The 63549-nt window shown below is 36.5% G+C and overlaps 2 long non-coding RNA genes across 4 annotated transcripts; both read right to left on the bottom strand.

Moving 5' to 3' along the window:
• Positions 1-27653: 27653 nt before the first annotated feature.
• LOC112986086 (uncharacterized) lies at positions 27654-47821 on the bottom strand. 3 transcript variants are annotated; one of them, XR_003259926.2, is made up of 7 exons: positions 47502-47821; positions 46639-46729; positions 44637-44733; positions 43769-43928; positions 41794-41920; positions 40193-40300; positions 36935-37109 (listed from the first exon to the last, which is right to left on the bottom strand). It is a non-coding gene; the product is annotated as an uncharacterized LOC112986086 (long non-coding RNA). The 3 variants fall into 3 exon arrangements; XR_010389035.1 differs by lacking the exons at positions 36935-37109; positions 46639-46729 and adding an exon at positions 27654-27896; XR_003259925.2 differs by lacking the exon at positions 46639-46729 and having other exon boundaries at positions 36936-37109.
• Positions 47822-48353: 532 nt separating this feature from the next.
• LOC112986087 (uncharacterized) lies at positions 48354-63313 on the bottom strand. Its single transcript, XR_003259927.2, has 3 exons — positions 62297-63313; positions 50875-51049; positions 48354-48419 (listed from the first exon to the last, which is right to left on the bottom strand). It is a non-coding gene; the product is annotated as an uncharacterized LOC112986087 (long non-coding RNA).
• Between the last annotated feature and the right edge of the window lie 236 nt (positions 63314-63549).

Below are 63549 nucleotides of genomic sequence, written 5' to 3'. Positions count from 1 at the left end.
TCACTTTAGAGAAAATGCTATTTACTTCAAAGGCTCACTTATTGTGTTTATTCTACTGTATCATACAGCTGGAAATGAACAACTTTATGGTAAACTAAAACTGATACATTATTCAGACTTTAAAAAGTAGATGTTATTTCTTTCAATGAGGAAAAAAAAAACTTTCTAAAGTTTGTTTTCCTATCTTTAACTGTTCTTAGGATCATAGTACTGAATAGCTATCAGCCTGATAGATATTGAACTAAATAATTACCATACATGAGATAGAAATTATTAAATTAGCGTGAAAGAAAAAAACCTGTCTACTTTATCCAAAATGGAGAGGTAACTTAATTTCCCTCTCCATCTTAACAAATGACTTTGATAGTAATTTCTTACTGAAAAGGCTTTTACTTCCTTCTAAAGTTCAAGCATTTGATAATTAAAATTGATCTAAAATAACCTTGTTACTAAATAGTATTAACATTTTCCTTTTAGGTCCCTATATCTTGATGCAAAATTTCATTTGAGTGCAACAAACAATCTTAAAACATTATTAAAGCTGTATTGTTTAGTAGGTGGTCTTCAGTTTTAGGTTATCCTAAGTGGTTGAATGAAAGTGCGGTCTTAAATGCCCACCAGGATCTATCCTCTGTTAGTAAGGACAGGGTAAAATAGTCAGAAATTTTATGCCGTATTTTTCCCTGGTATGTTGCAAACAATAGATAAAACTATGTAAGAAATTGAAAAGACTTTTATGGAAAAAGAAATATACTCTCCCAAACAAATCACAGTGGGCACTTTAAGCAAATTTAACAAGTAGGTGGAATAAATATGGTGCCATATTATATATATTTTATGAGACCACAGGCCCTTACATCTTTTCTCATAAATTTTTAAATGTATGCAATTTTCCACTCCAGTAATTTAAAATGAAAAACTGTTTTACCTTTAGAGAAAATTAGTTGGAGCACTGGAAATTATTGTATGAATAAAGAAAGTTTGATTAAGACAAAAAAGGTAGCTTTTTTTAAATGTAAAACTGATTTGCATCATTTTGCTAAATGCTTGAAGTAGAAAAGTGCATAAGCAATGTAGGAGTGCGAGTTGTCCTGGCTCCACTAGGATTTCTCCTGGTAAATTATAGTGATGCATTAGAAAATGTCCCTTATTCATTACAAGGTATATTTAGGCAAAAGTCCTGAAAATACTGTTGCGGGTAAGACAACGCGCATCAGGATTTGCACTAATGTTGTTGACCAAGTGTAATAGAATGGAGGTTTTCAGTGCAAAGCAGGCTGAATTGGCTTTGGCTGGTGTCCTCCAATAATGTGAAAGGATCTCACTTATTTTCAACTCAAAGTACGCACTCGAGGAACCCTTTTTAATGGGACTATGTATGGAGAAGAGTATTCTATTTGCTTGGAATAAATTCTATGCTGTATTAGCAAAAAGTGGAATTTTTCACCAGTGACAATCGCCATTTAGTAATGTAAGAAATTTTTATTGTAAATCTATTCTTGATACCCTATAGGTACTGCATTTTGAATTTGATTATGGAGATGAAAATTTCAGAGGGAATTCAGAAATGAAGAGTAAAATTTCTTCTAACTTTAACAGGAAGAATATTAAACTCCTGGAAATTACCAGTATAAAAAGGGTTTTTCAGTGTTTTCAATCCTGGTAGGAAAACAAAGCTGAAAGTTTGTCTTCCGTTTCTCTTGCAAGACAAACTTTATAGATGTTGGCAACCATGCTATGTCCCTACTGGAATAGCATGACAAATATTTCTAGCTGTTTTGAAGCATATGCCAAAAGAGAAGTGAGATCTTAACTATGAGAGAAACTGTTGTTGAATATTTTTTTACCTTGATATGGATAGCTCATTCTGAGGAAAATAAAATCATCTTGACAAGACATTCACTCTTAAAACATATTTGGCAGTAGTGACTTACAAACTCTGCCACTGAAGATATCTGAGATTTTTTTTGTGGTCCTATATTCAGCAGAGTTTTAATAGGTTGTGGACCTTTAAGGCCTCATATAGTGTTGCAGACTGCACCCAGCCACAAAAGCTAATTTGCCAAAAATGCCCCATGCAGAGTGTGACAGGTCCCTTATCAAATCCCACTGCTGCATTGTGGCTTATAAAAAGAAAACCTTGGAAACTACTGCTTGATCACCAGTAACAAAAGGCTAAAATTCACTACTGTTGCTGAGATAAAAAGAAACTCTGTCCAAAAGATTAGCAGCTATGAACATTCATATTTGATGGATTGATAGGGTAGCACATGACCCGGTATAGTGGTGAATTCATAGTAGATGGTCAGTATGAAGTTAAGTTTGCCTATATTTCAAAAAACAACATTAAGAGCAAAATACAATAAGTGTATAATATAATAGTAGAGTTAGTATAGCCTTGCTATCTTGCTTTTACTCTTAAAATGAAAGAGCAACAAATTTTAGCATTTTCGAGTCTAACCACGATAACCGTGTTTGTCAAACATAGGGCTGAATGGAGGTGGTCCAGACTGGTATTACTGGGGTATTCAAACTGAAGGTGCTCTCAGCTTTTTGCAATTGCTGACATATTTGCTGAAGCAACAAGAGCAATTCTTCAGTTTGGTCCTTCAGTAAAAATTACTGAGTTAAGTACTGCCAGTTTATATTGTGCTCATTAGCTGCAGGACAGATTTATAAGAGTGTAGCAGTGCCTAAAGGTGACAGATGAATGAAAGATGGTATGTTTCAGAAGTGTGTGGGGGGCTTGTTTTTTTGTTTTGTTTTTTTTAGTGGAAAACACACTTCCTTACCTTCTGTCTCTCTTTCTTGCCTGTAAGATCTCCTCCCTTGGGCTGAAAATCTTAACTAGACTAGAATACTTCTCCAGTTAACCTTGGCCAGATACTTTAGTTCTTACTGTGTAAATAGATTTGTATTGTGCAAAAATATTTGAGAGAGAGAAAGGATTGTTCAAAGGTACAAAGTGTCTTAAATCTCGAGATGATTATTGTTTATTATTTATGTTACCGTAGTGCTCAGGAGCTCCTGCCACTGCCTAGGGCCTCAGCTTTGGAGTTTGCAAAGCAAGCGTGTGTTAAGTGATGCTATGCGAAAGTCTAGGGACGGTAGAGGGCGGGGAGCAAGCGGTGGTGGTTAGCTGTAGGAACAACTGTGTCAGTACAACATTAGACGAAACACACTGGGCTTCTGTAGATGTCTCAAAACCTGAATGTTTAGGTAGAATTAAAGGGAGGAGAGTTGCTTAGTTACAGCTGTGTTAGAGAAAGCACAAAAGAGCTTGCTTGATAGTGCTCAAAACACCTTGCCGGGTTTGGGATATGACTGCTCAGAAGAGCAGTTTCAGCACACAGAAAGGGGTTGAATCTGGGTAAGAGCAAGTCTGGGAATGAAAGAAGGGGAAATCTAAATAGTGAAAGCAGGGCATTGAGTAAAATGTGAAGATGGCAGGAGGAGCAAGGTCGGGAGTGTTTTGCTGCATGGTTTTGAGACGTGAGAAATGAAAGTGTGCTCGCGTTCTGAGGGAAAAAAAGAGCCAAAAGAAAGTGGAAGCTACGGAAAAGAGTAAGAGAGGATAAAAGCGAAGCTAGGGGTCAGCGGTGAGAGGCTTACTGGAGGATGTGGAGGAGGAGGAATGGAAGCTTTGCCTATGATAGGGAGAGGAGCAGAGTCTGGGGGGAGCCGGGAAGGAAAACAGGCTGCTGGAGGGAAGGGAAAGTCATGGCACGTTTTGTCGACTTTCCTCTGGAGCTCCTCAGTGGAGACAGAGGTGACCTTAGGAGCAGGACAAGCTTTGAGAAACGAATCCAAAAGGACAAAGCACCCATAATACACAAACATGCCAGGTCAAAATGCCTCTGCCTTTGTGTTTAGTTTGCATACACAGAGTTCTCCGAACTAAACCTGAATGTTTACACCTGAGGATTTGGGAGGTTCTACTCTGTTGCAAAATTTCTGTGCAGAGAGAAGAAAGGCTGCCTAAACGGTCCTGTCCGTCCTTTGAAACTATTTCCTACAGCCCTGCAGCCTTTCCCTGCCTGCCTGATCTCCAGGACTTGTCTGCCCTGGCACAAGTCCTGCAAAGGGCCCCTGTTACAGCCTCTCCAAAAGTGTCCTCCTCCTCTCCCTCTCGCCCACTGTACTGTTTCAACCCCATACACTGCTCCTCGCGCTATTACTACTCTCCATACTTCATGTTGTAGGTTAGCATGCATGACTTTAGGAATAGGTGCAAAAGAGCAGTGGTTTATTACATCATCCATTATTAAAGAAAAGGTCAACTTTGTGTTTTGAATGAGTGATTAAAGGTCTTGTGTTATTTGTGCTAATTGCTGGTTGTTTTTACTGACAGAAACATTTAGCTTAAGTAATCATTATTGTAATTTAAAATAACGGCCTACAGGTATTAATATAAATAAGCAAAGTGCTTTTTCTTTTTGTTATGCCGTTCTGAGAAACAGTCATACAAGCCCTATTTTTACCAGGCATTGCGTACACAAGTATTTTCCCATAACGATTTCCAAGATTTTTATGTCACACTTTGCAAAGCACTTCTTACAAGTGCAGCTGATGGTTTGTGTGGCAGGTCACAGTGACACTGCTGTAAGTAGAATTAAATTACTTATATTAGCGCTTCAGAGAAATGGAGAGAACCCTCTTCAAACTCTGATTGCTTTTCAGTGATATAAAGAAATGCAGTATGAACTTGTACTTCCAGACTGTTTGTTATTGATTACCCCCAAAGATTTACTCTCAGTAAATACTACCATTTGACATGAGAACATAGCCACCAGGCTTGCATGTATAGCAATCCTTATTATTCCGCTCTTTTTGACAAAAATGTTTTTATAAAAAAAGACCAGTGATTTAGGCTTATAGAAGATAACAGCACTAAACATGAAATATCACTCAATTTGTTGCTGCTGTTCTGTACAACAAAAGCAACAAAAAGTATTTGTTTTAAAACTTTTTTTTTAATTTTACCATGCCTGATCCTTAGACTAGTAGAGTTATTGGCTCTCTGAATTAAGTGTATGCATATTTTGCTGAATAGGAGGGTCATAGAGCAAGGTTTGGTCCTGAGGCTGCATGGTTCAGGCTGGCTCGCAACCACGCTGCTCAGGGCAAACCCTTTCTGGAGCAGACGGGCCATATCCTTGCGAAATAAGACGTGATTTTGTGTTTCCTCTGGATCTCATGTTGTACCTATGTGTCCCTAAGAGATTATTGTCAGTTGTTGTATTGTGTGCGTCCAGCTGTGTGACACTGCCTGTAAAGTGAAGGTATGAAGTTTGCTGGGACTGTGGTGGAGGGCTGCATAGAGCAGGAGCCAAACTTGGTGTCCTTCCCTCAATTCTGCCTCTTGGGAGCGCGCCCCGTAATGCCCGGTCTGCTGAGCCATCCCTGGGCCCTCCGAACCAGAGGGAAGGAGCAAGCTCCAGTGTCAGCTTGTTCCTTGGATCTCTTATTTATCAGTGTTAACTAATACGTCAATATATAGAGAGCTGTCCTTCGTGTGCTCTTAGGTTGGGCTGTCTCGCAGATTTGTGCCTGATGCTTCTTTTCTGCATCATCTTGAGTATAGGATTATCTGTTCATATGGAGGTGGAGCGAAGGTGATGACACAGAAAGAAAGTTACTGTGATGCAACACACGTGCAATCACAGGAGTACGTGAAAACTATCTATGGCTGAGCTCACAGGGTATTATTACCTGAATTTCCAAGAGTAATTCATCTCTTTTGATTTTTTTATTATGATATCAGCCTAAAAAGTGAAGTTAAAAGGTGTGATTTGGCATCTGCAGTACATTATAGTCCTTTTGGACATTAATTTCTTTATATATTTGAAAATCAGAGGCAGAATATACTCTCGGAAATAGAACTAATTATTTCCAATATCAACTGTAAGTATTAGGTATCACCTAAAACTTGGTTTCGAGGATATCCATGGCACCTGAATCCCATTTTTGATGCTTAATTATTTATGGTTATTTTACAGTGTTTGCTGTTCTTAAAAGAAATTCCCATTTGGCTAGTGGTAGAACTGCCTCTAATGTGTAAAATTTGACAGTGAGGTGGCATTTTGGGTGGATACCATGAAAATCCTAGAATGGTGTTCTCTGTCCGTTTCTAATTTTAGAAATTTGAAAGTGGAACTTATACAAGACACCCTTCTTTAATTAGAAGTGGTTTTGAGGTTATTCACAAACTCTTAATGATTCTTGAGTAGATGAATCCTCTTGTAACAATTTTATAGTCTTTTTCGAGATCCCACACAAATTATATTATAGAGTCACCCAAATGAACTGAGGTTTGGGGTTTTTGTACATTTTTGAAAGGGTAATTCAGAATCATCAGATCACAAGACCACAAAATTCCTCGCTTCTGCTAAACTGACAATTTGCTTAAACAAATGATCCCTTTACAGCATTTGACAGTTCTATGCAGTAGTTATTGTTCTCTCAAATGACCTTGTTGACATCTCCCAAGTGTCCAGCAATGATAGCTCTTTTTCTGTATAAAACAGATTGGTTTAGCTCTTACACAGCATCGATTACTTCATCAGAAACAGCAACCACACAAGAAGACACAGGCGCACGTTTCAAAGGTGCATAGACCTCACTGTTCTTTGAAATCATAAAAAATTGAGTACTTATCTTTTTATGAAATTTGACTCTACCAGTAGTGTCATTGGAATTGAGAGGATAGATATTATTTCCAAGGAAAACAGTAATCAGCTACTAACATTTTTTTATATTTTTATTTTAGATATGTTTATACCTATTTATATATAATTTATATTTATAATTTATATCTATTTTTAATTAAAGAATTAATACAGAGACTGGAAAAGTATGATAGTAGGAGGCTATGCTATGCTTCTGCATCCTTTGCTGACCAACGTAGATCTCTTCTCTCCTGCATAAAATGAAGGAAAAAACATTAAAATTGTGTGTTGAACAGTTCTGCTTCCTTTACATCCTTCTTCAGGAATCCTGATGCTGCTCCATTTCAAACTTGCTAGAAAATCTGAAGTTTTTCATTGGCCTTAATTTACAAATGCTAAATTTAACAAAACTGTGTGTGTGAAGATTTTTAGGGCAGGCCCTTAAATCAAACTCCAAACTGAAAATTTGCTGCACTATTTAATGTGTGATAGAAAGGAATTTGGGTGCTGTTAAACCTCGCTTATTTTTTAGGCTTTGAAAAGTACTCAAACATTTTAGACCCAGTTCTAGATCATCATAAATGACTCTCAATAGCCAGAAAAATATGGACCTTTAGTAAGAGAGTGCTATTTTTCGATGACCCTAGTGTGCAGTTGTGATGGTAAAAGAACTTGAGAGAGTACATTACAGCATTTCAGATATAAATACACATTTTTATGAAAAACATTAGCTTTGTTGTGCCAGCAGGCTTTAAAATATGTCACTGAATATTAGTATGTGAAACATTCATGATCTCTCTGCCTTATCTAAAATATTAAATGAATTATTTACCTTCCTTTTCTCCATAATAGTGTTGAACTTGGAGTGCTTAATAAAACAGTAATAACTGTTTTAATAACAATAATAACTGTTGATTACTGAGCATCGTAAGTGTTAATAACTTAACAGTGAGTTAAGTAGGTTGTTAGTAATATATAAATAGCACTTTGTATAGTCAAGAGAAGCGTTCCTGAGATTCAAGCTTTTTTAACATACTATAGACAAAAAAAGCTTTTATGGCAATTTGTTTGTGCAAGCTAGAGTGAACATCACCTTGAAGGCCTAGTTACGGAAGAAGCTGATAGGAAGCCACATACCTTTGCAATTATTGTACTGGAGTTAAATGGTAATTGGAGTCTGGGCTATTCTAGAAGTAATTTTGGTAAGCTTTAATTGCTGTTTCTCACAATTGTTCATTTTAGCACTATTTCTCTAAGGCTTCTTTACATAAGAATCAAAATTTTTTTGTCTTGCTGTAACTAGAAAATTGTCTAGTGTATTGTTTTTTACATTTACATACTGCACCGTCTTGTAGAGCAGCTCAAAACTGTTTGCTTAATGCAGTCAAAACAATGCATTCTGGACCATTAATTATAAAGATCAGCAATGTAGCTAATTACCTTATAAAAAGTGTGACTTGGCAGTCTTTCTCCTAGTAGAAATGCTATTGACAAAAACAGAAATTTAGCAGCTTATTAGATAACAGTGTACTTTAATGAAATGTGAAACTTAAATCTGGAAATATGTGAATCCATGTACTGGAGTTCTTGATATTCTGTCCTCTTGTTTGTTCACTCATGCATTTAATCTTTTTCTCATGTTTGTGGTTTTCTTTTTCTTTTTTTTTGTTTTTGTTTTATGGTCTTTTTACTTTGAAGTGTTTTGTCTGAACTGTGTATTCACAGATGAAATTACTTTTCTGTTTAAAATGTTTCTGTTATTGTTGTCTGTATTTAATAAACAGTATACACATTAGCATCCATTGCACTGTGTATAGTCTGTGTCGCTAAGGGCCTCCCTTAACTTGTGCCATCGCACTGTACTGAACTGCATGGTGTAAAACCTTCATTTATACCCGTCCCTTAATTAAGCTAAATAGAATGTGGAAACTGGGTGTTAGGTAAATCTTTTGAAATTCTCTATCTTAATCTATATCTCATCCAAGTAGTTTCAAGGTCTCTGGATTACTAGATATTCTAACGTCAGCTATTCTTAAACTAACATTTAACTAATTCTGTGCCACTGACTGAGTAGCACGTAATAACTCATATATAACATTTTAACTGCTTGCCTTAATGGCACTTATTGCTTGGATTTGTTGGAATCATTATTTGCATTTTCTACGGTAAAATCAGTATATTTTTAAGAATTTAAGATAGATGTGAAAGATCTGTTCTACTCTATGAGCTGAAGCAATGGGACTAATGAGAAACAAACATGAACTTCTCTTACTAAGTCCTATTGTGCTAAACTAATCTCATGAGCGTTAGTTACAAGAGCTTTCATGTTCAGTCCATTGTAAACTATTTTTCCTAAAAATCCTCTGTGTATTTGACAGCTCGTGATTTAAAGGTATGGCATCTGAAGTTCGTCTCCTCCAAGTGTTTGCCCAGTGTGAGATGTGACCAGCTGATGATGCTGGGTAATAGCCCACTTTGTAAAATTTGCCTGCATATGATTACAGTAAGCGGAAGCTGAAGATTTCCTCATTCCATTTCTTTCCTTTGTCAGGAAGAGATGGAATTTGGAGTTTGCTTTCATATTTACTCTAAGCCAAGGATTGTTTTGCACTTATGTGGTGTTTCACAGGTTTAGAGAAAGTACAAACATTGACTAACTGAACAAAATGTCCAATATCTGCTGCGAACTGGAGGGAGGCTGGTGAGGTGCTCATTGCTGTGAAGTGGAAACGTGACAAACTTTGCAGCAGTCTAGATGCAAACTTGCAAAAAATATCCTGATGTCGACCAGTGAGACTAGGAGAGCTAGTGACTGAGTTCTGAGATCCTATACGCGAAGGTCTTCTGTTTCAGGATAAGAGAATCTGAGTTCTGCGTTGGGACTGTGAACATCCAAAAGCTATAGACCATAAACACTGGAGACTGTAATATCTCTGAATAATCAGATTTGGTTTAGAGTTTTTCCCTGTGGGTACGCAACAAACAACATGATACTGAATAAAAAAAATAAAAAACATTTTTGATTCTGCAGACTGATGTTGTACAGAGGCACTTTTTAGTTCAATGTCACACTGTTTGCTATGTTTCTGTTTGAGTCTAGACAATTGAGTAGGAATACAATATAAAATACTCTGATTCCGTACAAAAATATTTTCTCTTCATTTTTGGTTATATTTGCCATTAGTGAATATATGCAGATAGCTTACAGAAGGTTAACAAATAATGAAGTATTATTAGCCTATTGATGCTGAATATAAATCATAACAGTGCATCTGTTTAACTAATAAGTACATTAAAAAGGGTTTTGGGGGAGCAGAGAAAACAAAGCTAAATATATCCATTTGTATTACTAATACAATAAAATATATATACACATGTATACCTAGGTATGTGCACACCCATATATATAACACTGCAAAGAATTTCTGGAACCCCCATTCCTGGAACTAAACTACTGTTTTTCAGGTCTTAATGGAAAATTCTTAATTTTCTCAGGAGAGGGTAGAAAAGAGTTTTATGTCCAGCAAAATCCAATGTAATTCCATCATATGAGGGAATGGATCAAGAAAAGAGACAGCTACATTCCCCAAGTGAAATGAAAAATAGTATTCAGCTGGCCTTCAGTTAAATATGACCATTGCAGAGTCACTTTTGGTTTTGGCATAAATATGTAGTAACATTTTGATATTTATTTGAGTTAAAAGCTTGTTTTTCTTTATCTGTATTTTCACATCGCTTTTTGTACAACTAGTACCAAGCATTCCAGAAGTTAGATAAAAACAGAATTATGTTTCATGCTGTACTAATATTAAGATATCAAAATGTTCTAGTTGTTATTATATTTCTATATTACTATATAAAAGGAATTTAGCATTTTTAAGGAAAAAAATGTAAAAGAAATATATATACTCCAGTCCAATCTATTCACTTTTTCTCCATTCAGCCCATTCTATCCACTTATTCCTCTTAACTAACAGCTTGAACCTGCATATGTGTTTGCATCTTTTTGTAAGGGAGTTAACATATTTTGTGTAGGGAGTTTATGTATCAATGGTGTAAATGTTTAAAAAAATTAAAAATTTTCATACAAAAGCAGTGATATTTTACCTTAGACTTTTAAAGGAGAGATAGTAGGAAGTTTCAAGTCTGCTAATCATTTCCTTCAGTATATTTTAAGTGATCTGATCTCGATTATGTGGTACCAGTTTGTTTTTGTGATTAGTGCACAAATGCACGATAGTCCTCGAAAATTAAATAAAATTTATAGTTTAAGATGCTTCCAAGCATTATTACACTACTACAACATAGAAAATAAATACTTTGCAAGTATTTTGTCTATGGTCATTTTAAATGCTATCATGTTTTGTGATACCTGTATTTCTTAACTTATTTAAGGGACCTCTTGTGTTTTATATGATGCCAAAGTTAGTGTTATTAGATCTCTCTAATTTCTGTTTTCCCAAAGAAATACTTTAAAAGTTGTAGAGATCAATGTAACATCTGGCAACTGCTGTGCATTTGAAAACATGAACAGAATGTATTTGGTGACCTGCCTGTGAAAGCAGCAAAACACCATCTGCAGTGCGCAGGCAAAAACACTGGCTCTGTCACCTGCGGAAGCAAGTTGCGTCAGACACTCGGATTTTTAACAGTTGATCAAAGCACTGTGAAGTGATGAAAGGCAAAGTATTTGAGGAGTTTCAGGGGGGGAATTTGCTGCATCGAGATATGAAGTAATCTTTCTTTGTAACTTTCAGTAAATATCATTGTGATTTGCCTTTTTTTTTTTGATTGTGTAGTAAGCCAGATGTGAACATGGCAATCTTTCACTTTTGCCTTTTTTTTATTATACTGGAAAAAATATAATTACTACTGACAAGCAGATGCAATGAGCAGTCACTCTTGGACAGTGAGATTCTGTTTGTACATAGTAACACAAACGTAAAAGGAAAGATACGTTATTGTCCAACTAACTTGCTGAAGGAGTGCCAAAGGTTACACATTTTCTGCTGAAGTAGAAGTCCTGCAGTCAGCCATGGGGAATAATTAACCTATGCAAAATCCATCATGCCAGTTGCCTTGCTTCCTTTTCAAAAGTGATTCTACTAGGAAAAGAAGCTGCAGATGTAACCAAACATACATGCACGGGGTGCGACGGAGAAGTCTTCTAGGATGAATCCCTGCACGTGGGATCTCTAGCTGCTGCAGGGCAGGTAGAAGGAGATTCACTTGGCCCCTGTATGGGGTCTCGTCCCTACTACAGCCTGCCCCCGTGGCAGCGTTTTGGCACCGTGCCGTTTCTTGAGGGGTCATATTCAACTGTATCCATCCATATAGTTAAGTTTGTAAGATATCTGTGAAAATCTGAGCCCTGCCCACAGTTCAAAAAGTCCAAGTGAAAAGTTGTGCACAAAGATACCATCAGAAATTTCTCGATACCATTCAGCTAGTTTATGTGGATCCCATTCGGTCACAGCAAAGCCCAAATAAGCCAGAGAAAATCTGTGCACGTATTTTGGAAAGAAGGTGTTTTCTGTAGTATTGCATCTTTTGTGTATGCTGAAGGTATTAATGGGCTACGGGTTTAAAGAGTACTTCTAACTTCCTTGCTCATTCTCCTTCTTTCCCAAAACTTTGGGTCATGGCTGAGTTTTAAGAATTGCCATAGTAAAGGTTCTATGTACCCATGTTGTGCTTGTTTTTTTAGTGACTGCTGAAAGGACAATCTATATTTGAGAGTTGAACAGAATATTTCTAATGTTACTTTTAACAGTGATAAACGTCACTTGAATCTGTGCGCTTTCTCCTGTTCACAAAGTGAGAGCAAAGGATTCATAACTGTACAATATTTTCCCTTTTAGAAATATTCTTTTTTTCCTATATATTCCATGATAGAAACAATTTGAATGATAAATACCGCATTTGTGTGTACAATGCTACTGAATCTTAGCTTTCCTTAATACACCATCACAATTAAATGATAAATTTGCAATTTCTTCTATATTAATTTCAACTGTAATTCTTTGTTCTACTTAAAAAAAAAAGAAAAAAAGAAAAAAAAAGTATGCCATCATTCATTAGATGTGTGTTTCCAAATAAGAGTCAATGAGCTAAAAGAATATCAAGTGAAGAGAGGTTTTGCTTGTTTTGGATGTTCTGGAAGGAGATTATGAAAGGAGTTTTTTATCTGGGTGAAATACAGCATCGTCGCAGCCAGTCATCAAAACTTAGAGTGCTACCATGCGATACTCTGTCCTACAGGCTCTTTCAGGAACATCTTAGGCAAGATATTTTGGCAATATCCTGCTGAATAGCAGGAAACAAATTAGCAGATTTAGTTGATTAGTTTTTCTTTTTACTTTGAAACGTAACTATGGTTGGTAATTTGAAGGTCATCAGGCAGAAAGGGGTAATAGAAATACTTTCCATCTTTGACTTCTGTGAATTTGAAGGTGAAAGATTTTGTAGCTGGTTTTTTTTTTTTTAATATTAGTAGACTAACTTTGGTTAACAGTAATCTTTTGTCTTGTGCTGACAGAGGTGAGGACCTTGATTGGTCTGTCCTCTTATCCTATTTTTAAAAATAGCAGTATATGTTACATTTACAAAATTCATGGAGTGACAGTTTTAATGTTCCTTTTAAAAATTGCAAAGTGTTCTTCTATTCATGTTTGTCTACAGCTTGTGAGAATAGGGTACAGTTCTCAATCGGGAATAACTTAAAGATGGATATACCCATAAGTCTAACACATGGTCCAACTCTAACATTGACCATGAAGTAGAAAGAAAAAGGTGCTTACCTAGAAGACTAGATGATGAAAACTGCATTTCTGGAAATTTTCTAGTATTATCTCCAATTAAGTTATACACGTACCCATAGCACTGACATTATTACTTATGAAATTACCTGAGTAGAAAGTCGTGGAGAATTTTTTCCCTAAGAGTTCAAAGAAGTGGATAAACTAGATATGAGATATAGGGAAAGTGAATATAATACCCAAAGCACAGAATGATAGTTTGTGAATATAACGTTAGGATGGGGTTTATGTAGATAGAGAAAGACAAAGGAAAATAAAAGGCACTCTGAAGCAGAATACAAGGGAAAAAAGAGAAATAAAGAGCTTGAAAGGCAAATGAAAGATATTGCATATTTCATCATGCTTGATATAGGGCGGTACATTAGATCATATTTGTTGCTATGAAGTGAAGTGAAGACTGAAGCATTTTTCCCACTTTCATTATGTTTCTATAGCAGAGACAGCAAATTCATATTCTGATACCTAAGTCTCATCCTATTAACACTGTAACTTCCTGCACAGTATCAGATCTAACAGGAAATTCACTTTCGCTCCCTCTCAGCATCTCCAAAGGTCCCTTGTTTGCAATGACTGTTTAGTAATATTTCTTTGAAAAGTGTGCATAGCTGAAGCAAATATGTCTTTAGTTAGAATCTCAGAGGGAATTTTTGCACAAAGTGTGACTGCTAGCTAGGTGCTTGTAAAAGCCATGAAACTATCTCCTGCCTGGTCTGTTGCCTGACATCATTTTTAGTCTTATCTCTAAACAGGCTGTATCAGATACAGACTCTTTGATCAGTGTTATCTGATGTCAGACATTTCCTTGCTTCCAGTTTTAGAGTATTACATGAACCTAAGCATCAAATGCATCCTTTACTGAGCAGGAAAAAGGATTTCTGTTTGACACTTCAAACCCCTTTCTCCTCTCTTCTTCAGTGTAGACTTCAGATAATGTTCCCATCTTAAAGAACCTTTATTTGTGCTTACCAGAAGCATAGAAGGCTTGCCTGAAATATTCCAGGAGTTTGAACTGTAAATCATATTCTTTTTCATTTGCTGACCTTAATTACTGTGCAGCATTTAGAAATGAGCGGAGTACATAGAGCTATACAATAATGTTATTGCAGTTTCATAAATGTGAATGGTTTTAGAGGTACCAATTCTTTTGTCTGTTTGCAAATGTGTTAACATAAATTATTAGAAAACACTTTGAAGATTTTTAGATTAGATTATTTGTTGTCTTATGCATTTCAGTCTTTATTGGTTGTAATTCATTCTTTGGTTTATACAACTATTAGTCTAAATTGTGTGGTATGGTGTCTGTCCTCTCACTAGGAAGTTGATGAAGATTTAAGGGACACCAAAAATGTCCATGCTCTCGCTATGTTCTTCAAAAATGTATGAATTTTAAACAAGGAAGAAAGGAGGGAAGATTTCAGGTTTAGGTGAAGTAACTGTGGTTCATATGCAAAGACATACTGGAATTTTGTTTTGATAATATCATTTAGCTCCCATTGGATTGTTATAATATGTTCTATTCCAATACAAATTGTATGTTTGAAACCTGCTGTTGTGGAGTATTGACATTTTATGTAAAAGTGAAAGTATGTATAAAATATTGAGACAATTGTTGCTATAAGACACTTTCCAGTGTGTTGAATCTGACCTGGTCAGAGTTGTCTTAGCCATTGGGGTTATGATTCAGAGATCCACACTTTTTTCCACTCTGATTTATTCTCTCCAGAGAACTTCATCATCTCTTCTAGTGATGCTTGGTGCTTTTAGCCTCCTTTGGCAGAGATGAGATGAATTATTGTGTGTATGTGCATATATATGTATAGGAATAAAAATATTCCTCCATTTTTGAAATTTGTTACAGTTCATGCTCTTTACTGATAATACCCTCATTCGGTTTCATAACCATCTTTTTCTCAAAATGTGTAGGTTGAATGAATCTTTCCTATAGAACTGAAAAAAACCCATTTAAGACCAATAACTAAAAATACACATAATTCATTTTGCTTAAAATTATCCATATCAACTCAAACATAAAGTCTAAGGTAGTTATCTAGGCTCTGCAGTCAATGGAAAAATCTAGACACTTCCAGGACTGATTCATTTTGCCAGTCTTAGGTCTACTGGGATGGGAAGAATCATCCTTTGAAGATACCTGTCTCTTCTCATTGTTCTTGCAAATGGCTAGAAATATGCCTTAGATTAGAAGGATAAATTTCTGTTAAATTTATGTGAATTTCACCAATGATGCATATGCAGTATTTAAAACATGTAAAACAACTCATATTTTTAGACTATATATTTAAAAAATTATTTTACAAGTGTTTCACGTGGATGTGCATATACTGTATTTTGCATTTTTGAAAATATGTCCCAGGATATTTTTCTGGTGAAATTAACTATTGTAATGAGATAAGAATTTATTTGCAAATATACAAACATCAGTTATATATACAAGTACATTAGCTATTGCTCCTCTTTGCATATTAGTTGCATGGAATTAATATGAACATTTTCCTTCTAACCACAGAATCACTGGATTTTTATTCAAGCACTGAGGTTGGCATCTGTAGTCAGTGGTGTCTCTAAAGCAGTATTGCTCTTCAGTAAGCATTTCTCATCACACGCAATGAAAGAGGCTATTTTGATCATTATTTTGAAGCAGGGGGACTTAAATATTATGGAAATGTTCATATCCCAACATTAAAAATACAAAGTGCCCTCATTTTGTTGTGCAAGTGTCTATGACAGCTTTCCTTTGTGAACTTGCATACTTTTAGATATTATCTAAAAGTTTTCATGAACAGTCTGTATTGCTTTGAGACTGCTAGACAAAAGAGTATTACAGATACATTTTTAAAAACAGACTTTGGATTTCTATTTCACATTTTCCTAGGAGTGATTAAATTTTTCATTGCTGAATTAAATGATTGTTTAAATGATGCCTGTTTCCTCTGATACATACTTATTTTGTCCACTAGAAGTACAGTGGGTGTACTGTTTCCTGACAGGTATTAATATTGCTCAAGGAGCAGAGCAAAACGGGAATGAAAATGTTTGGTTTCATGGTGGACCTAAGGTCCAACATCTGAGGGTACTAACTGGTGAAGGCTTTCACAGAGTTGGGTCCTACTGAAGCACTACAGGTTAACAGTGATATTTCCTAAAATGTTTTGTGAAATGATACGCTATTCCACTAGGATGTCTTCATTCGCTCTTTCTCACGTATTTCAGTGAAGTGCCTTTGATGTTAGCTGCATGTGCTACACACTGATGTGCTAGGCAGTGACAGGACGAGCGCCAACAGGCACTGACTGCAACACGGGAAATAAGAAAACACTTCTTCACTGTGAGGGTGGTTGAACACTGAAATGGGTTGCCCAGAGTGGCTGTGGAGTCTCCATCCTCGGAGATAGTCCAGAGCCGTCTGGACAGGGTCCTGGGCAACAAGCTCTAGGTGACCCTGCTTGAGCAGGGGAGTTGCAGCAGGTGATCTCCTGAGGTCCCTTCCAGCCCTGACCGCTCTGTGGTTCTGTAGTGCTTTTTAAGGCCTTCTGAATCTCTCTCCAAGCAGAGAAGAAACTCAGACTTGGCTTGCATTGCCCTGGAGGCAACATCTCGCATGGCATAATTCTCTTTCCTCTTTTCTGATGTTCTGCCTCTTGGTGTTCTAGCTTGGGGTATTTTCTCTTCCAGGTGGCAGTTTTATATTAGAAATTCTCAGAGGCTCATGTTGTTAAGAAATGTGTTTTGTAGAGATTTCATGTGATGTTTTTACTAGGGTAGGTGGGACTGGTAAGCTTTCCTGGTGTATCTATCTCTCCTCTACTTCTCTGAAGCTTTTAGATCACATTCAGATCTTTACTGAAAGAGCTGCTGACTTTGACTTTAATTAAGGGTTTATCTCCATTATTAAAAACAACAACAACAACCTGGAATAAATAAAAAAGTAATTGCTCCTGGCTGTGTGCTTTAACCAAATACCTTTTGCTGGCTCTGGTGTTTGTCAGAACTCTCCTTTAGTAGATTCAGTTTACTAATTTGACATAAAACTGTCAGCCTTGTTTTGTTTATTTGTTTGCTAGCTAGGTTAGTTTGATTGCTAGGTTAGTTTTCCACTTACTGGCACGTGATTCCAACAAGCGTCACCGTTGGTGCAAAGGAATAAGAAATAGTGAAGTGCCCTTCATGCTTACCCTCTTTTGGTGACAAGGAACTTGCGCTAGCACTTGTCTACTGAATCTAGGAAAGGGGAAAACTTAAAGAGCAAAATAAATCAAAGATCTTGCTTTTTTAATGTTCTCAACTTGATTTGCTTTCTTCGTTTCTGTGTCTCTGCTACAGTCTCAGAAAGGGTAACAACGTTACCATGTGTATGCATTTATCAGGATTGTATCTCAAGTCCTTTCATTTATCTTTGTCGTTGTTCGTGTATGTGTAATTCAAGCCTTAAAATATTTCAGTAACAGTGGTGTTACTAAAATAATTGTCAGTGTTTTTAACTGTAAGAGGAGTAACTATGGGTGGGTGTAACTATGGATTTTTTTGAAAAGCAAACTGTGAAAAATTTGTACTTTGTTATGAATCTTCAATTATATTCAGTGCTACTTTTAAGGGTTTGTTTTATCACCTGCGGGAATGTATTTCTTGGTAGTTCTGACAGGAAGCTGCCTGTGGAAAATTCTCAATTGCTAGTTATTGCATACATTTCTCTTCCTTATCTCTGCTTTAATGTAATTTTTCAAGGTCAGTCTGCGTGGCCTGGAATTGCTTCTTTGACTCAAATTCTCACAGCTAGCTTAGGCTACAGGCTAGACAAAAAATAACTGTGATTCCTGGGCCTCAATGCAGAAACAAAAATGCAGGATTTACAAAGGGCTGGCAAATTCAGAAAAAAATTGCTGATCTAGATCTTGCATAGGAGACACCTAAAATGAAGCCACTAGCTACCAGGACTGCCTAATAAGCAAAGAGAACAGATCTTAATGTTTCCCTTAGGAGACTTTCTTTACATCTCCAAGAAGATGCTGCATCTATAGATCCTCCACCTGCAACCTGTTTCTGGGCATAGATACTCTCTTTCTTGTATAGAAACAAGCAGAGCTCACTTTGCGCAGATCTTTGGCCACATTTGAAAAGAAATCTCTGTGCAACAGTCTGCTACAAATTATTTTACAGGAAGAGCCTTTTTTGCCAGGCAGGGTGAGTCATAGCTGCATCTCTTGCTCGTTCCTGGAAAAGGCTTTTGTGCAGACCGAGGAGGATGGGTTTTGGCCGGGCTGCTGCAACGGCCCAGCTCTGAGACAGCATCGTCTCATCAGAAGGGATACGGACGCACGTTCCTCTTCTAAAAATGCTCGCATTGCTAGATCTTGCCGTTGGACCGTTGGACCTATTGCACATGTGCCGGGTTGTAGCCATATACATGGGATTTGCAGATGTTGACAATTCATCACATCACAGCTCTTGAGGAATTACCATTTGCATAGTCTTTAAATGACAACTCTGAAAGAGAGGAGATAACTATTATGGAAAAGCAGCTATAGGAAAGTTTGAATGGTTTATTGGTTGAGTGAACATTACCCCATATAAGTCCTAAACAGTTGCACAATGTGGGTTTTTTGCAGACAGCTCCTTCCTCCTGGTTTACTTCTGCTATAAAAGTATTGGTATGTTATGTAGATAGGATAAATGCAATATCCATACCAAAGGGTGAATATGAGAACCCAGATGCTTTGTAGATAGCTTATAAGAACAGTTCAGTGCACTAAACCTAGTGTAGGTAAGTGGGTGACTCACTTATTTTGCTTGCTTAAAGAATTACGGTGGGGGAAGACCACAGACTAGTATATATAATTTTAAGAAAGCTACATACTTGTAGGAGTTTCTCACCTGATTAGATTCCTGTCTGCTGGCCTCTACTGTTTTCTCTGTTTTTCACTCTCTGTGATGTTTTATGTGTTTTGCCTCCTGAAAACTGCATTAACAAATGATAATTCATAAATGATATAATTTCAGTAGTCTTTGACGGCACTGCATTCACTTCTCACAGACACAATATAGGAGTGCAAAACAGCTGGCTGTGGCTGGGGTGGATTAACTGAATAGGCAGAAAACATTCAAATAAGGGTATTAGTAATATTTGTATTAGAAATTACATATTGTAGTTTCCCTGGATTGCCTATAACCGTTTCAGCCCACTGAAACTGAGGATCCCTTGAGCCGTGGGCTCTGTGAAATGCAGGTGGAAGTAGGGTTTTTTTGTTTTGGTTTTTTTTTTGTTTTTGTTTTTTACTGGAATCTGTGGCTTAAGCAAACCTAGATATTTCTTGTAATACCACCCTAATTCAGGTGGTATCAACTATGCTAAAGTCAGCTCTGTGTTGTTTACTTGAGGGAGAGTGCTTTCTTTGAATAAATCAGCTCCTTGGCTTTTGATTTCGTGTGGTTATTTTTTTGAGTCCCTTTCTCCAACAATGCATGCAAGGGCCGTGCAAGTAACAACTGACTGGAGAGGCTATTCGCATGGATATTCATGAGAAATAAAATGGAAATGAAAATAAAAACATGTTCTTATTTGCTAAATGTCAGCATGTGAAAACAAATGCTATTCTTCCTTAACTGAAAATGAGAATTAACTTCTGTGATGGATCCAGGTTAGGTTACTGTAACCTCGTGGATGGCAGCCAAAAGGCTCTGTCAACAAGTTTAGTCAGTTTTTCCTTCATTTTGGATTACTTTGTCCAGTTAGAATCACTCCAGTGGTATCTTCTAGTTTTTACTGAAATGTTTCATCTTCTAAACGGTCTTTACTTTCTAAAGGTCTAATCTTACTATCAGTGATAACAACATGGGGGAAAAATGGCTGGTCTATCATATGTTTTAGAAAGGATGTCAACTAAATCTTAGCTGACTTAGGCATATGTTTATTGCTTTTACTCTGGGGTCCACAGTTAATCGTTAAAGTTTTATAAGCACATTCATTTACTTCTAAGTATATCTTGTTGCTGTGTTTGCTAGAAAACCAAGTGAAGCTTATTGTGCACAAAGTAATCATACAGCTGGAGAGCATGTCTACTTACTAAATTTACTAAAATATGTATAGGCCTTATGTCCTAAGGAAGAGGTTAGCACTACTTGCTTGCCCTAGTCTCTTAGTTTAAAACCGAAACCAAGGAGCAACATGTTCTGCTCTTTTCTTCTATTAAAATTGGGTTACTCCAAGTGATCTGTGAAGCAGCTCTCGTCTGTCACTGATTGCATCCAGAGGATGAGACTCTTTACACTGTGTTCACATACAGGTCAGCAAAACTCCCAGCGATTCCTCTTTCTGCTGGCACAGGAATGTTTATACAAGCATGTTAAATGAAAACCTTACTGAAAAATACATTCTGAGAACAGCATGTTATATGGACAAAAATCCTTCACTACTTAAGCTCTCACTATATCTAGGGTTGCTGTTTTAATGCTTCTCAGTCTTGTTATAGCTGGGAAAGTAACTCAAAAGCACAAGCAACGAGAAACAATGATTCACAAAAGGCGAAGGTAGTCTATACTTTTCATATTCTAACTATGGTGTAAGTGGCATATTCTACCATATCTCTAAGTTGACACTCCCATTGGTGACCAGTAAGTGTGGTATTAAACACAATATCATCCTTAGCGTGTATTTTTTCTGTTAGGATTGTATGTATTAACTTTTTTTAGGTCTCAAAATAACAGTAGATAGAAATGTGCAAGGGATAAAAAAAAAAAATTACTACACAAACACAAGCTATTTGACCCACTGGATTCTTTCAGTCTAATATCATTATCACATTTGATTTTAGATAAGACCCTAAAGGAAACTTTGGCTCTAGCAATCACTTCGATTTGTTTTTGTGACCACAGTATTAGCTATTCAAGATAACCTTTGGACTTGCTTGGCTCTTTTGCTCTGTTGATTTTACATAATTTAGATAAGCTAAAACTTGTTAGCTGCTTACCTCGTTCTGGATTCCTTCCTTGCTGTGTATGTTTTGTAATGGAGAGGCTTCGATGCAACTTTTTTGCCACTGAGCACATACATTAAACAACATTTTAAGGGTTCAGAGGGCTGTGCCTTTGCTGCTCACACCATGGAGCCCAGGACAATAAAATAAATTTTGTTTTAAGTTAAGCCTTTCTGTTCATTGACTTTTTTAAGAGACAAATTAATCATTGAGAGTAACTATCAACAGAGTCAATACTGCGTACACATAACTAGTATTTTTGAATACCTCTTCTGTATCTCCAACCTTGCTTGTCTTTAGTAACCTAGATCATGTTTGTCCTCCTTTAATTGCTTCATAGCTTATATCTCTCTTCCTTTTGTTCTGTTTAGAATGTCTTATTTTTCATTTCCTCTGTGTAAAAAGGCTTTTTTTCTAACTTCTGACATTTGAGAAAGATTTTTCTCCTTTTATCTACTTTTTCATCTTGATGAGAAAGCAAGGTTCTTTCTTGCTTTATCAGAATGAGACTTAATTTCTCTTGCTTTCTGCTAAGAATTTGGTGATAAATTTAAGTATACAGACTATCTTGTAGGAAATACTTTGGGTAGGAAATATTTCAGGCAGGAAATATTTCAGGTAAATGAAGCTGTTTTCTGCCAGAGGCAATATGGTTGTCTGGGATATCTCTACAAACCAGTTTTTCCTCATCAGCATAGGCTGTTTTTACTCCACTTACATCAAAATCTCATGTACAATTTCCACTTCTGACACCAGAGGAATTTTCTGTGAATAGCATTTTCTCCTCTGGGTCTCAAACAATCTGTGTGATGCTGAGCTGTTTAACTTCAAATATAGTAGGAACTAATCTGCAGTGAAAGGGTCATAAAGATGTACAAGATGAGTGGGGGTAGAACAGCTGTGTGAGAAATGGTTGCCTGGAAGGAGAAAAGAAAGCACAGTTACTAAGGGGAAATGGTAAGACATATCTTAATTTTATATTTAATGCCCTATTTAATATGGAAGAACTTGATCAATAGCTTTAAAGAGCTTATGTTATAATGCATTCACCTAGCAGTGCAGGTAATAAATGAATATTTTACATGTAGGAAGGTGCATGTTTTCAGTCTCTCTTCTTAAGGCAGAAAGACTACTGGGAATAGAAAACTGAGTGGAACCTCTCTCTTCCTCCGTTTTACACACAAATGCAGAAACAAACCAAGGAGAAAATAGCAGAGAGCAACTTTGCTGAAGCACTAGATTTCAAGTCTGAATACATGCTGTACCATATCTGCATCATTTGTTGTGGTATAGGGAAGCAATAATTTGAGATGGCATTGGGATTAGATGTTGATCAGCATATTTTCATTTTGGGGGAACAGTGCATGGAGCCTTGCTGCTGTGAAGAGGATTTACGGATTTTTAAAAAATGATAAAAAGCGTGAGGTACAAATACACACTCTTGAGCTGCTTTCTCATTCTTCCCACATCTCACCATGGCCACCTAGGATCTAGCCTGGGCAAGGAGTAGTCCCTGTACCCTGGCAGTGTGCTAGAGAAGTCAACAACAGTCCTTCAGCTGACTGAAACCCACAAAAAAATTATAAGCAAATTAAACCACATTGGCCCACTCAAATATAGCATCCCGTCCTGTGTTTAGCTAAGAAGGTTTTATAAGGTCTGTAACTGTGGGTTTTAAAGACAGGGAGAGTGTATGCAATAATTAAGTCAAGAGAGGTTTGGAGGAATTTTGTATAGTAACATGCACCATTTGACATTTAATACCCTCAAAGTCTAGATGTAATACAAAACATGTGCGTAGATATTTTGTATAGTCTCCTTGGAGGCAGCATCTTTCCATTAAGTGATACAAAGAAGAGCAAACAACTCTTTCACAAGACTGTAAAACTGATTGCTGTGTGATTCTTTCTTCATATTAGGTAACTCCCATCAAGCATAGGAACAATGCTGTTGATTTTGCAGAGCTGGGAAAAATATAAGGTCCTGCTGCTAGAAAGAAGGGTTCTCTTAAGGAAAACCTGCAGAGACAGGTGATCAACACAGTAATTTTAAAATGGACTTTGTGTGAATGTAATGATTTTTTGACTCTTTTAAAAGTATTAATATTTAGGAATGGTTGCAAGGAGTGGGGTTTTTGCATATCACATTTCAAAGGTTTTAAATGTGACAGAACTGAAAATCAAGATCATTATGAGTTTGATGTTAATGAAGAATATGAAACTTAACAGCACTTCAAATTTAATCCAAAATGTTGATTTTTTTGAAAACCTCTTTTGCACCATTAGACACTTGCGATTAAAGCACTATTTCCACACCACTACAAACAGAAAGAGAAACTATTACCAAAAATGTATCAACTTTTGCTGGTCTACATTATTTTCATTATATAACTTTTATTTAAATAATATTTCATTTTTTACTATGTAATGGAGTCATACTTTTTTAGTTTAAAGAAGAAGGTTGAATGTTGCACACAGGCTGATGATGCCTTTGTCAGTTCTGCTCTCTGAATTATAGTGGACTTCCAAATCAACTGTCGTAAAGGTAATGTTCTGTTTTAAACATTGTCTGTATGTTACCTAAAATTTTATTCAGATTACCTTGACTTTTGCTTGAAAAGCAAGCTGGCAGGGTGGCTGCTGTGGCTTTTCATTGCTACTTTGGGGAAGTTTAATCTGGAAAAAAAGTGATTTCAGAAGGTAGTCAACTATTTTCTAAAAGAAAGCTCATAACCCCCAAAATATGGGTATAGAGTATGGAACTGAGGAGAGAAAGATGGTGGAGAGAGAAGGACAGACAAAAAATGTTGATGAACACTGTTGTGTAGGAGGGCTACCTTGGGACAGGAAGACTGGAAGGCGTTCAGGAGAGCGAGGGGGAGGACCGCTGGAGAGGTGCATGAATTGGGTCTGAGCAGGAGGCACAGAAGACGGGGGCTCTGAGTTTTCAATATTCTTCCTTCTATTTGTGTTTGGTGAAGGAAAGGGGAGGGAAGGCTACTGCTATAGAAAATCCGAATATCTGCTCTACGGATTAAGAAGGTGCTGTTTGTATTTAACTGGCCTTCAGAACAGCGGCCTTTAAGAATATGCAAATTACGGTGTTCAGCTAAAACATCCAGAAAAGTTTTAACACTATCATCATTTTGAAATGCCTTTATATAGCAATACATCGTGCAAGGATTTAGCCTGTAGCTTTATAATGTGCATTCTGCAAACTCTGAATTCGCCGAGAGAGACAGTGAATATGTAGCATGAAACAGCAATAAGTCAACGTGTAGTTGCGGCTCAGCCATTCATGATGCAAGAGGAAATTCGGAAGTCAACCCACTAAGCGTTACCAATCTAAAGGAAGTCTGTATCCAATCCAGAACAGGATGCCTCTGGGTTTGCCTAGTCATAACAAAAGTGCTTTTGCTTTTCTCATAGGCTCTGCCATACCAATGCCTTTTCTGATTTTCATTTGAGGTGACAAGCATCGATGTTACTTCAGGTCACTGTAGATTAGATTTTGTGGATCTTTGAAAATCTGAGTCTCAACTCAGGCAACAGTGTTTGACGTATGTTCATCCCTAATGAAATCAAAACTGAGTTGACCTGATATGGACTGACTCTAAATGAATCAGAAACACAAAAGTTTGGAGCAAGATGTAATTATTGTCAAAAACTGGATAGGAAATTCTACTTGTAGTCCTGGTTGTATGCATTTTTATGGAACAGAAACATAATGATTTTAAGCACAGCAGAAAGCATGTTGATGCAGACTTTTGTGCTAAACAATGGGTTAATCATTGTTCTTTTGTTATCTAGATAGTTCATCAAATTACCAAGATCAGCATTTCACACTAATTGTAAATTTGCTTAAAATACCCCTTGGATTTCAAAGACATCCATCCAAAACATCAATTCCAACAAATCTGTTTATGAACACTAACAAGCATCTCTATTGTAAAAGTCACCAAATAGCTGTAATACTGATCTGTTCTCATTCTCCAGTAACTAATTTACATACTTAATCCCTGTACACACACAGCAAAAATAAGAAGGGAAGCCTCATGGGGAAAGGAGGGAATAAATTCGTGTTTTTTGAATGGAAAAAGAGAAATCTTTTAGTTGGCAGATATTCAAAACCTATTGTATTTTAATACTTAATTTTATGATGTGTCTCTTGGTATTGAATTCACTCTCTCCTTTTACAGACAGGGAAATTAATAAAATTGACATATACAAAGAAAACATACAGAAAGTTCAATTACAATAAACTACGATTTCTAAAAGATACAACAAAAGCATCCCAGGTGTCATATTTTGCATGTCTTTTAATGTAAAGAAAGATTTCAGTGGAAAATTTTCAACAATTGAATTACCATGCTTCATACTGTGCAAATAAGTAAAATTGGCCTAATTTCTTTTCACAAATAGTACCCCTGAAAAGTTAGTCTAATTTTCTTACCTAGTGAATCTAAACATAGATGAGTAGAAAAGTTTGGAAAACCAGCTCTGAAGATACTGACTTTTCTGTGTGGAGTATGAACAGATTTTGACAGATATAAGCTTTGTCTATAGGAACCTGACATAATGACATAAGTTCTTACGCATTGAATTTCTTCAAATTGCAGATGAATTCACAGTGTTAGCACTAACCGTATACTGAGCTATCATGTGCTAACATAATAAAGGTATGCTAAGCCAGCCAATTAACTTCACTTGAAGTGGAAGGAAAATTTTCTTCATGGCTATTATATTTGGCCACCTTTCAAGTTGTTAATACTTTCAGGTGGTCACGATTTGGGATTTTTGACTAAGTTTACCTGGAGTGTTTCCTTCTCACCTATTCCTTACTCTGTGAGTTAAATTTTATTTTCATATTGTGTGCTTGAAGCCTATAGGTTATTGGAGACCTGGTGACTCCATATACTTTTAACTGTTGTATGTCATATGGCCTATATGGCCTGTGTTAGGAAGAGCGTCACCCTCCAGTCAAGGGAAGTGATTATTCCCCTCTGAAGTAGAGACTCAGCACTGGGGGGACCACATCTGGAGCATGGGGTCCAGTGCTGGGCTCCCCAGCACAAGAGAGACATGGCCATACTGGAGTGAGTCTAGTGAAAGGTCACAAAGATGATTAAGGGACTGGAGCATCTCTCACATGAGGAGAGGCTGAGAGAGCTGGGACTGTTCAGCCTGGAGAAGAGAAGGCTTGGGGGTGATTTGACCAAGGTGTATAAATACCTGATGAGGGGGAGCAAAGAAGATTGAGGCAGACTCTTCTCAGTGGTGCACAGTGAAAGGGCAACAGGCAATGGACACAAGCTGAAATACAGGAAATTCTGTTTAAAGATCAGAAAAAAATGTTTTTCCTGTGAGGGCTGTCAAACACTGGAATGGGTTGCCCAGAGAGTTGTAGAGTCTCCATCCTTGGAGATATCCAAGACCCAGCTGGATACAGTCCTGCGCAACCTGCTTTAGCTGTCCTTGCTTTGAGCAGGGGTTTGGGCTAGATGATCCCCTGAGGTCCCTTCAAACCTCAACTATTCTGTGATTCTGTGATACCAAATATGTATATTTGCCATAAGGAATCAAAAAATTTGAAGTCTTCAATTTTTTTCACTTTGAATATCTTCTGCTCTAGAATTGTACCTTTTATTTTCTTTGCTCTTTGTATTTTTGAAATATTTGTCCAGAAAAAAAGGTAAGGAGTTACGACGGTGTTCTTGGTGCTTTTCAAGGGTTCTGATAGAATAAAGTGGATCAGTTTGACAACAGTAAGAATAGTAAGAACCAGTTTCTTCTACTGACAAGCCTGGTATTTTGAGTGGATTTGAGAGAGTTGTAGTTTGTTTGTTTATTTGGGAGTTGTTTGTTTCTAAATGGGTAGAGACAAATGACACTAACTTAAGGAAAAGTATTTGCTATCATGCGTCTTGTAGAGCACTGAAGCTGAAGAGATTCTAGTGCAGGTTTTCACTTTTTCTAAACGTGGCCAGCTGTGTGATAACTTTGCTGACTTTCCTTTGTAATGATATTTGACTGTGTTACATTGTTTCCCAGTAGATTATTCCTGAAATTAAAAGATGCCGTTTCTGTAGGCAGAACTACTTTTTATAGTTGAACTGAGTATTGCTGTAGAAGGCTTAAGACAGGATAAGATGACTGCAATTTTGAAATGATGTGTCAGTCCATTAATGTTCATTTTGCATATATATATTGTACAGATGTTTGTTTTTCAGAGTATTATTTCCACGTTCTTTTGACCGTCAGTGACATTTACTGTGTTCAAGAAAATCAGCTGCTCTCTGTTTCACGAGAGTGAGTCACTCACCCGCTTCCCAGAGATTCTATTTGCAGCTTGCAGCTCCCAGAGAGTCACTTCTTGCTGTTTTTCAAAGGTCCAAGCTTCAGCTTTCAGCTCTCTCAACAAAATCTCTGCAGCATATTTCAAAAGACCATTAAACAGAGCTCATGCATTCCTAAAATGCTATATTACTCCTGGAATATCACTATCTTAATAATTTTGTGTTGTCAGATGGAAGACTTATAAAAAGTGCTAATTGATGAAATATTTATTTTACCACAGCATAGTTACATTTTGGTAACATGTCGTGGTCAAAATGTCATGGTGCTTTTTATCTGTGATACGGCATAACATCAACATTTGTTGGTTTGCAGAGAAATATGTTTTTCCTGGTGCTTCAGCTGTGCACAATTAAAAATGTATCGTAAGTCTGACTAGGATAGATCAGATATTATGAGAGGTATTACAAAAATGTTGTTGGAAGAGAATCATTTTAATCAAAAGCTCTGTAATGAGCAACAGGTTGCAGTAATGGAACTGCTTCTTATGTAGTGAAAGTATCCCAAGGTGTAATTTTCTCAGTTCCTGGAACTGTTGTTAAAAATGCATATCAAAAGATTTTTGGGCTAGAATGCAAAGGTCATATAAAATTCTTGAAAACCAAAGAAATAGCGAATATCCTGCTGTGGTGCCTGTTGTTTCTGTATCATATTTCTTCCTAACTTGCCAATGCTAGATAGGCAATACTTGAGTCAGGGAAAACAGCACAATACTGTGTTGCATCACAGGCAGCAATTGGACCAGCTAAATAGTCTGCTGCTCTGCTTATGACCTGGAATCAACGGACGCTCTGCTACTCTGTGCACCCTTATTGCTTCACTCAGGCATTTACGTGCTATGCAGTTGGAAGAAAGAGATTTTGTTGTCAAGTCTTTTAGTATCCCAGCCAGCCCCTTGTTCAGAAGCAAGTCGGGAGAACAGTTACTCCAGTTGCCTGGATGTAGAGAAGGACAAAGAGGAGTGTGCTATTCCACATCTCTTTATGGTTTAGGTAAGCTCTAGCACTCGAGCTAATGTCCCAGAGTGGCTGGAAACAAATCACTTTCAATGGAGGTATCAGTGGATAAGAAAAATAGTAATCACAGCTTTAACATGTAGATCTAGAAAGTATATTAACAGACCTATGATGATTGCTTTCAGTCCCAGCTTTGACAATAAATATAGCCTTGAGCAAGTCACCTCATTTTCTGTTTGTGTTTTCTGATGTCTTAACAGCCTTGTGATACAGAGTCTTTCTGTCTGATGGAATGAAAACTGTACTGATAACCAGCCACTGCAGTACATTTCTGAGTTTAGTGTGTACAATACCCATCTTTCAAAACTTTGTTATATTAACTACATGGAAAATATTTGAAGACGTAATACTGGAATGGCCCATTTATTGCGCTAGCTGTCTTTAGTAGTGTTCATGTCATGCCGATAGCCTAATATATCCTAATTATCCTTTACCACTAAACTATATAAAATGTTGTCAAGCAAAGGTCCTGTTTGCCTAAGCACTGAGGAGGTTGCTTGCCCTTACGGATACTTTCTAGTTTTGGGGGGCAGGGGGGGTTGCCCCCCCCCTTTTTTTTTTTTTTGGTAGGTAACAATTCTACATGTGGTGTAATTTACCTAATTGCAGTAGCTGCTGAGGAGTGTACAAAATAAACTGGATTCAGCAATCTCCTTTGCTATGACCTTTTGACATTGTGCTAAAGGCATCACCTAGTTCATTGCTTTCATATGGTTCAGCCACTGGTATTTGCTAGTTAAGCTAATTTTGGCTAGATATGCCGAATGATCTTGAGGTTTATAAGATAAACTAGTTCTTTAATGGTAAAAGGTGCACAAAGAGAAAAGTCTTTTTCACAGACCCCTAAGATAAACACCCATCATGAGCAGCTTCAGTTGGAAGTTGGCAGCAGATTTTATTTCTTTAGAGTCCCTTAAAATGCAGTGCTAGGAACAACAAAACAAACATGTAAAAAAATAAAAGGAATAGTCAATTTATCTTGCAGTTTTGCATTAAATAAAATATTCTCTTCAAAAAACATCAAATGAAATAGTCACACTATCTATGAATGGTAGTTATGTAAGACTTCTTACAGGACTAGTTGGCCTCGCTGGTCCAAGGAGATACAGTAGGGCAGCCCTTTCATCAGTGCTAATGCATGTTTAGTTTGTGCAGCTACTTACCTGTTTCATTGTGCTGCATGGAAAAAAAAAATCCCCTTTTTTCCCTGCTTTCATTAATACAGAACTCTGCAGGCATTGAATTTAGAATTTTGTAACTCAACACATGACTTTTAAATTTTATAAGTATGCATTAAATTTGGGCAGAGATGTTTGTCAATTATTTTGAAATCAGTTTTGAGCTTTTGGCAGTTTAATGAAAAGTGAATTTTCCATTAGTGTTCAATAAAGAGTTCAGATATCTACAAAGTAGATATTAAAACATATAATGCATTCTCATCATCATAACAAGATCAGCTATTCTATTTGTTTATTTTGTTTGAAAAGGGAGAAACTTTGAGTTCTATTTTGAATTCTAGGTATAATTTGAAAGTACTCTGTTCTTGACTTTCAAAATTTTCTAGGTATGAAACTCGTCAAAAATACTAATTTGAAACTCATTAAAATACAGTATGAAGCACAATAAGCATTGAACCGAGCTATTCAAATGGACAATTTCCATGAAAGTTGCTATTGCAGCAAGCAGTATGCTATTGTTTTGAATGTTGCCTTGAGTGATATATTCTGTATCCACATAAACCTCTACTGTCCTTGCCACTAAACCTTTACTATTTACTGTTATAGAAAATAAAACTAGATGACACAATAGGTATATTCACTTTCATTTGTGGAAAATAGTTATAAGTCCAGTAGCTTTTCATCCTTAAACTCCATTGTTTTCTCATCTCCTCCTTTTTTTATAGAGCAGTTTCAAAGCCGAGTGGTAAAGTTTCTGCATCCTGGAAGCTACTGCTACCAAGAAATGCACCACTTCTCCTCACATGCTCCTATCATTCCCACTTCAGGTATGGTCTGTAGTCTTCTATTTATCATTTTGTTGCAGTTAAAGGAGCCTGAACTATTACTGTGGCATCAATAGTTTGCATCTTTGAAGGGGACTGCAAAATTCTACCAAATTATATTTGACATATGGCATCATTTGACATACACCAAAAAAAAAAACCCCAAAATTCAAACCAGAAACATCCCCCCTGCATAAATACAAAATAATCTAGATATCTGGCCAGTTGGGAGCAAACCTTCTGTCTTAGTGAGCTAAATATCACTCTTCCATAATATATCTTCAGTGTTTAGTTTTGGGAAATGAACACATATTAGCTGAGTACTCATACTCCATCCTGCTGTGAAATATAATAGAAACATGTTGTAAAACTGTCAAAGGTTTAGGTTGTAAATACTCCATAAAACTGTATAATACCTTCAAAGTTCAAAGTTAATTTATACTGTAGTTGTATCTATCAATATAGTCTTATCATTTTGACAAAGCCATAATGAGCAGCTGAACTACATTTAAACGTAATGGTAGTGTATAATAGTTTCACTTTAAGACTGAGGCATAATTGAGCTATTACCAGCAAATCTATTTGTTTGAAGCCATTTTATAGAAGTATCAGTTTCTAAGCCCAAAGTCAGGTAACTTACACTGTTTCAATAATGCCAGGAATTTTCTTCCTTTCCTGTGGAAGAGCCCTTCAGAGGGAAGAGGTGACCTTATTTACATTTGCTGATTGAATTATTCTAAAAGTCCCTACAGGACTGAAGAAAATAAATGTTTCATCAGTGTACATTCTAGCTTCCATAGTAAAAAAATATATTTAAGCAAACCAAACATTTTAATAAAATAAAGGAGAACGGTATTTCTACAATGCTTATGAAGGTAAGAGATCAGACGTGAAAAGAATGCATTCATGTTTTATGCAACATCTTTAAGAAGAAAAGAGTTTTCCTATAAAGGTAATGCCAGCAAACCAACTTTGAATTCTTTTTGCCTTCCTTAAAATTGTATGCAATTTATAGTCAGAAAAGCTCTTCTTTAGAATTATATGATGTTCAACACTATCAAAATGAAGGGGTTTCAGAACAGAAGGGCAGGAAGATCTTCTGCAATTCAAATGCAGTAAAAGTCACAACTGTGCAATTTTAAATAATAATGAATCACTCTTCTTGAGACAAATTACATCTTTATCTGATTTTATATGTTTTGAAAAATGCTCTAACAGTAGCCCCCTGAGTTCACCAGCCTCTGTAGATTACTGATATTAAATAAGATCCCATTATTCGTAATGGTAATTGTATGTTGCTGTAGTACCTACAATATAAAACTAAAGTATATTCCAGTCCAGGAAAAAGATATGCTTCTTGTCCAGAAAGAAATGGAGAAATGTGCATGCAAGAAAAGTGGTGGCAATTGATCTTTGAGGCCTTTCCAGGGTTTTATCTCACCTACTGGCAGGGGGAGGAAGGGGCGTCAAATGGCCCTCTTCTCTTTTGACTATTAGCTGAGCTCATGAAGGCTGAATTGTACTATAGGAAAAACTGCAACAAGAATTCTGTTCTTGTGGCTGTTATGTATTTTCAAGATTACTGTTTCAGTAAGCATGGGAAGGAGAACTGCAGATTTCATTTTCTGTGAAGAAGAAATTATACTAGTAATGCACATTGTGATAAAGGGCTGAATGTGTTGTCATGGTATTTACAGAGACCCAGTACCTGATGGATGCAGAAACCCAAGAAAGCACTTGTAGATCATCTTCTTGGCTGCTAAATACTTATAAAGTAGGAGTGGGACAGTAAGTGGCATTTTAATTCTCTTTTTTGTGTATTACAATGCAGAGAAAATTTGATATCTATTGTATTGCACATGGTACCTATTAAGCTAAGTATGTGAGAGTCATGATAAAGTGGTAGACGATTCATTCATAGACGCAGCATTACAACTTACTAGCTGTTACTGAGGGAAATGAGCTAGATATAGTTTCTGTTAGACTGAGCTGTCAGATTAGTTCTCTCTGCAGTCTTATTAACAGAGAAGAACTGTAAAATTCTCTGGTTTTCAAGGAGAACTTCTCTCTCGTCACCCCGAAGAGAGAAATCTGCTACTCTGAAATTGAAACAATTGATAATGATGTCATTATAATCCAATTAATTTTAAGCAAATTTAACAACTTCAGTGTTGCTTTGTTTCACATTGATCATTTTTCGGGAGTGCATTCAGTTTTTCAAATACTAGCTGCAGTATTTCTCTTCTGCCACTTCTTGGCTATAAAGGCAGTCATGAGCAATTCCCAAAAGATTGTATAGATGTATCTTGGTTTTCCTAGATGTTGAGTTTTCCTTAGGTTAACTTTATCTGTAATGTTGAAATTTATACTTCCCTTTTTTCCAGTTTTTACTGCATGCATAATAATCCAGAAAACCAAAAACAGAAGAAAAGCCTCCAGATGACAGTACTGACATCCTTTCCAAGGACAGGTGAGAAAGACAGCAAATGGAAGAGGTTAAAAAAAAAATCAAGTTTTGGATTATTGTCCATGCAAACCATTTCTTTGTTGGGACTGCTTAATTAAAAAAAATCCACAAGTAGTATTGGGAATCAACTAACTGCAAATGCAGAACTACCCAGCCTCCTCCCACTGAGGGCTGGACTTCGAGGCTACTTCCAGACTCTTCTGGAGAGCTATCTTTCAGGGTTTGTGAACCTTAAATTTATTTTGCACAGTGGTCTCCAGATATGGCAAGTAGGTTAACTTCCAGTCTAGTCTATTGATACTTTAGCAGGACTGTCTGAGGATCTTTGATTATCTGGTTCCATATCCATGGTTGGTCTTGTGTCTGTGCTTCATGTTGCTCTTGGGAAGGTGAAAGGCAAGGCAGCAATAAAGAATAAAGTTACTAAGTTTGAATAACTGCTTTATAGTTCAGTGTTTGGATCACTAATTGCTTAATTAAGCTATGTTTTTATATCTGTTAGATGCCCACCTGCTGTCAGAAAAATTTATAAGAAGTGATGGTATGCTGCCAAGTATTAATAAAAGCCTAACTGGAAAACTTAGTTAGCAAAAATATGCTGGCTTCTTCTCCACTAGCTCACTCCATTAATCACTATTTAGCAGCTTCATCTTGTACCACAGTGCACCAAGGGAATCACCTGACAAGCGAGGTGGAAGTGCAGTGTGCTGTCCCTAACTTCAGTGACTGGAGATGCCAGGCTGCCAGCAACAGTAAGTGCACTTGTTGACATTTCAGCAAAGCCTATTTTTATTTTGAGCATGTTTTAAAACACTGCAGTCTTATTTCTTTGGGGATATTAGCTGCTTTCTCCTACTATTTGCACAATCAAACCCCACCGCTAAACTCCACAGAGCTCTGAAAATTATTATTGTTGGAGGACAGTAAGAGAGTTCTTCAATAAAAATCCAAATGATCTTACATATAATCAGCTTTTACACAGAAATAATATTGGGACACCAAGTAGTCCCCAATTTGTTGTTTAGAAATGTAATCTGTTGCCTGGAAATGTAAACTATTTTCTTTTTCTTTAATAAGGCATCACAGACTATATGGTATCCATCTCCATGTCATCTGGTGAGATGCAGAAAATGCAGACTCTCGTTTCTGTTTTCCTGGTTTGAAACAGGACCTTTTTTGGCTTCAGTCGCCTGTGTTTCTTCATTGTAAGTAAGTTTGTTTGTGCAAAATAATTCAATGGCTGTTGATCCAAAGTGGAATGAATCCAAAAGGAGTATGAAGCTTAACCTAAGACTTCTTTAGGTCACGGAGCCCTAAGAAATAGTTTCTTATCTCCACTCCAGAATATCTTTTCAGTTTAAAATGGATGTGTTTTAAGCTATGTTAAACTTCATTTTCAAAGTAGCTGGAACTATAATTGCAAAGCTCCTACTATGATTCCTACTCTCTAAGCACACTGGATCAGCACATATACTTGCTTTCAGACATTGGACATGGTTGGAGCCATGTAGTTATGCAATTAAAATCGAGCATAGTACAGGTAAGTCAGTCAAGCTCAAGAGCACTGGCTACTTAAGTTCTTAGTAAGTGCAAAGGCACATAGGTTTAATAAGAAAGTTCAACTATTTTTTCTGCTTTAATTCAGTTTCTCTCCTGTGTTCACAAGATTTTAGCATGTATGGATAAGATATATGTATATCTCCTCACTGATATTGCAATATTAGTTTGTGTAATGTTTGTTTAACTGTTTGCTTGGGAGTATATGAAGGAGTAGATGGTAGAATTTCTTTCTACAGAGAAACCATGATAAATTCAAGAAAGTTTTAATTTGTATATCTATCATTTGCTGACCTTGCCAGGACTTTTTTTTTTTTCTTTTTTTTTAAGCAGTCAATATATTTCTGGCTAAATAGAAATGCAAGTTGTGCTACAATTCCCTGTTAACTGTTTCAGAGCTAAAGGATGTCAGCATATATATATATTCAGTCTCTCTAGAAAATGCTGTTGGTACAAAATGTATGTTGAAATGAAATACTTGAAGATTCTGCATATAGTGCCCTTTAATTTATACATAGTGACCAGCTAGCCACTGAAAAAAATCAGAGATTTTTATTTTAGGTCCTAGTTAGACTTGGATCTGCCAATTTGAAAAGCTCCTTCTCTTTATTGTGTGCACACAGCCAAGATTAAGAAATCAGCTAGCATTCCTCTGAGTTTATACACTTGTATGAGTAGGAGGAGTAGGCTAGATAGAAATTATATCTTTACTTAAAACGGGGGAAGTGAAAGCTACTAAAATGGAAATAATACTCCTGATTGTGTTGTCATTGCTGAATCTAATTTAGTGTTGCATTATTGTGTCACTGTGTAATCTCACAAGTATGTGTCATGGTTCCTCATATGTCAGAGGATAATCACATTGTAAATAGGCCTTTATACAGGCACTATGCCTGAACATTAGAAGGATATTACCGTCATTTGTGTATTCTGCAGCAGGAAAGAATAGCTCTTATATGTAAATTAGGGGGACTGAAGGAGAACTGTTCTGCAGTCTGATGAGAAATGCCTGTTAATGAACTCAAAATATTTTACACTGAGAGAGGGTTTTATGATGGCTCTGTGTTGCCCAGTTTGAAAAATGTACACAGATGCCTAGTCAAAGGCAGGATAACCTAGGTAAAGCAATACAGAGGTTGTACAAAACAAGAGCAAGACTAGGGAGTGGAAGAACTTATACTCACCTTCAGAAAAATAATATGTAAAACAAGTTTCCCTAGAGAGCAGTACCATTTTATATTAGCAGCTGGCAGGGTGAGAGCTAGCATGAATAACATGCTCCCCCATATGTTGGAAGGGAAAGAAAGGAAGGAAAGAAAGCAGACTACAATATTCTGAGGTAGCCAGGAGCAGTCAGAGGAGAAATCAAAGCCTGGTTAATCCACAGTCTGCATAAGTGATAATTGATTATATTTTATTTTGGGGATATATGCTTCATCTTTACAAAAGATCTCAAGGGATATAGATTTGGATTAAAAGATGAGATACTTCTCTAAAAAGATTGTTTTATTTATAAAGTTATATTTCTGTTAAACAAACAATAACAATGTCTATTATTAGAAGATTAGAGACAAATTAGAAGATTGTAGTTTACTAGTCTTCAATTTGCTTTTCATCCGCAGACAAGACTGATTGCAACAGGAAAAAAGCACCATCTTGTTATAACTGAATATCTGTTAGGCAAGTCTCAGATCAACATGGTTTCAGCTATATTTGTGGGGTCTCTGAAGATTATTTCTAATTCTTAGTTTTTAATTTTATCCCCTCCCTTTCAATTTCTCTTTCAGTGGCAGAATATCTTTTCCTGAAAGATGAAAAGGAGTGGCAATCAAAATAGGAGTTCCTTTTATGTATACGTAGATATTAAGAAAGACACACACGTGTGTGTATGGTATATAATATATATGGTGTATATAGAGAGTGATATGGTGTGTATATATATTGTATATAATAAGGGGTACAGCTGCCCTCCCCCAGACCTCTCTTTCCCTCCTCTAGAGAATTAGAGATGACTGTGATGGGAATGTTAAGACTGACAAATCAGGCCAGTTTTAAATTTTAAAATCAAACTTTATTAAATTAATTAATTAACAACATCTAATAGTTAATTCTTACATGTTTAATCATCCTCACTGTGCATCCAAAACCGTTAATGGAGCTGATGCTGCGTAGTTATAGCACTGATGGTTGTGGTCCTTGCTGCTTCTCACTTGCAGAAGTCAAGATGGTGGGGCTTGAGAGCTCTTTGATGAGCAATGGTGTGACAGTGTTACAAAATACTTGTATCCCATTGGTTGTTACACAGTTTAATAAGCTTATATTTGGATTCAAGGTAAGCTAATATTAATTATATTCTGATTAATACATTTAGAATATGTAGGAGTCTCAGGCATCTGTTTTAGCTACAATATACCATGTAAATTAAAAAAAAAAAAAGAGATTTTTTTTCCCTAAATTCAGGCAGCCGTTTCTGATAGTATACCTACAGTTTGTTCCCTTTTACAGGGCTTTTACAGTTTTATTGTTCTATTTCAGATGGGGTTTTAATGGCTAGGTGCCAAAAGAATATATTTGCTTGACCCTGGGGCTTGAATCCCTAAACTATATTATTCTCATTCTTTCTGGGATGTATAAGGAATATAGGGAATGTCCAAACCTAGCCAGAAGTAAATAGAGGATAGGTTTTTTTTCTCCTCCACTGAGGATTCACGACCTAGAACCCTCTCATAAACATAACTGCTTTCCACAAAAAAAGGAAATTCTCTTGCTGACAAAGAGTGGGTTTTGAAAGACTTCATATTGAATGATCTTTCCAGTTGATTCAGTATGTGGCAGAATAAATGTGCTCTCTTAGTTTGATTGCAGATTCTATTAGTTTTTATTAGTTAGATTACGGAGATCAAGGATAAATTTTTTTATAGAAAAATGGACTTACTGTGTCATAAAAGCACCACTGCTGATAATTCAAAGAAAATTTCTGAGTGCAAAGAATTTATAGAAATACTATTTTACTAACAATATTATTTTACTATCTATATTATGTGCTTGAGAATTTGGTTATACATTTTTCTAAACTGAATGCTAATGTTGTTAATTTTGATGAAGATGGCTTGTTTGTTGCCTTTTCTTTTTTAATGTTCTACCTGGGGCAAGGTGGATGGGGGGGAGCATACTATTGAAATTTTTATTAAGTAAATGGTAGCAATTTTTCACTAAATAAAATGATTTGTCCTTCTAGTGGATAGATTAGCAGAGTGGTCTTTGAAACCAGGAACAGCCCACACAGGAGTATTTTTTAGAATGAAGAATTTTATTCAATTGAATAGAAATATTTTACTGTGCCAATATTCTCTAGTTCTAAGCAATACTGTTCACCCCTTCCTGAGAATGTATTTTTTAAAAGCCAGTGGATTGATTTCAAGGAGATGGCACATAGGTGCTAGAAATAAATGATCAATGGACCTAAATACTATTATATTTGTACACCATTCATAATCTTAAAACCAGCAGGAGTTAAACACAAAAGCTTTTAGCTGTGAAATATTTCATAAGTTGTAGAAAAATATTTCATACAGTCACAAAGATGTAACCAAAAGCTTCATTTTGACCTAATTTAGGTTCAGAAGCTATAATTAATATCAACATGTGTATGCCTAATTAGATAACAACTTCCTTTATATTTCCTTGCTTGACTTTGATGCTGTTCTATGAACAGGTCATCTGCCACATGTAGATAGTGTAATAAAATAAAATAAAAAGCACAGAAGTACTACTTCATGGATTGCAAAACAACAAACAGGATAACATATTCAGATATCCTTAAAAAATGTCATATGGAGGTACAGTAACATTTTCAAAATAGACACCGGCACTCTAAAGGGGAAAAAAAGCTGAAAAACTTAATGGAATAGTAAACCAATCTGCAATCAGAAATCTTATCTAAAGTGAGAAGTAAACAGAGTCAGAGGCTGCATTACTACAAAGACACGAGACTATGTAAGTGGTTAATACAGAACTTGAACTGTGAACTTACAATGTACATAGTCCCAGGTGCAGGGATATTATTTACAATTGATCATACTAAAATCAAGTACTGAAACCAAGAAAAGATGATTTTTCTGTCATCTTTGAAACTATAATTTAGCCCTTCATATGTAAGAGTAATGATATTGTCTTTAAGAATGCATCTGCATATTAGAGTTTCTCCTCTCCTCCTCCAACCCCTCCTCACCATTGCCCCATTGAATTCAAAAGACAAATGCCCCAAAGAACTAGGGTTATCTGTGAATTAAGCTGTAGGATTTCTGTCATTTATTTAAATACACATTGTAAATGGGGCAGAAAACTTCTCAAGAAGGGAAGATTTCATAATTAAGGCAGAACAGTTACATTGCTCTGGAGAACAGGACCCTGTCCATGCTTGTGACCTATTTTAAAAAAGGATTGTTAGGTGGTCCCTTAAACAAGCCTTTCAGGTCAGTATGTCTCTGCAACTCAACTCAGGCCTCCTGAAAGCATGATCCCAAAGGCCTAGTGTGCAGGACTGAAGAGTGCTAAGAGATAAAGTTAAATGTATTCTGAACACAAATCTGTGAGCTTTAAACAGTCCTAAAATAGACTTATTCTTAATTTATATACCTCAAGTTAGGCATCCAAAATGCCTTGATCAAGTGTGTTAGTGGGCTGCATCAAGTGCGTTAGTTATTTTTAACTCTCAATTTTTATTTTACACACTTTCAATTTATCATTTAGTGACAGATAATCTTTAGTTGAAAGATTAAAAGGTATGGCAATCAGATGGCAGTTCATTCATTGGCTTAGCTCTTTTTTATATATATGTATGTATGTATAAAATTATAATTGCATATAATTAAATGTATATGTTCATAATATACGAACCAGCTAGTAGTTGTACTTAAAAGCATAATGAATTATACAGGAGCTAGAAGACCTGAAAGTCTATCAGTCATAGTTGTATTACTACACAAGTTGCCAAGCACGTCTGGTCTAGTTCAGGAAAAAGAAAAAAGAAAAAAAACAAAGCCAGAACCCAGCCCCCACCCCCAAACTGGCCACTTATCTCTAGAGAACAGATTATGCCACAGCACTGTTCTTCTGTATAAAACTGCCTCTTCAAGGGGAAAACAAAATGAGCGCTCATTTCATTTCACCTGGAAGTGTGAGAAGGCTCCCCAGGCCGCATCTCTGTTGCCTTGCAACAGCTGCAAGGGGGCAAAGGAGACGGGGCCTGGGGAGCCTCCTCACACTTTTCTGCTTGTGCTCTAGGGAAAACCAGCAGCGACAAAAAGGGAGTGGAATTACTTACTTCTACGAGAAGGCAAACGAATCCTCTTTCTCAAAGTATTTTCAAACCTTGTTTGTTTTTTCACTAACTCAGAGAGAAAGGCAGCGATTTCAAATTCTGCAAGATGTCCTGAAGGAAATGAGAAACAACTAATTGTCAGAGTGAAGATGAGAGAAGAACAGAAATCTAAATACAAGCCTGGGGATGACAATAGTTGGAGAGAAATGAGGCAGACAAGAAATCTGTCAGACACATTCAAATTTAGAAGGATTAAATCTGAGATGCCAGCAGGATTCAAGAGAGGTGTTATCACAGGTACATGAGGACTAGAGTTCAAGGAGAGGTTTGGGACGCTGTCTAGGAAATAGGGAGGAGGAGGAAGAGGGGATGAAGAATCAAAGGGAAGTTGCAAAGCTGAAAGCATACTAACCCCAAAGGGAGGAAAGGTGGGGGAGAGGGGAGGAATCAGCTGCACTGAGGAAAAAAAGCATAAAGAGAAATGCAATTTTTGATTCTAGTGATAAAACAAATGAGAAGCCTTTGAAATTAATGTGGTAGCTCTTCAAAATCAGGCTAGTTTAAGCTCTTGTCATTATAGTGCCTGTTGCTTTTTTTCTTATGGAAAACCTCATAGATGACTTTTTATTTTTTGGTGTGCCAGAATGTTATAATCAAGGACAGAATAGACATATGGTAGATAACATAAGCAGTCAAATTAAAACCTATCAAAAGTTATATATAACTTCACACAGCATTAATTCACAGAATAAAACATCTGTAAGGTATTGTGAGCAAAACCATGAATATTCAGAGTTCCATCTTGCTTTAACTTTATTAATAGTATCAATATTTACTATGCCATATGTAAAGATAATTAGAATGATGGCATTGCATTAATATACATGAGTTGTCACATGGATCATAAATGCTTTTGTAAAGCTTAACAGTAAGTACATGTAGATCAAATTTTGTTTTAATTATTAAAGTCAGTTTTACATTGGTTGGAAATTACTTGAGTTCTAAGGTGCATCAGAGAATATATCTTGTCAGGATATATACAGGAGCCACTTTGTTCACAAATGAAGTGCAGCCATCCCTACAGTGGACATCTGCTGTTTTCAATAGCATACTGAAGCATTACACAAGTTAGGAATCAAACTGTAGGCTGTATACTGAACCACTGGTTTGTTTTCAATATGGAAGGTTTAACCACCACATGAGACTTCTCCATATTTAATCTTTTCTTGATAGCTGTCTGGCATTAAACTGATTCATACTACTATTTACGACAGCTCTGTTCTCCTGGTGTAACTGTAGCAAAAGTACAGTGATAGCCACTCATAGACGGCATTGCACGTAAACTGTGTCACCAGAATTCAACGATTTTCAAAATCAAAACTCTGGAGAAGATAAAAATTAACTGTAAATAATACTCTAGGAACAAATAGAAAACAAGAGAGACACCAGTGGCAAAAAACGTTCACTGTGTACAACTTGAATCTATTTTAAAAGTTGACATATGATACAGAATTTAATTTGACTCCAAAATAAGGAAACACACACACACAAAAATTTGTGAGATATTAAAGAAACAGTAACAGTTTTGGGTTGTGTTTACTTACGTATTGATGTTATGGATAATGCAGAGCCTGTCCGAGTCTACACAGATCTCCATGCCAGCCTTTTTGCTGAGGCAATTTCTTCGGACAATGAAATCCTCTCCACGTTGGTGGGCAAGCTTTGCTTTCACTGTGATTAATACAAAAGTAAGAACATTACTATCTTGCAAGATCTAAGCTTCTGTGTTCACAGCTGAAAAGCATGTAATACTAATTAACCTCCCACACCCCCTCCCAACCACTGAAGTAGAGTTGACCCATATCCAGAATCTCATTTCACTTTAACTTTCCCTGTTCCTACAAGTCAGCCTTTCTCCATTTTTGGAAATGTAATGAAAACTATATGGACCTATATTTTAAAAACTGGATCAAATTTAATTTCTCCACATCTTAAAATCCTCTCTGTTCTTTTATGACCTTCAGCTGTTTAACTGCTCTCCACTAAGCAGAAAAATACTTGATAATAGACCTTAAGGGAAGCACATAGCCTGTCTGCAATCTTCTGTATAAATGGTGTAATACTATTTTGATGGCAAAATTATTTAATATTTAATGCTTGAAGAAAAGTAAAGCTGCAGTATGATAGTTGCCTTCCAGGGGGGAATCTCAAAACCTAACAGTAAGTGCTCAGCATCAGATTTTTTTTTAGCCAGGAAAGGTTTCAAATACAGTAGTGAAGAATATTGGCACAAAAACATTCAGAAAAAAAGGCATTTAAAAATGAAATCAGAACTGCACTCATGATCTTCCCATGACAATGGGGGAAAAATTAATAAGAAGGTATTTACAGAGCCCCCATAGCGAGAGCTCTTCTGTAATAACTTGGGGCCTGCTCCAGCAACACGGTGACTACCTTTCACTGGATGCATCTTTGGAAGTGGTTCCACACCTCGTACAGATGGCAGCTTCTGCTTTACTGCAGCTCACAACCATTGACCACCGGAGACCCTGGATACTGGTTAACCATGCGGTTTGGTTGTGTTGTGGGACACATTAAAGAGCTGTGCAGATGGACAACCAGCAGCAAGTAACACATGTTATTAGCAAGGACACGTGGCATGTCAGGGCCAGATGATCCCCTTACCTCCAACACAGAAATAATGAAAGAGATTACAAGGTTTACCAAGCTTCCAGTTGTGTAATGCTTGTGAATGCTACCAGAAATTAATGTATCACTGCTGATTTAAAAAGAACAGACTTTTGTCCAAAAAAGAGAAAATAAGATGTGATTAGAAACAGGTGATATACTTGGAAGGGTATGATCATTTGTTACAGAATAGATGTATTGTGGGTTGTGGTCTCAAGGTCATCTTTACTACAAAGAGGAGAATTTGATATTTTGGGCATCTCCAATTCATCCACTGTTATTTAAACCACCATACTGCACTATTATCCTTTTCTCTGAGACCAGGACTTTTAGAAACTTGGTGCTTCTCTAACAGTCGTATCTTTGAGTGTGATTTTACTAGAAAGTTGAGTTTAAAAACATGAATATAAATGGATGCTTTTTACACATTATTCACATTCCTAATATTTTACTCCATGAAGCATATTAAGGATAGATTTTTTCACCCCTTCATTTAATTTTTACTGCTGTTCTATGTTGCTGAATACCTTGAAATACTCCAAAATCTTAAGACAAAATACATTTTCCTTTTAGGAAATGAAATTAGATATTTTTGAAAAGCATGTATGTGTGTGGAGGGTTGTGGGGGTTAAAAATATAGAGAATCTTCCAGCATTGTCTAACCTCTGAATGTCTGAATATTGGTTTTCTGTTGAAAATTCACACCAAGACCAAGCACTATTATCAAAACCAGAACAAATAGCTCTGAAGGGTATACTAGTCAGGTCAGGAGCACTGAGTATGGAAGATCTTGAGACTAAGTCTGACACACTTTAAATTCTAAAAGGATTAAAAAAACCCTTGATCCTAGAATATATAAATGTCCAGACCTTTCTGGAAGTTTGGGCTCACCTTGGCAGAGTTTTCTTTGCTGAAACAAGTGCAATCCACACCATGCTTCAGCTATTCAAGAAGGGTGAGCAGCGGGGAGATAAGTGGGAGCGCAGTGCAGCATGACAGCCCTTACGTAGAGCAGCTCCTGGCTGTGTCCTGCAGAAAAGGCTTCAGGCTTCTGTAATTACAGAAGGGAAGAGTTTAAGTCCCAAATCTGACTAAAAAGTAGGAGAACATATAAGTGGAGGAAGATCACTTGGCATCCTGCACTAAGCACAGAGGACAAGCCAATACAAATCTAACCTTATAATCTTACACGTGTTTGTCATCATGCCTAGTTATATGATTGTATTTCTGTTAGCTAATTAGGGATATTAAGCGATTCTCTTGTTAAGAGGGGGAACTTATGCCAAAGATCTGCGGAGGAATTTACAAAAGGGATCTTACAAAGTATACAGAGAAAGGCATTACCTATGCAAGGTGACCTCAGGGAGTCTGATGAATTATTTAAACTCCTGTTTGCCTCCAGCCTGCTAAAATTCTTTGTTTCTAGAGAAGCCCAAAATAACTTAACACAGGCAAAATGGGAACATTATCCTTTAGTTAAAGGAGGAGTTTTTGGGAGAAGGTATCTGATTTGAAATATTTTTTTACACTAGATGAGCTAGCAGATAGTAAGACAGGGAGATACTGTTCATTTAAATTACTGTATGGCTTGTGTTTACCATCTCAGAGAACATAGCATGTCTTATGATTAAAAAAAAAAAGAGTACTAAATTACAGATGCACATTTTCATTCTAATGAAAACATCATTAGCTGTAACAAGAAACAAAAAATACTAAACAAAATAACAAAGGTAAAAAAAGAAAGAACACTATAAATTACCTGAGAAAGCAGTTAAAAACATGAAGATCACAGTACGGCTGAAGTTATCATCATAACTTGTGTGCCTTCTACAAAAGTCCAGAAAAGGGAAGAAAAACTGTTGAGAGAAAAAAATAAACACAGCTATTAACCTTGTTATTTAACAAATCAGTTTAAGCAAGCAATTTGAGAGTGCCAATAATGAGAGATATTCAAAGGGCATAGGATGCAGACAGAAAAGGATGCAAGAAACTGCGCAAGTTGATGAAGCTCCCCTACTCCCCTGGTTCTGAGGTATTGCACAGTAAGCAGAAATAATTAAATTACTCACAGACATTTATAAAGAGAGGGCTGTCAAGTGTTCTCACAACAGCACAGTCAAAACTAAAAACCTGTTTATTTTGTGGGATGGGCAAATAGTTGTCTGAGAACAGACTGCTGTGACATGGATAAAGTTCTTTAACAGCCGCTATCCCATCCGCTTCTCCCCTTTTATCGAGTATAGTCCTGCAGCGCTATGCTATGCAAATTACAAGTATTCCAAAAGTAACCTTGACTTTCATGGAGCTAAAAACACCATCACAAATGCTTCACATCTTAGGAGCATTTATATACATAATTGTAACGCTGCTTTGTTTCAGCGCTTCCATGCAGGAAGTAATACGGAAAAGCATATTACCCGTCACCAGTCAAAAGCAGCAACTTCAAGAGCCCGCTTTAGTATCCCTTATGTAGCAGACAAGTTAGTGCGTTTTGTCTGTCTAATCTGCTACCACAGAGAAGATGAGGCAAAATCAGTACAGTAATGGCCTGCAGGGGCACAAGTGTAACATTTCCCTAAGAAAGATCTGAAATACTTAACTGTGGATAGTCAACCTGATAAATCTGTGTTACTAAATGAGAACTCTGTACATGATACCCCGAACACTGTGATGGCATCAGCAGAAATGTGAACAAACATGTGTGTGTGTATATATATATATATATATATATATATTTTTTTTTTTTTTAACCTGATGACGGCCCTTTCACCTTTTCCCCTTTCATCTGGTTTGGCTCCTGTTCTCTCTACTACTATCCTTCCTCATCCTGAATAAGAATTTTGGATCAGACCATGCATTGCTCTAGCCAGCTATTCACTGTCTTTCCTACCCCTTCCTCCAGTGGGTGTCCCTCCTTGCTGCCTAACCCTATTCCTGCACTCTCCCAGCTACTGGCTATCAAAGGCAGCTCAACTTTATGCATCACAGCTGTCTGCTCCCATAGTTGCTTCACCCTCCGCAGGCTCATTAACTTATTACACTTATTACCTTACCTGTTGTTCAACAACTGTCCTAGCTATATCCTCTACCTGCTCTTTTCACTCTGAAAACTTCACTTCTCCCAGCTCTTGTGCTCTGCCTGTGCCGAGCTGTGATGCTGGTTCCCTACCATGTCCTCTTTGGTGGCTGGGCTTCCCTTCTTCTCAGCATCTCCTCTCCTTTCCAGAAAATAAAAATGGACTTTGGCCATTTATTAGTCTATGATTGCAGGTTGCCAGCATCTCAGCTGGATGAATAGCTATCAAAAAGTCCCACTCTGAGTCCAACATGTTATGAATACATGGGTTTTCAGTGTTTGCAACTGCCAGCTGTGCATCACTTCCACGATATATTGTGAAAATATCACAGATATGTCTGGGATTCACTGTAGATGAACACAAAGTCATGTCTAGCTTAATGCTCAACTCTCTCCGAGGTCAATAACAGCTATCTAAGGAAGGCAAAAGAAGAGGACAAGCTTATAGTGATAAGGTTCCTGCCACAGTTTTCAGCAATCTGCAGTTCATGAACTTCCTGATTTTCTTCTACTTTAGTTAATCACATCCAAAACCAGGTGACCTATGAATCTGCATGAACTCCTGTGGCAATTATCACAAAATATCAATGTCAGCAAATAATTAACTTGGTTACCACTAAGCAGAGCAAGTCCCTGCTTTTTCTTCCACACTCTTAATTGTAAACACAGTCCATTTATGAGTTACCTGAGGCTATGACTGCCACATTTTATCTTCACTCATATGTTCAATAGCTTGGGATGTATTATGCAAAATAGATAAAATGTTTTGCAGAAATCTATTTGAAAAAAAACAAACAAACAAACCTCAGATACATAACTGAGGGGTGGGGAAATAAAAAAAAGTGAGAATGCAAAATTCAGCAAGATTAACTGCAGCACTAAATTATCAGTGCAATAAAATCTTTCAAACATGACATAATAAAGAAATAAGCCTAAAAGGGTAAATACAACATTTTAAAAGCCAGTGATGTTGGCTTCAGAACTTAAAGAGCACAAGCCTAAAACAAGTTGGAAAAAACGCCACTTAATATCTATTCTTCAGAAGAAAAAGAAAAGTAGGGTTTATCGAAAAAGATCAAAACATCAGAAATATTTATGTTGTTAGTATCAATCCAAGATAATAGATTCAGAAAAACATACTATACTTGGAGAAACAAAGGTCAGTTAGTATTTTAAATAACACAAAAAAAGGCGTGCAAACATATTTGCCTTTATATATATAAACAAAACGTATTTTAGAAGCTATGTTTCTGGAAATGTTTGCATTTTAATTTATGTTCAACTATACTATGGGAAAAAAAAAACCTCTGACAAAAAATTGCTTGAAAATTGACAGAAATTAAGCCATAATAGGAAAAAGTAAAGGGAGGTGAAAACACAATTTTTAAGTAGGTGCCATATTATACAATACTTGCAGCTTAATATTTTATACTCTTTCCTGTCACATTCTTACAGAAAAAAGGGAAATAAACCAAAAACATTTGTAAAATCTTCTGTTTTAGAATGCATTATCTCTTGCAACACTGATATGGGATATACTGGACTTACCTGTTATATGACAGCTTCCAACCCTAGTTGTGGAGATTAATATTCCTAAAACATTGCTTTGGTAGCTTTTGTAACATGCCTGTCCCTCTGATCCCCATCCTCCTTTGTACACTGAAGGTTGCCAAAAGGAAATCTTCACTAGCCACTGTCATACGACTCCTCCTCCAGATGTGTGGGAGCTAAGAGCGCCAGGCAATTGCTTCACAAAGTGGAAGAAGAGAAAGTTTGAGTGCTGGGAAGAGCGTACCTTGCATTTATGGATGCACAAAATGGTTGTGAGGGCAGGGTTTTTGACAAAGCTGGTGAAGCTGTATCTGGGATATTGAGCTTAGTTTGGTGTGCTGTGTGTTTTACAGGAAGGAGTTTATGACTGGAATTTGAGATGGGAGGCTGACACTCAAGGGAGCAGTCGGGAAAGGAAAGGAAAGAGTTCAGAATAAAAGGAGTTTAATGAGATGGCCACTTCCTTTTGCAACCAATCTTCTCCAGCAGCACAAGTTAGGGCTGCCACTTTTCATAGATGACAAATCTCAGCATCACCAAATAGCTGTAAAACAGTGGCTCTGCTGAGCATATAATTAAAGCTCTTTGAAGACTGTCACATAGTAAAACCACAAACTAAAAAAACTTTACTCTTGAAAAATTTCAAACAGAATATAGATTGTAATTTGCGCTCTAGTTGCTTATAACAATTTCCATATTTTCATGAAAACTACACTAGTCATTGGAAAAAAAAAAACCAAAACCCATCTGCCTGTTTCTTTACCTTCACAACACCTATGCAAAGCTTTCACACATTGTGGTATGTTGAACTTTGTACTAAAACAGTCATATTGCATTACATACCTCTCAGCTTTGGGGTTTAAGAATGCTCCCAGAGTACTCATTTTTCCTCTCCATAAACTAAAGAGTTATTTCCTTGGAAAACAAAATGCAGAACTACATGTTAAGCAGTGAAAATTTAAAAATGCCATAGGTTAAAATTTGGAAAATTTGACACCAAATACTTCAGCAAAGCTGCATACTGGCTAGACTTGCTAACATCACAGGCTTATATCCTCAATGGATTTCTTTTCCATGATCTTCTCCAGTCCCCATCTAAGCTCATATAAACTCTTGGCATCCACAACATCCTCTTTTGAGAAGTCTCAAAACTCCCTGTACCTCTCTTAGACCTGTGTCCTTTTACCTTAATTTGTACATGACTCATATCTGCTACTAGTTCTCCAGACTGAAGATTCCCAGCTTACTTGTCATTCCTTGCATGCAAACCATTTTGTAGATTTGAACATCTTTTTTTGCCCTTCCCCAAATTATTTCCTGTTCGAGTGTATCATGTTTTAATTAGGGTGACACAATATTTAGTATTGTAGGATTGGGATAAACTGCAGCTATATCCATTAGCAATGGATAGGATGTTTTTTTGGTTTCTATTCCACTTACAATTATTCTTGATTTTTTTTCCCCCACAGTAAAAAACATAGTTCCCTTCCCTCTTCTCCCGGTCCAGCTTTGTTGAGATTAAAAGCTCTGTGATGGCTGCTTGATATTCTCATATTACTCTCCTGTGACCAGACACTGCACCAACAAATGCAACACAAAAATATCAAAGAAACAAATATTGAACAGTCATATAAAGCTGTGATATCTAAATTATTGTAAGATATAAAGATATAAAGAGCAATAAGGAGTGAAATAGCTTCTATAGAATCTAGATTCTCACATACAAATTTAGCTGAAAAATGTTTTGGATATATACATGCACACACACACGATTGCACAGCTCATACTATTCCCATTCCATGTCAAAACCTCTATGACTGTCAGTTTGATTTTTCACATGTCTAACCTCTGGCAACAATAAGATTTTAAAGAACTGTACACATCTAATTATCTGCCTTGAACTGATAGATGCAGAAGACAAAATATCACCAGGTATTCCTGGTGACTTCACTACCTCTAATGATTCTACATTGTGCAAACAATTTGACCTCGAATATGCAATTGCAAATATTTAAGTGCATTATTTTTGAAAGGAAAGATTATGAACATTTTGAGTATTCTGAAAAGCTCAGAGAGAAGTAGAGGGAACTGGTATGACAAGCAAGAGAAAGAGAGAGAGAGAACATCCAATTAAGAATGTCAAAAGAATTTTAATGCTCTGATTTCAACTGCTAAGACTGCTTATGTATTTGGAAACCCTGGCTGAAAACTTGTCTACCCTCCTTTAAAACCCATTAATTAAATGGTACAGGTGTCTCTGACTTCACTCAGATTTCACCATGTTTTCACTTCCTCCTAATGGAAAGTATATTTAAAGCTACTTTTTAGCCACATTTTTCAGCAAGTATCTGAGCATGAAAAGCATACATTGGCAATTAAAAACAATTCTATCTTTTCTTCCTCTGAGGAAACTGTAGTTATTTCCCAGATTTTTAAAAGTTTACAGTTTAAAATGACAAATCTACCTTTAAATAAACACAGATGACACTGTTCTACATTGAATAATGCAACTACAGAAAACATAAAATCATTTCAAACTGAATCTTAAAAGTTCTCATTTGATTGACTGTTTTATAGACTCACAAGTTTCTGATGTGTGTAACGTGTTGAAATATTTCTTTAAATTCTTTAGCCTTACAAAATAACAAAAAAGCAAACAGCCATGTCAGAACAACAGTCAAAGGTCTATGCAGAAAATAAATTTGTTTGTACATTAGTAATTCATTGATGTAGCATGAGATTTTGTGATTTGATGTTTCCCTCTTACCAGTGCACCAGCAGATAGATTTACAACCTGTTGCAAAATTAAGAGCTTCAAATAAAATTTTGCAAGATTAAAAGTTTCAAATGAAAATGTGTAGATATAGTATCTTATCTGCATAATGAAACATCTTAATATTGGTATTGCTCACAGCAAATTATTTCCTGCTGATTAAAATTTCCTACAGATAATAAGCTTTAATTTTTTTTAATTAGATGGCTACTGAATAAGTAAGTCCTGTGTTTTTCTACTGTGGTAATACCTAATTAAAGTTTTTTTAAAAAAATGATTGGGGCTACATTGCCTGACATATAATATGCTTTAGTAGATTTTAAATCTTCCAGTTTGCAAAATACAATAAGAATCACGTAAAATGTGTCTTTCAGAACATGATTACATTAATAAGTCTTAAGTATAAATACATAGCTGCTCTAAGAGTACCTACATCTGTGCAACCATATTTTAAACCAACATCTGCTCACTTTAGTATCTTTGTCATATACAAACTCTCATTTACTGAACTTTGCCAGCCTTACAATTAATTTCATTTATTTATGGCATTGTTCCACATCTTCCTCCAAACGTTGTGTTAGGCATTGGATAACTCACTGATTGATAATGGCCAGTGTATCAAACAGACTTTGAAGACAGGTCTCCTCTTCTGGCATTTCTTCTTGGGTGATTTTGGCATGTTGTTCCCACAACACTTTCTGCCTCAGCTTCCGACTTGTGAAGTGTGGATAATGATTCTTTCCTCCTGCATAAACAGCTTGGGCATCTGCAGCTGAACGACATAATATAAAAAGAGCTGTTATCTCACTTTCAAATAATTCTTATTTTCAAAATAAGTATCTTTGCTCTTTTATCTGTGAAGGAATTCAGGATTTAGAGATGAATGGCGGTGAAATTAGTTAGCTTTTTTCCTTAGTTATACACTTGGAGTTCACAATAGCAAGAGAGACGCAAAGGTACCAGTCTGCAGTAAGATGGGAGCATGGCAGAACATAGATCTTCCAAATCGAAAATCTCAGGCCTGTTAGCTAGGAAAATTTTTGATAAATTTATTGTTATTATAATGAAAATGAGCAAAAACACTGTGTGTAAAGACAAATATAATTTAAAGTAAGGATTTTAAAAAATTTTCATTGGAAGAAAAATGTCAAAAGTTTAAATTATGAAGCTTCAATAAATCAGGGTATTCAGTCTCACATACTAATCTTGCTGTTATTGGTTACAAATCAGCCATAAAATAATATTAAGAAATCTCAAACCTCTCATATAATATGTAGGCATTTAACATTTTAAACATTGAAATATTCTGATTATTTCTGAACTTGTCTTTACTTGAGAGAAGTTTTTTAAGCACAGTCCCTGATTATCCTTAATTTTCTTTGATATAGCTAGCTATTGTCCAGGTTGCTCCATTTGCTAGTCTTTCAGTTGCATAATTGCAGGTTTTAGCTTGTTTGGTTTCTTTTTCCTAATATCTGCCCAAGCACCCTCAACCGTTCACAAAAAATGCTCCATGAAGCTTAAGTCAGCATTAGGAAAAAAAAAAATCCTCCTCTTAATTAAAAAAAAAAGAAAAAAAAAAAAAAACAGATTTAAGCAAGTAGAATTTAATAACCAGTCTGGAATTTTGCCAGGATCGAGACTGATACGTTTATGTGAACACCAACTTTTTTTTTATTTATTTATTTCCCAAGAGCAAATCAGCTGGATCTGATGTTGGATGTCTTAGCAAAAGACAGCAAATCTAACTGCTGAGCAGCAACAATGATTCACACCTAAATGAGGAAGAAAAGTTCATCTCCTGCTTCTAGATCATCCTGTAAGATAGCGAATCTTTCACCAGGTATTGACTTGGTTTTCTCCTATTTTACAAGGCGCTTTGACTAGAAAGCATATAGGTCTAACATTTCAGATAAAAATCAGATACCACATTAAGACTGCAAGCTGTAAAGATGTCAAATCCCTCAAGTCTCTGACAAACATATTTGTGACTGACAAGCTAGGCCTATGGAGATTATGAATTTGGGTTTGGTTAGAGGTGATAATTAAGGAAAGGTCTTCTGCTGAATGGGTCTAGAAGCTTTGTCAGACTTAAGATGATGGAAACAGTGAGACTGATTTATAGAAGATAGGTGCTGCTTTTTCAGTTTGCTTTTTTGTTTAACATCAGCAAAATAAAAAGGAATAGAAATACTCTTTTTTTCTAAATTCATCTATGTGTACTATAATCACTGACCTAAAAAAACCTACAGCAACATATGCTGTAGTGAAGGCTGCAAGCAACCTCAGCACCACTATGCAAATTTCAGTAAAAAATCTGTTTAAGTGACATGATTGAAAAAGTCACCCTATTTTCATTAGAACAAACTTCAAACTCTGTTAAACTGAAAGTCCGGCAGCTTCTATTGTCTCACTGTGACTCCAAAGCCAGGTTTTTGCTGATTTTATTTGCTTCCTAACCAGTAACTGTGGCATACACTAATGATGCAGAAGGGAAAGTGCCAGGCTGCTATTTCTAGAGAGAGCAGAGCAGCACGTTCGTAAGAGGCTGCGGGCATTTGAAGGGTCAGTTTCACGAGCTGTGCAGCATTTACTTCAGAGCAATAGGGGGAAACCAATGTTTGTAAACTATATCGGGCTCTCATTTGACAGGTACTCTACAAACTTTTTTCTAAAAAAGCATGAAAGGCTTTGGCTTAGCTAGGTGTAGCTCTAGGACAATGGGTTCTTCCAAATACACGCAAGTCATTCTTGTATTCCTTTCTGTTGGCTCTACATAACCTAGTAAAGTCGACAGACACCGAGTCAATGCACTTATTGTGCAACAAGATGCTGGAAATGTCATGCATAAAAACTGTTCACTACTTTATTCCTATTTTGTATTAGATTTGCTAGTGCTAACCATGCTAGGATAGTTTCATTTTACGGCATTCTTCAAACATTATTTCACCAGCACTGAAGTACACTCACTTTCCTTCGCTATAAGCCTGCAACGTTTACAACATGTCCTGTTCTTACCTTCTACTCTACCACAAACCTTTACAGAACAGTTCCCATTTCAGCTACGTAGGTAATTAGAGGCTGCCAATCTGATATTTTCAATTCCCAGGTGAGCTATGTAAGGACTGGGGACTTGTGTTGTGGTTTTCTTGTACAGTTTCACTCTGCAGCTTCTTATAAGCTCACAGACACCACAAGACAGGAGTAACAGGTAAATCCCATCAAGAAAGAATTTTGTTCAGTTCACTTATGAACAATATAATAAAACATCTACCATCATTACTCTTCTTTTTTAACGCAGGTTTCAAACTCAGAAAAGGTACTGACTTTCAGCTAAAAAAAAAAACCCTACTAAGATTGAAGAGAAAGAATTCAGTGATGTTTGAAACAAAAAATAAGCAAATGCTCATATACTTGAATCATATTTTCTCTCCCACTTTAGACTTAAGTTTCCTGCAAAGTCTTAGCCTGTACTCTAAGTTGGAACTATATGTTTTTATGGGATTTGATGATGTAGGACTGCATAATATGGTCTTTTTTTTTTTTTTTTTTTTTTTTTTTTTTTTTTGGGGTGACATTTTAACCACCAAGTTCATAGGCATTTTGACTGGAAGGTAGCAGCATTCTTCAACTCACAGTTAAAGTAAAAAAAAAAAAAATCAGATTATCAGGAGTTAATGAGGCACTAAAAAAAAAGAAAAAGGGGAAAAAAAGCTAACATGTTAAAGCATTTGAGCACAACATGGGAAAACTAAGCTATGGCAAACTGTCCTAATCCATCACCTTTTCTGGTCTAAGCAAGGCTAGCATTATTACTAAAATGTATTTCAGCTGAATCAAGATGGAAAGGGTCAAATACAGAGTAGTCATATAACCAAACCTCCTGTGAGAGAATTTGTCCTGGAAATTGTGGCACAGTTAGAAATGGAATGAAAAATTTTGGAAGCCAGGTCAGGATGCTGCCTTTCACCCTCCCTCCTTCCCCCCAAATATATCTCAGGAACTTGTCCCCTGAAAGAAGAGATGTATTTATTTTGAATATTTATGCAGATGCTGAAAGACTAACAGGAGGGCTAGAGCAGCTACAGGCTACTGTAAGAGGCCAGGGCTGCTCCTTGCATCACTGCACGGATGGGTTCATGACAGATTTCCTGTGATTCCTCCACCATTGCGTCAGGACCAGAGCTAATTCAGGAACTGGCAGAGCAGCAGTGCCCACAAAGTGTAGGAGACATCTGTCTCACTTCTCCCATATAATGACCTTTTCTCCTCACTGTTGCTGAGTGTGATAGGACTTTCTGATGCTGCAAGCTAGAGCAAAAGCTCCAGGCTTGGCCAGCACCAAGTTCTAGCTCCCATAACGCTCTACAGATTCAACTGAGAACATATACAGATTAAAAATACAAGTTACAAAGTTCCTCAGGCACAGTTACATTTCATGATTAGGTTAAAAACAAGCTGGGAGTACTCTCCACATCCAACAACTTACAAAACATTTTCATGTTCCTCTCATGAGGGATATTTTTCAACTCATCTTTCAAGATGTGACCTAGTCTGCTTGTTGATCTCCCCATAACAACCCACCTGAGGCTGTCTGACCTGCTGCTTTTGCCCAGCCTAAGGCAACTTCCTGAGCCTTGGTTACACCAAATTTCAGCTTGCACCAGCCTCCCTTTGTGTACCCCCACCAACTAGAACTGAACTTAATGGTGGCTGTTTTTGACAAAGACAAGAAAAGAGAGAGAAGAGAGACTGGAAGATGCGTGGCAGGGAGTGAGTTCTCAGATGCTGGTTTGTTGACATTACTACTTAGTTTTCCACATCTTGTGTAGTCAGAGTTAGACAGAGAAAAACATTTTCCTTTATCTTTTCCCTTCTTCACTGGCATTCACCATGTCATTAAAAATATACCCCGGCCAAAACCTCACCCTTAGTTTTCCATTAAAATAGGACCTGATTAAGATTCTAGTTGCCTATTTGAATAAATTGCTCCAGCATACATTAGTGCTGTAAAATCAGTGTTATTATACCTTGTTTCTCTTCCCCCAACAGTTTCTATCACCATCCCTTTGCAAACATTTCACTACATCAGTAATGCAATATCAAACACAAAAGGCTATTTTTTCTTCTACCTACCAGCCACTTTAGGGTGTCCTATTTGGAAGCAAAATACATCTGTAACAACTGGTTCAAAATCTGCAAGCATTTTTCTCATTTCACACGAGGATTCTTTGTGTCCTCATGATGATTTCTTGGGTTTGTAAATAAGAGGGATAAGTTTCTTGGTCTGGAAATGGGAACTAGCACAGATCTACTTTTACAAGGTGCTTTAGAAATTTTCAGGAGAGAGAAATTTATCAAAATCAGTTTCTACAGGAGATAGCAAGTAGTTACATCAAATACCACCAAAGAACAAGAGGATACATGCAATATAAACACTATTCTTAGCAAGTAGCAATGTAGTTATTTTAGTAACAGACTATTGCCAACACAGACCAAGCGTCACAAGCTAAAATCTACCAAATGAACACACAGCAAAATTAAAAAGCTTTGTTTAGTGACTGTTCTTGATGTTATCCAAAGGGCTGAATTACAATTGTTCGCAACTCTGGCAATGGTGAATTAATCCTGAGTCTTACACCACCTGCAAATTGTCCCGCAGACATTTGAGAGGATATACCTGTCCCAGTTCAGCTGGCTATAACACAGTCAGTGAACCCTGCGCTGGGTACCTGGAATCCCTTTGTAACAATGGAGGAGAAACAAACAAACAAAAGAATTCCAGCACCTAGGCTACCTTTCATATAGGAAAGACATCTAAGATCAAATAAAGCATGCTGTGAGTGTTTTTATTTATATAAAACTGCGTAGCTGACTAACTCTGATGTACACATTATGTCACAACTAACTGAATACCATAGACACTCAGAATGGATTCTTCTGTCAAAATCTATGAGACTTCTTAATGCAAGCACAATATTCTGGGTGAAATCCTAGACATTTGAAAGTTAATGGGAATTTTATCACATACTTCAGTATGACTGAAATTTTACTGTGTTTCAAGAATGCAGAAAGTTGCAAACAGCTGTAGGCTTTGTTGTTCACTGAATGACAGATGGAAAAGTTCCCTACGCTTCAGGACCATTTGTGAACACATAAAAGAAATTACTATTGCTATGTTCAGGTAGTCATCAGACTAGGTGTTTTCACTAAGGCTTCTCTCATAAGTGTTAATTTGGCATTTTAAATATTTTTTCTACTACTGATATTAACTGTTTTCTTCTTTCCATGTGGTACCACTGGGAGTCTGTGTCAAGCTGATTACACATTTTCAAAAACTGAAATCACAAGAAAGATAACCTAAGTTAAATGAACTCAGAGTATATATAAGCTTTAATGAAATTTAAATTGCAGTTAAACAGCCAGAGATTAAGGAATAGTTTTTGACTTCTACCTAAGCATTAAAAGCAAAGCTGCTTCTATAGCTCAGTTGTTCCACAGTATTTCACTAAACATCTGATTTAATCTGTCCCTATAATTAATCTAAGTGATTTTAATTAGTACAATCTGCAATGCAATTTGTAAACAGATTACTTCTGTATATAGGCACACAGAAGATAAAATGAGGATTATCAACAAATTTAAACAAATTCTGACCATCAGGTTTGGTTTTTTTCCTCATAACTTTGTGAACCTTAGCATAAATCAGATGAGGGACATAAATCAGATGAGATCTATCCTGATCTCTTCCTATTTATAACTGAGCAGCAAACCAAACCTAAAAATGAAAGAAAAAATCAGACAAACATTTTTTGCTTAATTGCATAGGATTTGCGGTGGCTGCTGCGCCGACTTCTCTTTCATAATGATAATAGTCAGGATAGGAGTTCTCATCTTAAAGGCAAAGCATCATTTCTGTGACCTAGTCCATACTTAAAAAAGATATCTTTTAACCTGGGAAAATGGTTTGATTTCTCAAGGTCAGTTTTTCCAATTAGGAGAAAGAAACTGCTATCATAGAAAACATGCATGGAATTCACCAGCATCGCACACAATTAGGAGTGGAATACACACAAGCTTTATTAGTATCTGAAGCCTAGTTCTTAACTATATCCCCTAGTGCTCACTTGTTTTGCCTGACACTACAATTAAATGAACCTGTTACATCTTCTGTCTACAAAGACTGGTTCCCAAATGCAAAACATAAGAGCCCTTCTATAAACTTCATTTAGGTTTCAGAGATCACCAGCTCATTCACTTTTATCAGCCAAGATGGCATCCGTCATGTAACTGGTGGCTCAGTCCAAGATTCAAATCAGTGTCATCAATATTCATGATGAGTTTCTTTTATCCGAAGGATTTCAGACATGTTTCACCAATTATTATGTGCAACTAGTTCCCATCTGTAACCAGCTTGCACAAGTTATTTAACCTGTAGAAATGTAGCTGACTTTTTATTTTGTAATGAAAGAATACAAGTTACTATACAGCATTAGCCAAATTAACATTCATAGCAAACAGATTTAACAGAGCTGATAATTTATTTTCTTATTTTATCAGTATCAGAAAGATTTTTTTCCCCTCGTGCCTGACTGATAAATAAGGAGAACTAGAACAAAATATGGGAGGATGTATATTTATATGGTATGGTACATGGTAAGCATTTGCTTACCAGATAGCAAGGTAGGTAACAAAACAACCAGAAGAAAAACATTCATTTTAGGGAAACAGTTGAAAGTTTCATACCAAAGTGCATGGTGCATATTTTGTTGTCTGAACTACTGTTAACGGTATATTGTTGTTTGACAGACCTTTGGTTTTCGTTTCACTGAATTTAGTGGCAAAGCAGTTACAGTAGTTGTTGTGAGAACCACGAAATTGCTTTCTTATAAAAAGAAAGCTTAAGGAAGAATAGTGGAAACCTTCACACTCACCTGAGGAATACAGCTGAAAATTACATATGAAGACAAATTATTCTGAGAATTTTCCTCATAGAATTGTTAAAACTGAAAGGGTGTGTGTTATGTTCCTAAAGATCAAACTTCTGTCTATACTTAGGTCTTGGGGAGCCAGATGCAGCTCTCCTGAAAACTGTCTTCCCTTGCATTGGAAGAAAATTGACCCATTTCTCCTGGCATATAAATTAATACATTAATTCTTCAAAATAATAATAATAAAACCCACAAAATCCCCACAACATTTCTTACTCATTTTTGTTGATGAAAAAAGCCCTAATTTTTACTAGTAATGATTTCCCCTAGAATCAGAGACTCTTGATCCTGCATAAATGCCACGTCCTTTCAGTATGTCTTACTGCCAGTACAGGGTCCTACCCTAGCAAAACAACTCAAGGTTTTGAAATGAAACATTAGGCATGAGCAAAAGTGATAATAAAAATACAGACTAGCTATAAATGGAGAAAAAGCTGTTCCTATAAAATGTTTATGAAGTATTGTTTAATTTTCTAGCTGGCAAAGATGCTATTCTAATTAGAACTGTTATTATTGATTTTGTTTATTACAGAGTTTCTATGAAAAAATTCTTAATGAAGCCCCATTTTCCAAAGCACCGTACAAGATAGAACAATAAGTACCTCCCTCCCCCTAGTCCAACCCCAAAAGTGTTTTTACCTTAAGCAAACAAAAAAAATGTTCAAAAGCCATTATTCTGGCTTTCAATTAATTCTCAAAAAAAGGTCTAAGATACAGCTGTGGATAAATTATCAGACACTTCCTACCAGAGGAAAATTATCTGCAAAGAATGGATTATACTAATTAGACATTCCAGCCAATGTAAATCAGTTTACTGAAAACATATCTATAAAAGTTCATTTAAGTGGCTGTAAACAATAGTTAAAAGAATTCAGATTATTTTAAGGCAATACAATAATATGGATATTAATACTATCTAGTAGATCTAGGCCTGGTGCTTGAATAGTTTTGTCATGACTATACCTACTAGCCCATAATACCACTTGGCATGGGGGTAAACATGCTGAATACCTGATCATTATCAAAATGAAGACCACTAGGTCATTCTTCAATGTGTGAAAGTGTAGGTGCTTTCTACTTCAATGACCCAAGACTAGGAGAGGAAGTACTCTCAATTTTCAAAATAGAGTACACTCAGTTTTCTACAGTCTTTTTGCAGTGTTCCAAAAATAAAGTCTTAAACTACCTTAGGTTTTAATCTTAAATATTTTATCTTTTGGATATGAAAATAAGCCATGGCATAGACTCCTGGTGGGGCATGCCTCTGTCAGCTGATTTAAATGTTAGAGGATTATATGATTTAAATTCCTTCCCTATATTCCACAACAGAAACCTTACTTTCCCTGCTGCTTTCAGGGAGAAGGAAATGGAGGTCATCAGTTGGTTTCACATTACCATCTTTTGCTATGTCCATCCACTACATTCATCTATGCAAAAGCAAATAAATGATTTTTCAATGCTAATGTTTCAACTACTAGTGAACTGTTCCTCTAATCTATTACAGGATGACTCCCCCCCCCCCTTTTTTATGGCTATATAAAAAACATAATAATTTCTTATTTAAATGGCAAATCAAATAGATAACATATCGTGCTATTCAAGCACATGAATAAATCAAGTGATGTCAGATTTCATGTTACATTTGCTCTTACCTCCCTCACCCTTACCCCAAGAGGGCCACTTACTAACTGTAAAAGATTTGTAATGCCAAATACTATAACCTTTAGTCAGTTTTCATGTTGGTTTTAATGTTACCCAGCCTTCCGGTAATAATTAAATTCAAGTTAAATGCTCAGTACAGAACCACTTACCTGACCAAACCCCATTCTGTACTACAGCTTGTAACCATCAGAGCTGGCGCTTGTCACACAGCACAGGTCCGTTCCCAACAGCCCTCCAGCTGTGTCAGGCAGACTGCTAGCCCCCTGCTTAGCTGCTGGTCCATAGCCTGGCTGTTTACAAATGTTCCCTGCCTTTTCTGAAGCACAGACATCACTATAACACAGGCAATATTTTAATCCCATTAGTCAAAGAAAGGGAACAGCACTTTGCTTACTAGTACTTATTTTTCCTCTTTTGTCTTCTGAAACTGTGGGAAAAGAATTTTTTTCTGTAGGGAAGCATTACAGACTCGGATTAATTCTACCCAACTTCAGACATCTCATTGTGCCAACTATTTAGGAACTTAGCTGAGGTCCCATCCATAGTGAATGGAGGCTGTGCACTGACATTCATTTATTGCATCTACATGCTCACCGTTTTGGGTCTCTCCGAGGCTAGACTTAAATGTCGAGCCTGCATCTATCATTCTTAGCAGGATATTGGAACCAGTATCTCATACCTAAGGTGCTAGTATCTAGACTCCCTTTACTCCTGGAGAGAAATAGTGGGTGAGTCATCAAAGCTAAAGCACATATCTAAAATAAGGGAAAAAAATGGTGCTTTGAAACTGCCGATTTCTCTTCATCGGTGACAAAGGTTGATTAACACAAATTAGATATTTACATAGATATTTACAATGGGAACAGAAAAAGATAAATGTAAGCTCAACCCCACAGCATAAATTCTGTGCAATCCTTCTAAATATCAAGTACTACTATAATGGTAAATTATTACTGTTATAATTGAAATGTAAGATTACATATGTGCTGAGAGTTTTTCTCAGTTTTGCCTTCCACTGTCTTGGCTAAGCATGGTCCAGCTAATGCTGTTGGCAAATCATTGTAGCTGATGGGTATTCCAAGTGTAAGGGGAAAAATTAAGAAAGTTCCCCATTGTTATTTCTGTATCAACTTTTATTGTTGCAAGAAGAAGGAAAGCTCAAAGTTGACACTGAAAAGATCCAAAACTGATCTTTGTTTTTCCCCAACCAAACCTAGCCTGTTTATTGCTGAAACTGTAACAAACAAACAAAAAAAACCCAGGCACATGCAAACACATTCAAAGAAATTTATACCATAAGGAAAACTATTACTTTTTTCCTTGTCGTTCCTTACTAAAAGGGCCAACTCAGTACTGGAAAGGAAAATCCCTTTCTATTCTGAGGAAATGAAAGTGACTGTTTTTCAGTTAATAAGTTATAGACTTTCTTATCCTTACTGCTAGTTTCTCTTTTCAGATTTTCAGAAAATAACTATAAAATAAGTGTAAATGTGATGATATAATCCTTAGTTATCTGGATTAGGTGAAACTGGATCATGTCCACAATAACAATAAATTATACTAACAATGATATTTGATCAGCAAGACCGTAACGTTGGAAGATGCTGTCAATACAACGTGAATAAGAATATTGTACAGAAGACACTTGAATGACTTTAATGCTTGTATTTCTAGAAATGGATGAACTGAGTTTATGTAAAGAGCAGTACCACTCCCATAGGAAACTTGTGCTTTAATTTAGGAACTCCTTTCCCACTGGAAACAATGTATGAAACTAAAGACGATTTTATATTAGCCAAACGCAGTAATTTTGAGCAATGAATATGGTGTGGTTGCAAAAAAGGATGTGTACAGCCTCATCCTCAGATGTATTAGGCAAGTTAACTACATCCTGTATGCAACATAAAAATAGATTTCATCTATTCCTTGGTCAGACCTTAGTTCTAATCCATCACATTCAAGAAATAAGAATATAAGTTGAGAAAGGTGCTGGAAACGCTGTTAGAATGATTGAGCAAAAAACCCCCGCATTTTTACAAGAAAAGACTGAGCAAGGTTGGCTTGTTTGGCCTCTAAAAACAGAAATTGAAAAGTATAACAGGGGCTAAGATTAGGGAAGATAATTGCTGTGTAAATTTAAAGGAATAAGTGATTATAAATCAATTGGCCATGCATAAATTTAGTATGGAAAGTAAAAGTGAGGATCTGGAAAAGCCCTGTGAATAGCGGGGAAAAAAGAACCTCCCTGTTTTTATGATGGCACTTGATCAGTTCATGAAGTGGATCATTCACAGATCGTGCCCCATCTTCTAGCACAGGACACATCTTTCCGAGAATACTAATTTAGCTCACCATGCTGAACTCACCTGCATTTATGAGCTTGCGCTGGTAAAATTATTCGTCTTTAAAATATGGAAGAGCCTCTGTCCATTCATCCTTTCGCCCAGCAGCAAGGGTGAGAATGACTCCCGTAGCCAGCAGGAGGAAGGGGAACCCTCCGCCCATGAAGGTAGGTAGTTACGCACCTGGTGGGCCTGAGGGGCATGTGCGTCCTCTGGCCTATGTGGTGGAAAGGCACAGTGTAAATATATCGACTCTTGAACACCAAAGATGGGGTTGACAAACAGCCTAACCTGACACAGGAAAAAGTTATCTTTACACGCCCCCTTTCCCCCCTGGGATAACAAACCTGGGTTGTGGGCTTTGCTGTGGGCATTATGTGCTTCACTTCTACAACCGAGAAGGAACTTCTCTCTTAATGGCAGATTAGGCCTTAAAAGGCCTTTTTTTGTTTTGACTTATCTCTCAGCAACGTAATGATTATGTTGTGGAATTTATGCTGTTGTAACTTGGCACACATCCAGTGCAGGCAATTCAGTAGAAGATCTTATTATCTGGAGTTGCTAATTACACAGATTAGCAGTTTATCTTACTCTCTTATCTTACTTAAATAAAAGTACAAAAAGGCTGGAGCTCTTGATATCCAATAAAATGAGAAGACATTCCCCAAACTTCAGCTGGGGTATCTCTCATATGAAGGTCACCATTGCTAGGAAAAAGGGATCAGAATAATTTCATTCTCAGATTAAAATCAGTTTGTCTCTATAAGGTACAAGTACGCTGCAAACATGACCTGTTCTGAGTAAATTATCCTTGGATAGTCTGAGATGCACTGATAAAGCTGCAGCCTAAATAAACCCCATTTTTACTGTCAAATTGATCTTCAGACAATCAGTCTTTTGGGGGATAAAATAACCATTTCAATGAATTAACAAGCTGGCTCTAGTAGTGAGAAGGAAAAGGTATTTTCTCCTGGCATCAAGAGATTGGCCAGCAAAAGAAAACTCTTCTACTGATAAATACAAACACTGTTTCATTTTTAGTTTCCTCCATCTTCATATTCTAAATACTGAAGTTTCACTATTTTGTGAACTTCGTTTTGCTTCATTTGTAATAGATGCTATAAAATTGATTTACCAAGAAAGTTTTCTAACCTTCAGCCCAAACCATTTTCAGGAGTTTGTTTCCTTGTTGGAGATTCTTTCCACTTCCATTACAGAAGAGGATTTCTTTAAGCAAACGCTTGCTATCAAGATCTAAAACCTACTGTCTAGAGATT

Source organism: Dromaius novaehollandiae, chromosome 4 (assembly GCF_036370855.1).
Source record: "Dromaius novaehollandiae isolate bDroNov1 chromosome 4, bDroNov1.hap1, whole genome shotgun sequence".
Taxonomy (NCBI): Eukaryota; Metazoa; Chordata; class Aves; order Casuariiformes; family Dromaiidae; genus Dromaius; species Dromaius novaehollandiae.
Note: the sequence above shows the minus strand (reverse complement) of the source record. Positions and strands in the feature narration are given on the sequence as shown.